Consider the following 69,810-nt stretch of genomic DNA (forward strand, 5'->3'; position numbering starts at 1 on the left):
TTTCATAAGGGCTGAGTATTAGTGACGCGAAAATGGACTTTGAGCTGGAATACCATTAATTAGCTTACAATTCACAGGAACAAAACGGCCCCACTGTGCGAATTCGCTAACTATGCATAGATAAGCTTAAAACTCTCAGTTATGCGAGTGGCCATGTATACATCCGACCTCTCGGCATATGATGACTTCCACAGATGAGAAGCCTGGATTCCTCTCACAGGTTTTATGGTGGTCCACTCTGCTTGCTTTACCGCACGAAACTCTCGAACCCGTTCCACAGACAGGTGGAACATGCAGACATTTGTTACATTTTTACGTAGCACTTCCGCAAAGTCTTTAGCGGTGGCAATTGTTGAGTTGAGCGAAGATCTCAACTTGGTGAGCGTTGGTTCTTCCACCTACTTCATCACAAGCGCTTTCTCCGTGTCCAGTGGCTGAAAAGATCCATCTTGCCGAAGAGTGCGGCTTCCGAGACAATTCGTGGAATTGGAAGCGATTCTTGAAATGCGCCGCCGCTCCGTCTGATACAAAAAATATTTAAAAAAAGACTGGGAAATGAACATTAACATACTCTTTTATGGCCTATGTGGCTAGAAGAGCGTGAGCTGTGTCATGTGTCGTGTACCATCGGTGACAACGGCAAAGCTTTGTGTGCCTTGCGTGGACGTAACCACACTTGTGGAGAGAGACACTTGAGTTTTTTTTCAATGAAAACTCTGCACTTCGGTTGGAAAGAGTACTGTCCATTTGTCCGCAAAATCAAAGTGGAACATCACTGCCTTGGGTGGTAAGGCGGTTCTTGTGTCATGTATCAGGCTTCGTTCAAGGTCAAGGATGTAAGAATGCCTCATATACTTTTCGCTCTCCTATTGCCGCAGGAAGGCAGAAGTGTCCATAACCTTTTTGACGAGTTCGCCAGCGTCCCATAACGCGAAACAGATCTCTTCGTCTTCGTCGAGATGAAGCGACTGCAGCGAGATGCTCTGCGTTTTTGGGCACTTTTCGCAACGGCGCAGAAAGCAATCGTTCTGTGGAGCGCAGAAGAGGTAGATGCGCTTGAGGTCGTCTTCAGTAAATGTCTTCTTTTGGGCATTTGTTATTGCCGTTAAAAGCAACTGAAAATTGACGCAATATATGCATGCGCACACCTCGTGCTCGGGACTTTTTTTTTACCCATTTTGGTCGTAGGGAATAAAATTTGGAGATGCCTAGTTCGGGTTGGGGATGGTCCTTCCTAAACAGCTGGTAAGCTTCCTTAATAGAGCGGGTCATAAACCTTTTTACGACTTTGAACATGTCGTTGATCATGGCTTTGACGACGTCCTTTTTGTCGGGGCTTTGAACAGAGCATGCGAGGTCGTCGCGTGTGTAGTACTCAATTGCAGCCCCCACGTCTTCGGCATTCGCCTTTTTCCCCATGTAGGGATCAGGGGTTGCCCAAACACCACCTTTGCGCTTCAGTTTTCATGTTTGATCAATCATGTAGGCAGTCGCACCCGACACCAGACGCAATATTGTTTTCTTCAGGATGATTGGTGGCAGAAGCACGTACAATCGCCTGCGTTCCTGGTGGGAACTACATGCCTTCAGCACTTCGCAAAACGCGTCAAACCACTCTGCGCAGTGCTCACAACTGTCTTCGAGTTCGAGAGTTTCGTGCGGTGAAGCAAGCAAAGTGGACTACCGTAAAACCTGTCAAAGGAATCCAGGAAACTCATCTGTGAAAGTCATCATATGCCGAGAGGCCAGATGTATAAATGGCCATTCGCGCAACTGAGAGTTTTAAGCTTATGTATGATGCATAGGTAGCGAATTTGCAGAGTGGGGCAGTTTTATTCCTGTGAATTGTAAGCTAATTAATGGTATTCCAGCTCAAAGTTCCTTTTCACGTCACTAATACTCACCGCGTATAAAAAAATAATTTTAATAATATAAAATACATGCCATAACTAACGCCCAAACGTTTGGTGCTGTGCGGCAAAGCCGCTATGACGAAGACGTCGGCTCGCTCCGAGTGAAGGTTTGTCGTAGCTTTTCCCGCTTGGAGGTCATATGTTACTCAATCTTTTGCCATCACAGGTTAGTTCAGGTCACTGCAAAGTGCCACGGGGAGTTTAAAGAAAATAAAAGATGGAGTTTTTTAAATATCGACGCCCAATCTTGCCACATTTTGAGAAATCAGCCGAATTTCCGAGTTGATAACAAAAATATGTTTAAGGGTGGGCATAGTATCTTTATATATTCGTAAAGAATATTTATATACGCGCATTTTGATATGTTTTGTGAAGTATTATGAAAGATGGTTTATTTGCAAAAAAATTGTGAATATGTCTCTAAAACGCGTTTTTGTGCCATGTTTGATATTTTTGTTTGCATTGAAATATTTTATGGATATTTTTAATTTTTTATGTATGTGTTGTATAACCTTTGTAAAACCTATTAAAAAAGTTATGGTGCCGTGAAAGGTTCGATAAGGAAATGACGACTGTGCAAAGTAGCATTGTGAAATCTTCTCAATTTCCACGCCTCAAGCTTCTCTATTTTATATCTCAGCGAAAGAAATTGTTACGGCGTTCATATCTAGCTGAATGTTTCTCCCAAGAACATGGCTTTCATATATATTTTTATCAAAAATATCTAAATTATGACCCGGACCATCATTGCATGAACTGACGTGGAATCACCCATGTGCATAATACCCATGAGAAATGGTCGTTCATGATGTTGACAAAAGTTTTTCACGCCAAGAAAGAAAGGATGATGCACGAGAGAAATAGAAAATATGCGGGACTGCCAAGTCTCCACTGCTACCCAATAGATGGCGCCAGTGTGTCCTCTCTTCGTAAGAGGTATTAAGAGGTTCCAAGGCACTCGGTCTTCAGAAGTTGCGAGTCTGTGAACGGGCCTCAAATCGCCAAAACAGACCACGAACACCAGAAGTATTGCGAGACTTTGAAATACCGTCTGTGTTAGACACCGATAACAAATCGTTATTTGAGACGATAATCAAAGGTCTTGAAAATTCGCACAAGCCTACCGTAACGATCGTCTATTACATTTTTAGTAATAATAAAGTAAAATTATGTTTTAGCGCAATGCCGGTGCAAATTCATCATATTTTGGCAAAATGTAGCAAGATGTAGCAGGTTAAGAACTTTGGCCACAGCGATCACATCACCGTATTCTGCAATTATCAACCATGTATCAATTTCGTTGCATTTTCGAAGACCTAGAGTTAGCAAGGATTTACTCAGTCCAGAAAACAGGATGGAAGCAAGCCACAGTCACTGACATCTTCTAAAAGAACTTCCCACACATTGTTTTTGTGCAAACTGGCTTGATCATTTTTATTTATTTATTTATTTATTTTTTCAACCAGTCCACACATACTAAGCACTCCTTGCCAGAGTGCCGAGTTCGTCCTAAGTGGGCTTAACCGTGACCATTCTCTCAATTCAAAGGGCTGCAAATAAAATGGGCACACTTTTCAAAAACAAGAAAACAAATAAATAGTGACCGGACCTCGTAAAGATGCAGCCGTTCTAAAAACACTGAGTGCCTCCAAGAATGCAAGCAAGTTACCGCATTTTCCAGACCAGAGTCCTAAGGCTATACATGTCTAAAAGATGCAATTGTCTGCAGTGCGGACTACTCACAAATGCAAATTATACAAAAAACATTTTTTTCCTTCTTTCAAAACTGTTGATTGATTGATGGATTCTGTGAATTACAGTTATGTCCACAATGATTTCTCTGTCATAAGACATCCTTCTGCACCAATAAACCAGGCATTATTCAAGTTTTCAAGGAAGCAATTATGGAATACAAAACTAGGTGCCCACCTGGTTAGAATACCCATTATTTTATTCCTTATGTTACCCCAAAATTAGTTACGGTATTTTGGCTTGGTGAACGACGAGTGGCAAGCTATAATAAACCTACCTTTTTGCAGAAAAAAAATCTTACGAACGTGAAAATTAAAAAGGGGATACCAGAAATTTAAGCACATAGGCGCTCGTCATCAAATATAATATGCTTAAGGCAGACCAAGTATATTACTTCAGACTTTTACAACCGATACATAAAAATAGACTTTACACCGCACCAACAGACAGCCCACGTGCATATGCTATGAGAAACCCAAAACAAAAGATGCGGGCCATAAGAACCAACTATGGCCGACAAACTTAACTTTCCAAACAACTGAAACTCAAAATAGAATGGATGCATAAACATTAACTTTAATAATGTGTTTTCTAGTTTTAAAATTGATTGCAGAAGGTTCTTGGTTGGCAGTGCATTAAGAACCTCACTATATGTATAGCTAATTTCAAGCTTTCATTGTAATGCCATCTGAATTTGTTGCTGTGACCCAGATGTCGGATAAATAAGAATGCATTCTATTTTTCTTATTTTTGGTTTTTCACACATTTACCAATGTTTATAGGATTCTTTTACCAAATGAATGTAGTGTCAATTTTCTTTTGTTACTTTGACTTTTGTTTTTTAAAATTGTGTAATGTTTTTGTAGAAGTGTTATTACATAACTATATTGAGCTGCTGAACTTAAGGGGTCAGAGGCTTCTTCAGGCACCATGCCTTTATCTCTACACCCTATGCAGCAAACCCGCAAAACAATAAATACAACAAAGGTGTGACGTGTAGAAGAATTTGTTTAACATACAAAATACAGTGCAAACTATGCACTGGTTGCAAACTTTTCAAAGAAAAACATTTCCTTTCTCAGTCGAAATTTACCCCTGCAGGCAATACACCGGGGACAAACTATAGTTAGGAAAATACGGTAAACTTAAGCCCTCCATCGAAGAGGCTAAATGCAAAACGGCTCCGATCACAACCTACTTTCTTGAAAGACTGCCCCGTTTTATTCCCAGCCCTTCGTCTCGTGGCAAAGTACACTGCCGTGCATCGAAGTGAGACACTCTGATTCGTGACATCAACAACGCTATGTACACCTTCTAATATACATCCCCCCCTTCAGGCAGCCGTCAGACGTCCGTCTGCTCGGTACCTTCTGTCTTCCGCCGCCTCTTGCTCAGAAACATGAGCAGCATGAGCAACGGCAAGTACACGAGGCTAAGGCGGAAGAGAGTGCGCGAGGTCGCGCTGTCCGGTTCGCGGTAGAACCTCCATGCGCGGAAGAGCAGGTACGCATTGAGTGGCAGGGTGTCCACGGCGAACGTCCACGTCGTGAGGTCCGCCAAGGGGGCGGCCACCGAGCAGAGGAGCAAGAGCGCCACGCTGTGGCGGAGCGCCACGGCGCGGCACAGCTCCGGGTGGGTGACGGACATCATGCGGTAGCCTGCGCGCGAGTAGTCCGGCCGGAGGTTCCACGAGAGGGCGTTGAAGTGCGGGAACTGCCACGAGTAGAGCAGCGCTCCGAGCACCCAGACCCCTGCAGGTTGGGCACGGCAATTTACTAAGATGCACATCGAATTGGAGCGTAGCACCGAAGTTGTCGTTTGTGACGCGGTTATTAGCACTAAAAGGTTTCAGCACAGGGTGGTTCTACGAAATGCCTTTTCCCTTCTGGCAAACCACATTCCTCCGAGTATAACGACGTCTGCCACTTTTACCACTTGGTTACCCGCAGACGCTTAGATGCTGGCATCGTTTTTGGTTTTGGTGAAACGCCGAAGTGTGGCGAGCCGCTCCATTGAAGAGAACTTGGTAAGTATGATCCGAGACGTATCTGGGTTGCATACGTGCGAGCTTAATCGGATTTGCTTTTCGTTGAAGTAGCCCCTCGATTGCCGGCTTGAAAAGTCAGAATAAAGACTAATAGTATGCATAAAAATTGAGCACCAGATGATGCTCCTATGTGTCGCCGATCGCTCCGACAGACGCGGCCGATCCCGACGCAAAAAAAAATCAACCAAGCTGGAAAACGCTACCACGTGCATAGATAGACGCACGGTGCAAGTTCATCCATATGGCGTCCGGTGAGATTTCTAGCCGGAAACAACACATGAAACCGCTCTATATGTTCTGCCATATTATCGTTGTTGAGGTGGCTGTTGTTGAAGGCTATTTCCGCGTGACAATCTTTTTTTTACCAGAATTTCACTAGAAAGCTCGTCGAGGAATCTCCGCCACTGCTGTATGGCAGAACTGCACCAAGTGACTCCGAGAAATTGAGAGGGCCTCTTGAGAGACTCTACAAAAACCCATGAAAGAATAAAAAGACACTTAAGGACAAGGACAGACAGCACAGTTTTTTCAACTAGCAACAAACACTTAGAGACTCTCTCTAGAAGACTCTCTCAGAGCGGTTCCCTTAGAGTGAGAAATTGAGAGACACTCCGAGAAAGAAAAACTGCACATCTTTCCGGAGCACTGTAACCACGGCAACTCACCTGGGTGGTTGAGGGAGCCCGTGGCGGCGGCCCAGCCCATCATGGGGGGTATGGCCCCAACCAGGGAGCCCAGCCAGGTGTTGACAATGGAGCAGCGCTTGAGGGGCGTGTAGCAGCCCACGTACAGGCCCAGGTTGGCTGCCCCCAGCCAGGCCGTCGCGGGGTTCACCCCGAAGGCCAGCAGACTCAGACCCAGGGTCCCGGAGGCGGCAGCAAACGCCACCGCGTGCAAGGGGCTACGCAAGATGGTGCGTGTTGCTTGCACTTTGCAGGCTGCAACTGTGTCGGTCTACAGACCCTTTTTGAAACCCATCCAGCAACATCGGTGGTCGCCACTTCTTGGGCACTAAGCATGCCCTTTCACACACTTGCTGCGTTCAGAGCGACCGCTACGCTTACGAACTAATGCAACCAGTTAGCACAATGAATTACTGCGGCAACAAAGCGCCAAACGGCCGTTTCGTTCGAGTTTGTTTGCAATGCAAGGAGTTGAGCTGGGCTGAACTTTTTCACTAAGTTTGGGAACGAACAAAGCGACCACACCGACAGACGAATCGTAGGTCGAAAAGAGCTTGGCTGCGCACGTTGCATGCCGGTTGCGGTTCCAATTATTTGCAAAAAAACATGCCGTCGGTGGTGATTGTACACGTGGCCAGCGTGATGAAAGCTCATTGTTCCGCGTAGAACGCTATCCTTGACTGTGAATTCTCGTTGTGTGTCGCTATGATAGCCCAGCACGTCCTAAGGGGAGATCCATCTACTCGCATGGTGATGTCGTGGAGGCACCCTCAAGACAGCAGGAACGTTTGTGCCATCATGTTTCTTTACCTCGACTACGGCGGTCCTTTTTTAGTATTTGTGTCCTCTAACATCGCCCGGCTTTCTTATTTTGCACACTCCATGCATGTGCTCAAGTCCAAGGTATTACTGGTGCAACACCACCTTCAAGTGTCGACTTTTAAACCAGTTGCTCAATATTGATGAAATTTGGAGGGTGTATTCATCTCGTTGCCTAAATGCACTCTATGAAATTTCATCTCTGTAGGACTACATTCCGATAAGCAACAGGGGGAGGTACACAGCTATTGATGTAAGTCGCCTCACTTGGCAAGGAAATCTATTGTATAAAATTGCTGGAAAATATTGAGCATTTCTAAACTTCAGCCTTAACTAGAATATATGGTGGGAGGGGGCTATCTATTGTTTACCTTAAAATCTGCGTTTTTTTCTATGTGAAATGTCAATGTGAAAAGCATTCCACATAATGGGGCATTTTCTCCTCATCAAAATTCTACATTTTGGCAAAAAGAATGTTATTTAAATAGAAAACTAAAGTACCTAGCCCCCTTCCTCATTATATTTCAGTTCAGAAACACCCGCAGCAAAGAATACATTCAGCGATTCATTGAAATGATAGATTTCCTAAAGCGAAAGTTGCTGCAAAAAAGTGAAACTGAGAAAAAACAGTTTCCACACCACTACATTTGCTTTTACTGGTGATGGTGGCAACTAAAAGGCACCAAGAGCGTAGATGCTGCCTTCTGCTTACACCCAATCTCCTGCATGGCTTTGCTGAGTGAGTCCAAGCTTAAAACGCTTTCTTTGAGTGCCATTTTGTTGTCGGCATCCGGACATTGATTGTGAAATGAGTGAGGAATTGGGTATGGCTTGCAATACACGAACCAACATCAGCAAGTATGGGCGGGGCAAGCATCATCGAAATGCAAAAGCAGACAAACCCACACGACGTTCTATAAATGAATGATGGTTTTAGTCAGTTCTGTGTTTAATCAGGGCGGGCTTTTCGATTCTTGGCCATATGCATAGCCTCTTCTAAGTGAAAGCTTAGAAGAGGTTCTATGGTGTTCTTGCCTTAATAAAGTTTACTCTCGAGCAAAGATATTTAATGTACTGAAACTGCAAAAAAACGCTCTTTACAACGAGAGTATGATCAACATTCTAGGGCATACCGGTGGAAAGCCACAGCCAGTTTGAAAATAGGAAACAGAAGTTTCACATTTCAAAAACACGTGATTTTGCATCCTTGGCTGAACGAAAATGTTTTACTTCTCTGTAAATACTTCAGATATTGCAATAAAAATTTGCAGGAGTATACACTATTAGTCGTGGAACCACAATACACAAAAATAAAAAAATTTGTTTTTTTCTCTAAAATTGCCATTTCGAGGCGTGTATGAAGGACGTGAATTTTCACGCATTTTATCACCCGAGAAAAGTGATTAGTGCTAGCATTCCTGAACGCTCACAACGTCCATGTGATCACGAAATCGTATCCAAACCTTGCTATATCGCTACTAAAATTAGATTGCCTTCTGTAATCATTGAAAAAGTGCAGTGAAATTTGTACTATAGTAAAACCTCGTTATAACATAATGGGATATAACAAACTATTGGATATAACAAAGCAATCATAATTCCCCTTGCTTGCGAATAGTGGGAAGAAATGGACAGTGGCTATAACAAACTAATGGTTATAACGAAATAATTACAACCGCTCCTTCAACTTTGTTATAACGAGGTTTTACTGTATTGGTAAAGTCATGCCTTAAAGTTGTGATTGTCTAAGACTGCGCGTTACACATTTTTCATTTTTCATCCACTCAGCCCCACAAGCCTATGCTGGAAAAATAAAAATGAATAAAGCTTGAGGCTATAGAAAACTGTTTGTCCATTTTCTGCCACACCAACGAGTGGCAGCAAAACCCCTTCATTTTTAGAGACACCGTGTAACAGCTGACTGCAGCGGAGAAGTGACTGCCGTGATGATGACCTGCTGTGGTTGTTGCAGTGGTTACAGGAGTGTGTACGTGCAGCGCAGAGCTGTTGTTCCTGTTGCTCCGGTCACAATGGATGTAGTCGTAGCTAACGCACTGATTGCAGATGTCTGAACCAGCCTGACTGGACGCGAGTCCTCGCTGAAAGCCAATGCAATCCTCGAGTCCAATATGTGCTCGGAGAATGTGCCAAAACAATGGCAAACTCGAACAACTGGAACAGCAGCTACTAGATGCAACGCACTTTCGAATAAGGTCTGTTAGCGACTTCTTCGAAATCGACGGTACCTAGCGGCTTGAGCGGAAAGCCGTAACGGCAGGTCCGCTTGCCAGCCTTCTCGAGCGAATCAGATCGTTACAGCTGCCTGGCGATCAACGACGAAGTTGCGAAAGTGTGTGCGAAAACACGTGTTTAAAATCGCAAATGCTCGGCATTAACATGTTGATGCCATGTTTTTAAGGCTGGCATGAGGGGAAGCAGACGTGACCCAATGCATCACCACACTGGAAGTGCTAGCCTAACCCTCGACCACCCCTGCCCATAAGTAAATTGATTTTCTAGTTTAGGCACTAACCGAGCAGACCCGAGCCATCCATTGATGCGTAACTATGAGCCACACACTTCCAAGTACTATGTGCATTATTGTTTGAGGTCCGTAGACTTTCGTAGCACTTTGCTACATCAACGCCAGGTTCAAAAGAGATTCGTTGGCTTTGAGTCGAGTCGTACGAGGGTTCCTTCAAATCAATAAGTTTGAGATCTCGTGTATTAGATAATTGAAGAACCTACGCATTGTCTTATTTTTTGCATTGGTAAAATTGACATGATTGACAAATTGACATTGGTAAAAAAGACATGACAATAAAGGCAGGAAATAAGAAAAGACCTGGCGAATCAAAAGTTCTTTGCGCCGGCGGACTGCACCGGCGACGCACCTGAGCACTCCTCGCACCAGAACCCGGTTCTTCGTCCGGTTCATCTGGGAGTCGTACGGAATTTCCAGGAACTGCGGGGAGCAACGGGAAAGGAGAAGACACCATTCTTAATAACAGACGACCGAAGAGTAACTTGCAATTCTTGAAAAACGTAGCTTCGAGATGGTACCTGCTTGGGATCTCACCAATATTTGCGAGTCTGCCAAGGTTGTCTCCCGTTCCAGAGCTCATTTAAGATCCACAAAACCCTCAAGTAGTGCAGTTAGTTAGGTCACTAAGTACACCATCACGAGAGCTAAATACCACGTAAGTCTAACACACTTGAGATAAGTAGCAAACGTCAATTTTGAAAGCAACGACACGATTTACCACTAAGGTGTGGCTAAGTGTTGCATTTGGTTTGTGAAGATGTTGATAGGATGGTTCATGCTGATCAAAGGGAAGCTGAAACACTTCTTTAAAAAACGAATTAGAGGTGAATTTCGACATATTTTTATCCCGTGAATCTGAATATAACGTACGTTTTGCCCAAAGATGTAGCTAAACATGAGAAAACACGAAAAACCTTTCACCAGTCATGACGTCATACTAGGATCTTTGAGCCGTCAAGCAAGTGTCGCTCGAGTGGGCAGCGCGTGCAATTGCGAGCCTGCCAGGTATATTCCCCTGCACTAACACCAGTCCTGACGTCTCTTTCTGACCTTTTTGATAATAGCAAGAGTGCGCATGCATAGCTTTGACAGGCGCTGAAAATGCGCGAGCGAAAGCGGGGACCCCTAAAACTCCTTATATGACATCACGCCTCAGGAAGGAGGGGCTTCAGCGGTACTTTGAGAATTAATTTCTGCAGCATCCATGCAGCGAATCGGAAAATAACCTCGATATTCATGATCCTGGAGGCCAAATAAAGACAATTTAGGTGTTTTTCCACAAATGTAGAACCACTTCAGTTTCCCTTCAAGTCCTTTCTTTTTTCAGTTAAACAAAACCATTGTTGTGGGTCACCGAGGCTCTTGAATAAATAAAACAGAAAACAGGAGAAGGGTTGGAACAATTCTCCTTCCTGTTTTCTTTAAATCAAGCAGATAAAAGCTCTGCAGCAATATTTTTGTCTTTGGTTTTAAAGAGGTTACAGACCTTTGTTTGTAGAAAAATTATTGTTTTTGCTCGTAACTTCTGATTGACACAGGTTTTCTTTTGTGGTTTACAAAGAAAATGCACCACTCAGCTTCACCCTTACGGTAAATTACTGCAGTCTAGTACACAAAACTCTCCAATTTATCTAAAGTGGGTGAAGTTCCCCTTTGTCTCTACAGTCCATGGGCAGAGACGTAAAATTTTCCGATGCCCCATGCTTTTAAACGGGAGGGATTTTTGCATAAAAAAATAGATCCCGCTCAGTGTAAGTGCAATGGAGGTATAGAACCCCTTTTCTTCTTCTTCTTTGGGACAAAGAGAGTTTTGGGGGACTAAACCACCGGCTAGGTGGCGTAAATTGCTACCCAATTCAATGTGTTCAACAATATCCATCCATTCAGGTTGGCTCACCTGGTTCAGGGCATTGGCTGCACAGGAAGTGAGGCCAGTGCCCAGCATGGTGAGGGCTAGCACCCCCGGGTCGAAGACGCCAGGCGCAATGGCGTAGCCAGCCAGTGTTGTCGTCACCACCAGCCCTGAATACGTGAAGGAAACACCTTTCGGAATGTGCACCTAAACTACAGTGCCTGGAAAGTGTCTCGAGCTCTTTGCCGCATCCAAAAAGTGGTCCCTCAATTACCGCCCACACACTAAAAATGGGTCCTCGGCTGCCACCCACATATCAAAAATGGTCCCTCAATTTCCACCCACACATCAGAGTGGTCCCCCTCAATTTCTGCCCACATCCAAAGGCCCTTCAATTTCTCCCCACACATCAAAAGTGATCCATCAATTTCCATCCACACATCAAATGTGGTTCCTCAATTCCTGCCCACATCAAAATGGTCCCTCAATTTGCACCTGCACACCAGAAGTGGTGCCTAAATTTACACCTGCACATCAAAAGTAGTCCCTCAATGTCTACCCACACGTCAAAAGTGGTCCCTCAATTTCTACTCACACATCAAAAGTGATCTCTCAATTTCGGCCCAAACATCAAAAGTGGTCCCTCAATTTTCACCCACACCTCAAAAGTGGTCCCTCACTTTCCGCCCACATCAAGTGGTCTCTCAATTTCTGCCCACATCAAAAGTGACCCCTCAACTGCTGCCCACACATCGGAAGTGGTCTCGAAGTGGCAATCAATGATGTCACTGTAGCCGAAGTGTCATGCTGTCGGATGTCACAACCTAGACGTTTGTTGCAAGAAGTACTGGCAAGAAGTAGGAGCGAACGTGAGTGTCGACGTCGCCGCAGAGTCCCAACTTTTGACTACCGAAGCTTTTGTGAAGTTTCAAGCTGGAGAGCGACCTGCAGCAGAACAGGCGCCTGCCACGTCAACCACCACGGCTGAAACACCACCAGAATCGCGGCCTGCGACAACATGACACTTTTATGACGCCACCGGGCGGAAATCATGGGAGCACCTTTTCGGACGTTGTAAATACACCAGTCGGAGATACGTTTTATGCACCGTACCCCTGCTGACTGCATTCTCAACTGAAAGGATATATGTGACAAAACTATGTAGACCAGAAACAAGTGCTTGATTATGCCTTGAATATACACGAATCAAAGTGGACATAATTCCCCGCCCCAAGCATGCACAATCGTCTGCTTGCCATTTTCCCCCTGTCCCCGCCTCACCGGTGAGACGCATCTTGCTGAGTGCCATGTAGTAGTGCGGCAGCTTGGACAGCTCTGCCCTTCTCCGGTGCCAGTTGAGTGGGGGTGAGGCGGCGGTGGCCGGAGCGGTGAACTTTTCTCCCAGATCCACGAGCGGCCCACCATTGGACATGTGGAGCACCGACGTCGGAACCTCGCCGAGGTCGATGACCTGTCCCGACCGTGCCAGGAAGAGCAGCGGAGGACCGTCGGGGGATTCATTACGCTCTCGAACGGGCTTGTGAGGTGCTTCGTCCACAGCCACCTTTGGAGCAGAGGTGGTCGCATGACCCTGCAATGATGAGAAAGGCCAGTATGAGGAGCCACGCTTGAAACACCAGTTGCCAACGAACACTTGAAAAGGCGCAGCAAAATAAGGCACACTCTTCTGGCTGCTCAAAATCCTGTACCAACATATTGGTTGTAAACATATAAAAAAGGCCACGTGCAAAGCACGCAAGGCAGTATGGGAAGGCCCTGTCAGCTCCTCCTTGCTCTTGCAGCATCTGCCACATGAAAGAGAGACGGTAGTGCAGTTGAGCGCCTGCCCTCGCCCACGCTTCCCCTGTAGTCTACTATCTACTACAGCCAGTTCTATACATCAATCCCAGAATTCTTCACTGCACCGCGGATGACACTGCACGCTTATAACAGGCCTATTGGGCACCCCTACATGCATAAAACTGACACATTGTGGTCAAATGCCTTACTACACTTGCTTGCGCTGCTGTAGTAAGTGCTCATAATGGTGAAGCTAATTTTAATGGTACCTTTCCCTGTAAAGATGGTATATCACAAAATTGTTGACATATTCCCAGAATCAGCTTGTTTCACGCTCTGCAAAGATGGTGATGAACGTCTTTTTTTGATGGCAGGACCCAGTAGAGGGTAACTCTTATGACGTGAGCGCTTACCTGCCAAGGCTGTAGGCAGTGGACCTTCTTGATGTAACTGAGCCGGCCCTTGGTCTTGATGATGTGAGCCCGCATCAAACTTGTTGGGAGCACCAACATGGCTCCCAGGGTAGCTCTCAGGGCTCACCTCATCGTCGCTGTGATTAACGAAATGGTCAGACGATACTGCACCACTTGCTCTTTAGAGGTCAGGGGAGCAAGGTCAGTTGACTACGTCTCGAATATCTAGCTCTCATCGTACTTCGCACGGTAAAACTCAAATGCTTTGTGGTTCTTGTTATTTGGAGGAAGTAAAAAAGGCACTCTACGTCCTCCAAATCGTATTTGAAGGGGGATTGCTAACGTTGCAGTCCAAGTGACCATCTGCCGACACTGCTCTGGGAAGTCAGTCAACGACGTTAGCGGTCACGGTGGCTGAGTGAAGCCGTTTTGAATTATGCCATTTATTATTCGTACTCACCTGTATATTTCTAACGTGGTTCGTGAGTTCGAGTAAAGGAAAATTGAGTCGCAGCACATGCCGGCACGCCGATCTCAAATCACGACTTGCAATGGCTGGCGGCCATCTTGAAACCGCAGCGCCTCCTGGAATTGGAAAAGGGCAGAGACTGAAACCGAAACATTAAAAATGGGACCGATTTTTTTTTACCTGCTTCACTTTGGTCAAGCCACTAAAGCAATCTTGTTAGCAGCTTCTTTTCATTCGCATCATTCCGTCATGTATATGTCACTGTAAGGTAAAATAACTTTCCGGGACTTCTCAGGGGAGGTCTCGCAAACCCCGGCCCGGCCCGCGAGGGGCTCAAGCCGGCCCAAAAGAAGCGCGCGTAAAACCAACGGCCATCGTGACACTTACCAAACAATTAAAATATATATATATATATATATATATATATATATATATATATATATATATATATATATATATATATATAAAGAAACAATGAAAAAGGCCTTGGGAGCAGTCCCCTCCCAAACCCTCCCCCAGACAACGGCCAGGATCAACTAATATCCACCGGAGTCTTCGGCCAGTCGGACCTTCGTGGACCCGAGGGTCCGATTTCAGCAGGGTGATCTCCCAACTCCCCCCCACCCCCCATCTCTCCAGTAATTTATTCGTGCACTCTCCCGTCTACCCAATTAGCAACATAATGAATTTAAAAATATAGTATATCTATAAATGTACAATATAAACAGGACACAACCTTACATGTTTGCTGTATTTTTGTATTTACTCATTTAGACTTATGTCTTGATTATTCCTTCGTTTATATTGTCTTATTTTATTTTCTGGCAGTTGAGACCGCAGCAGATCCCTAATTCCGACCCTCAGCCAAAACATTTGTAGAGCCCTGTGGACAAGGAAGAGGCCAAAATAAAACAAGTATAGCATTCCATTCCTTTTATTAAAAACATCCACACTTGACAGGTATGTACAACGTCGAAACTTCAAAACATTCACGCAAATTCTCTCTGCAAAAAAAAAAAAAAAAAAAAAGGAAGAAAGACGAAATATTTAGTGCTATTGTAATGAAACGTTGAAGCAAGGACTGGCCAACATGAGATGATATGACAGCTCCAACAAATAACAGACTAAGCCAAAATCGCTGTATGGAAAGCACAAGAGATTGATACAAATTAGAAAAAGATGTGCTTCAAAGCACAAGCAACAAACATCATGCTCATTGCCCCTAACAGCATGCTTTGAAGGCCTCTTCCTGTTTTGAGCATTGCCACTTGCTCAAGTCCTTTCATAGTTGGCAATGATTGGCTCCCCATCTGTTCTGCAGGAAGGCAAATACACAGGCTTGATTTAGAGTGCATGAAACGAAAATTGGTTTCCCATAGAAACAATGCTAAAGGTAAGTCAGCACCATCATGTTTGTCAAAGTTCATTTGCCTTCCATTAACTTTAATATTCAAAGATAATTAACACAGTTCCCAAAGTCAGGCTTTTGAATTGGACAAGGTAGGTCAAATCCCAGCAGCTCAAACCCAGCCCAACACAGTACACAATAAATTGGCTCCACTCTGCAACTGGGAGGACGCTATGCTCTGTTCACCCTTAAGCTGAGACTAGAAGCTCTGCCTTCAACATGCTAAGTGTGAATGCAAAGGCACGTGCAACCAAAGCATAGCGGAAGCCAGTGAGCTCACGCTGAAGGCGGAGCTTCAAGTTTCAGCTTAAAGGTGAACGGAGTATAGCAATTACAACGCTGCATTATTCACCACTTCCTGCACAACAAAAATGAAGAACTAAACATGCTTTTCTTTAGAGGTTAACTGGTACCAGCACTTGCTGGCACCCTTTCGAGAACCCTGCCACATCTGCTCTAAAGGTGGTTCATGCTAATGGTCAGATTCTGATCATCGACCTTTAAGGATGGTTTGCACACTTGCAATTGATTCCGACCGACTCCTATGCAACTGGTTTTTAAGCATTGCTGCTACGCAGCCCGCTGTAAGCTTTCACAAGCGCCTTAAAAACTGGCTCTGTCAAAGTCAGTCGCAAGTGTATGAGCAAGCCTCTAGGGTTCACCAACGCTTAAACAAAAGCCGAATGAAATTCATGCATGCAAAATTGTCAACAGTCCACTGATGCTTTGATCAGAAAAAAGGCAGTCTGCCAGGGTCACTCTTGGTCGCTGTGTACATCAGCTTGAGTGGACGACCCCTCTCCCGATTCGCTGCTCCCAGATGGTTCCTTGGGCTTGGCTGTGAAGAAAGTTGTGATCTCCTTCTGCCACGGAGGGGTGGGCCGTGGGCAATAGGCATTGCCACCGCTGTACCTGTCTGGAAGGGAAGGTTGCAGCCACTGCACTCTCGGCACCACGCTTGGACCATAGAGCAACATTACAGCCCAGTTACGGCTCAAGACGTGCAGCAGTAAAGGCTAGAGGAGCGAGCTGATAGCTCTGGTAGTGGCTCCCGGTGCATGAGAGTCTGCCTAAATGCTCATGCATGCACCATGCATGAGCAAGACACATGCACTTGTGGCCTTCACTGAGGTACAAAGTGCAGCACTGCACCCAAGCAGCACACATGGTCCTCTGGATATCCTCAGGATGTCCTGACGTTCCAGGGATGTTCTATGGATTTGTATAGGACATCTGTGCTGCTAGGGTGGTAGCATATCATTGGCTCTTCTCTTAGAAACGGAAGGATGTGGTGCAAAGTGCTTATCCTGGGAACCAACCAAAGCAGTAAAATTTGGTGCTTCTTATTACCCTGTGCAAGTAATATGCTAACAGTGTTGCAAGCGTAACTTCTAAGGTGAAACAGAGTAAACTTACTCGTCATAACTTCTTTTATCACCTAGTTGGCACGAGGCTTAGATATAGTTTGGACCGGGAGGGGAACAAGATATGCGGAGTGCAAGTTCGTCTGCTTCTTGAACAGTAGTTGCTATGACGTCAGAATGCGGAGCCCTTATTGGCCGATTGAAAAGAATTGTGTTTAGACCTCAAAGCATCAAGCATTGAGGTCTACCCACTGTCCTTTCAATGAAAGCTTGGCGTTGTTCTGATGTCACCGCAACTCCTGCGCAAGAAGCGGACGACTTGCTCTCCGCATACGCCAACAGAGAGGCTGCTACACACCTTGTTGGTAAGTCACACCCAGCCTTAGACATTGTTTAGCATACTGAACATCCCTTGCCATGGTTTCTTATCTCCTGTCCAGCTCAGTAATTAAGGATGATAGTATATTCCTTGATTTAACTGTGCTTCTGTCTTTTTAACACCACAAGCTCTACTGAAAAATGTTAGCCAGTAGCTAAAATCTAAGAGTCGCACAGACAGCTATTCCCCAACAAGACAACAGATTACATGCCTTCCCTTGCATCAGAATTTCCGGCCGCTTTGAGGGTGGCCAGCGAGACACGTTTTCATGCTATTGCTTGTTTCAACCCCCACTTTATAGCAAAGTGGAAGCCTTCACATGACACAAACACGAGCATGTAGCCCTGAACGGTGCTTGCACTGCACGAGTTCACGCCGCGTGCCTGGCAGAGAGACGTAGCCCGGCAACCACTTTTGTAGCTTCTGCTATGCTTGCACTTTAAGTAAAACTGAGCTTAGCAGTCCGGAGTGTGAGATGAGAGAGGGAGAATATAGATTACATTACAGAGAATTAGGGAGACCGAGACAAAGGGAATCAATGGCAATGAGGTGCGCTTGGGGCGGAACAGCACTGGTCAAGCTCCAGACATGTGAACGACAGGCCACCCAAAGGGTCGCAAAGATGGCCGAATTATGACGTCTAGGATGGTCAGGGACTCAAACAATATAAACACTTGTGCTTTGCCCACAGAGGACTTTGGAGCTCATAATACTAGGCGCTTTGTGCATAGCAAATTTCGGCAGGTCACCATTCGGCTATCTTCCCGACCCGTCGGACGTTAACATGTCACGAGTCTAGCCCTCCGCTGCAATGCACTACACTCGGGAACAAAGCGCTCGACGTATCATTCCGCAAACGGCAATGGGCACTCGGTTAGATAAGTCGCGTTTCTTCTAAATTGCGACGCCTACCGTTTGCGTTCTTAGAGCTGCTAGATGACCCGGCTCGCGATGACGAGGCTCCTGGACTTCTCATGGCCTTCGAGGGTGCCTTGGCACCCACGGCTGAAAACGCAAAAAATAGTAACTGGCTGGAACGACACTTTCTCTCGGAAAGAAATAACACATCCGACGTGCTCGTTCTAAAGATCCCAGGCAAGCAGTCGTACGGCACCGGGAATATCTATCTGAAGGCGGAGACGCCGTGACGTCCAATCGGGCTGACGAACTTCCCACTGTATCTAAACAAACGCAGAACACAATTTGATCCAACTAGCCGACTAGCCGAACCCCTTGAGAAAAGTGTCGATTGGCATAAAGGAGACATCCAAATTGGCTCACCTTTCGAAGCGCTGTCTCCCTTCGTCCGTACCATTTTGCAAAGGTTTACGTTCGAAACAGTTTTGGTAAACAAACAAACACGGAACCCACCAAGCCAACGTTACATCGAACGTCGAAACACGAGCGAAAGAGGACTGCGAAGTGGCGCCAAATCTTGCAGTCGGCGCGAGTTCCCGCCTTCCTTCCCGCCACTGACCGCTTCCCGCGAAAAAAAAAGCCCCGCACTAAAACAAAAAAAAAAAAAAGAAAAAAGAAAAAGGCTTTTGTAGTTATAATTGCAAAATATTAAAATTGCTCGAAATAGGCTCCCATATTTATTGGTTAATATTGTGCTAAATAAAGTACGGCGTCGTTTAACACGTTACATATAATAATGTTTTTCTGCGGAACTCGGCGGACCGCCGAACGCGCCAAGTTCAAGCCGAACATAGTGGCCGATCAGAGTGACGAAGAGCCCAGCGACGGACGGGATCCTAGTGCAGTTTTACAAAGCATGGCACTTTAGATACATACATTGAGCTAAAGCTTTAGGACGTGTGCTTTGAGTCTACCCACTAATCATTCCAACCAGAGCTCGATGTTCTGACGTCCTCGCACGCTTTCCCTCAGTTTGTACAGGCATCTATTGTTAGTTATCACAATTAAAATGTATCCTACTAACTGCCATCGAGTTCATTCATAAGTGCTCGGCAACTGATCGCTGTCTCTGCTCTCACACTGGGCGTAAATCGCCGCAGCTATGAATTTTTACAAGGCTTACTAACAACTAGAAATTCGTAACAAACTACTCCTTACCCTCTAGCTCGAATTATTTTAACTTGTCCATCATGCCACAAACCCCATTAAAACAGCTAGTTATGCCTTACAATGCTGCACGTGTTCTGCTTTTTTACTAATGAATTTATATATCAGTTTCACGTTCATACCATTTTGTTCTCACAAACTCTAGCCATTGCTAATTAGAAGTACTTCCCCAGCTTTCCTTTGGTGTGTATTGACCCCAGGCAGGCACCAAGTCAGTGACCATGGTATGGTCGCAGTGATGAAGGAAATGCTCATGAGCACAGATGAACGTAAAAGATACCCGTCCGAGAAGTGTCTCCTTTTCGTTGATCTGCAGTGTGCACACTTTTAGTGTGCATCTGTTTGGGTGATGCGAGCCTGTGGGAAGGCCCACAACTGCTGCTGTTGTTTCAGTCAAAGGGAAGGGTCGGCAAGGAACACTTCACCCCCAACATGCCAACCACAAGACACAGCAGTGCCGAAAGGTGTTGCAGAGAAGGACAGCTCATAAGGACAACCCTCCAGCGAGTGTTTCTGGTTTCCTTCGTGTCCCAAAGCCTGCTCCGAGCACATAATTTTTTATTTCTTCTTTACAACGGCGCCTCTAGGAACCTGTGACCCCTACGATATCATCACACAGAATAAGCTTTGTGGCAAAATATTTTATTGCAACACGCCGTAATAATTACTTTGAATAAAAAGAAACACTCTGGTGGCAGGCAGAAGCCTTCATTTGTTAGACTATCACAGAAGTGCCGCAGTTGGGTTTGGATAAATCACGAGCGTTCAACCTCCTCGGCGCAGCACTAGCAAGCCATGATCTCCAACTTGCACTTAAGGCAGAGCAGAACGGCACAAGTTTGGCCATCACAGTGCTTCAGTTCTGCAAAATAGTTCTAGAGAAAGCATCTTGCCATTCATTTATATAGGGCATCTGAATTTAAGTATAAAGTGCTATAAAAATGCGACTGTAAATGTATAAAAGGCACACAGTGCAATAAGTCATGTAAATCGGTTTAAAAGCTAGGTACCAGTGCCCTCAGGCGTAAGGCGAGAGTGACAACACCGACTGGTCTAAGTCCAGTGAGCATAAACAGCAAGCAACATTGGGCGACAGAGATATATGCAAAAATGTTCTCAGTGGCCCCACAGTGACCGGAGGCCGAGAATTCTCTCTTCGGTTTGTAGCAATTCTTTCATATCACTAAATATTGAGAAAGGCAGGCACAAGGAATCACCTGAAACTCAAAGGCCAGGTGCATTGAGAGACGGGGCTCACCAACTGCCAGAAACATTGTAAAATAAAGTAAAAAAATAAAATATACTAAAAGCAAGTTTTAGCAAGCTTTTCTTCAACCTTTTGTGGTGTCTCATGACACGTCAGTGCGAGCAACAGAATAGAGCGTGGATCAATTAAAACACCTCTCCAAATAAAAAAAAATAAAGACAGCAAGCCAAGGAGTTATAATTTTCATGGTGGTTGACTGCCTGTCCCAAAGCCAATCCCACATATTTCAAGAGAGCAACAAGTGGTCACAATGCCGTAAAACAAAGGCACATGTATCGAACCGGTTCAGTAGTCTTAAGAAACGCAGACAGCCACCTCTTCCAGCTTATGCTTCCTATAAAACGCATTGATCGTCTCCAGGACTGCGTCCAGAGCGACGATATACTGCCCGCAGTCCGCGAAAAGCTGCTTCGTGTAAGCAGGATGCCCGGCGTCCTGGGGCGTCGGAGCCAGGTCCCGCTGAAAGGCCTTCATGGAAGGCATTGCCCTCGTGGCCACCGCAAAGATGCCTCGCACCAGCCAGTTATGATGCGGCTTCAGCGTTTTGCCGTACGCCGCTCCGGCGCAGTCCGTCAGGCTCTCCTTCCCGCTGTGGATCTCTCGTAGCAGATGCACGATGAACTCGAGCGCCCTCTTCAGCCACAGCAGGGCCTCGGCTGCAAAGCCGCTCAGCGCGTTCTTTCCCTCGTCCACTTCCTTCTGTACCATGCTGAGGAGGGTGGCGAACTGAGCGGGGTCAGTGCTGAACTGCTTGTTCAGCTTGTCGATGTTGCCCTGGATGTCCGCTTTGATCGGGGAGAAGACGGTGGCTCCAAGAACGTTGAAGACAGGCAGAAGGGACCGACAGCAGTCAAGGAACTTCTGCGTTTCGATGGCTCCTTCTGGCATCTCCAGCTCGACAAAGCTGTGATCCATGGCCGAGAAGAAGGTTTCCACCTGTCTGCCGGCTTCACCCAACTTGACTACTTTGGGGCCATCCTGGTCGACGGCGGCATTTGCGGCGTCGGACATGCCTGATGTGAATTTTAAAAAGAACACGTTTTTTGGGCACCTATTTTGGACAATTCATTAGAACGAGAGTTTAGTCATCTAGGTGCAGGACGAAGGAAATACAGATAGGTTATGGTGGCTCATCTTATTCGTACAAGGATGATGAAGATAGAAAGATTGGGTAGTGCAAGGTGACAAGACTCAGAACCACCTGTAGCATCGCATGTTCGTCGACGGCTCTAGCAAACCTTTCGCAGCCGGTCACTGTCCAGCTACATAATGTGAAACGTCATTCATTCTCGTTCTCTATAAGTACTTTCGATGGCAGACCTCTCAGCTGCAGACGACGCGTGGGGATCGGTCGGCGAACAGACGTGGGCGATAGGTGACGAGCGACAGCCGGCGATAATTTCACGTGTACTACCAGACCTATTGCAGCGCTACAGGACGCCTTTGTATACACTGTACTAGTCGCTTAGTGAGTAATTGGGAAATGTTTTGATTGCCCCGTCACACGTAAAACGCTTATCCATTGTACGATTTTGATCAGTGATTATGACGCTGCTCTCTTCCTGGATGCCAAACGGCACCAGTACCCATCCCGCTAGTTAACCTCGCTGCAACAAAATCAACGAATAAACCGAAAGCAGTTACGCACATATAATGACAAAATTCACAAACCTTCTTAGCACCAAATCACCGTTACCCAATTCACCACCAGACGACCACGTGACCAGGGCGCGCCCGAAAGGTAGATCAAACACTCGTCCTAATGCATCGAAAATAGGCAGTAGCTTGCGCCCTCTTTTTAGTGTAGCTACCACTATTTTTAATAGCGGAGGTTATTTTGGTATTTGATGCTTTGAAGTGTTTAAAGTAGACAACAGAGGATTTTATTTTATTTTTAACATAATTTTCCTAAATTTTGTTAGCTTAATTTAAACAATTTTTGAGCAGTACGGAAATGGTACGAAACGCCGATTTTGGACGATTCCGATCATTTCAGACATCCGACTAGGCAACCGCGAAGATGCGCCATGTTTCGAAACCATCGCATCCTGCGGCGGAGCGTGATCGGCGTGGTGGGATTAGCTCGGCGCTCTGAATGTTGTCTCCACTGTAAAGCCGTGGACACCACAAAGAAACCAGAAAACCGATCACCGACGATACGTCCGCCCGGCGAAGAAGCCGTCATGGACAGCCTGGAGCTGTCGACGGGCCATCAGGCCGTGGTGGAAAAACCTGACAAGCCTCAGACATCCGTCACCGAGGGTCGGGCCGAGGTGTTGTTCCCCAGCTCGCACGACGTGTTCTACAACCCCGTTCAAGAATTCAACCGAGACATGAGGTGAGATCGGTGCCGCATAATCCGAAAGATATTACTCTCACGAGTCAGGATCCGCCGGTATTTTCCCATGCGGTGCCATTAGATGGTTGTCCGTGATATGTTACATCGAAATTCGGTTGTGTCGAACGGCGTTTGCCGGTCAAATTGGCGCGTATGAACGGCGTTGATGGATGTCAAACGGTGTTGATATCAGTCAGCTTTGGCCACGTTGTTTAGATGAACCGCTGTCACCTGTGGTAACCTTGCTGACATTAAGAAACCTGGTACGAGGTACAGTGATCATATGCATGTTGGGCAAGGAGGTTATAATGGGCAGGAGGTGGCGTCCCTATCCCCAACGCATGGAGCGAAGTGTAACGGAAGTAGGCGTGGCCACGAGCCGCAACGAGCATTTCTCGACCAATGGGAAGCCTAGTGAGTGGGCGCCGCCATTAATTTCGGTGCAAACAACCGCGTTGCCATGACATTTCCGTGGCAACGCGACTGTGTGCACCGAAAGTAATGGCGGCACCCACTGTTATTTGAAACAGCGCTTAACGGGAGACTTTTATATTATAAACGAACGCCTGGTTGCCCAGCAGAAAGTAAGTGACTAGAATTGAGACGCTCTAGACGACGCATCGTGAAGGACTTGGCGGTGCGCAACGCATTTTTTTAATAAACAGCAGCAGCAGATCGCACGAGCGCATGCAAGCCAGGAGCGCACAGAACGGGCTCGCGCTTCCAGTACTGACTTCGCTCGCACATAATGTGGAACTAAGTACAAACACTCACGCTGCAAAGCATTTGCATCGTTGACGCCCACGGCGGACGCCGACCGCATCGAAAGCTAGCCTTATGAAGCACACGCCAGAGCAGATTAGAAAGCAGACGAACCGCCGGTGCGCTACCCCACGGCCTCGGAACGGGTGCGCAAGGCAGTCTGGGATTAAACGCATCTTCCGGCTTCACTCAGGCTGACGTCATGCCGGGTCCTGTCTGTTTAAACGTCCTTGAGGATGGGCCTTTTTCAGAGTTTTGGAGTTGTATGGATGGGTGGATGGATAGATGAATCCGACTGAGCCCTTTGGATCGGGCGGTAGCTTACGCCACCTAGCCATTTTGTTTTACCATTTAAGCTTAGAATATTTAAATGTGAAAACTATATTCACTCCGACCGCAAAGAGTTTGCTCACAATCGCAAGGGGGCTCACGATCGTAAGCAAACTCTAAGGAGTTTGCTCACGATCGTGGCGCCCCCTCGCGGGAATCGCTCGGAACATTTTTGGGGGCTCCCGTACCTTTGCTCCGTCGTCCGCGCCAGCGCCTGGCCCGTCTCTCTGTCCGCGTGTTTATGTGTGTTCTCTGGTGGCATTGCTCCATCTTTCGCCATTCCGAACGTATCTTTCTGGCATCGTTTCGCGTGCATATTCACTTCGAAATGGCTGAGGACAACCCTGGAGGAATAACAAAAGCCATGTCTACTATATAGACTCCCTTGCTCGTCTTCATACCTTCAAAGATGGTACCGTCGACTTGGAGTCATTCATTCATCACTTCGGTGTCGCGTCGTGCAAGCAACTGAAAAATGGGTCGGTTTTCAAGGCAGAGTGTTATCAAATGAAAGTAATAGTGACCAGTTTGATCCCAACCCAATTATCCACCTTGTGCAAAGCTTGTGAGCTATGTTTATGAACTATAAAATGCTGATTTTGCACTCCTTGAGTGCCTAAGTTATTCAAGCTTGTTACGTTTCGTCCCTTTGCCGTCCTGTGTACTGTGCGAGTGCCCAAGGCATCGCCGTACCTGAGGCCGTAAAAACAAACTCCGAACGGGGTGAAATCTTGACGGTTTTGGTGTCGTGAAGGCTCGCCTGCACTGCCAAAAAGTAAGGAACGGCATCAGCTGCGTATGCAGGATTTCGTTTCGGAGGGGGCCGGACCAACGGGGGACAAGATAAGGGGGTAAAGGGGTAAAGAGGGACAAGATAAAAAGAGAAAAGAAAGTCCAAGAGGAAATAAAAGCGTTTTCATTTTTTTTAAGAACTATGCATTCTTCTATTAAATAATTAAATTAAAGTTGTCATATTGGTTTTGGGATGATTATGATACATAAAAATGGTGCCCAGGAAATTCCTCACCAGGAAGGCATTTGCACTTTACTTTTTTTATTTACAAGTCACGTCAACAGAAGGCACCAGAGTTAGCAGAAAACAAGAATCATAAAAACAAATATTATATAAAGCACGACTCCAATGCATGAAGCCGCCTGTCATCGGGGCTGATAAAGCAATGATGCATGAGTAGAAACGCTGAACACCTTGATGGATAGACGATAAACACTGGAAAGCTGCTTCACCATAAATTACTTCCCATCTTAACCTGATCGAACCAACAAAAATCTCACGTGACTTGTTCGTTGGTGTCGATTTCTAAGGTTTTCGAGGTCCGTTCAGAAAAGAAAGTCAAGGAAGTCACACGACGCAACAAAGGAACGATGGAAAATAGTTTGTACACTCACATATTGCACTTGGCTCTCGTCCTGAGGCAGCAGGTCGCACACTCGCGCCCCTATCTCGCGCAGTTCTCAAACTGCCGATGACAACTTCCGTACTCGAACCTTGAACCGCAAATCCCGCGCCTTCAGGCGCCTATATTCACTTTGTTAAGAGTTTCCCCGCCACCCAAGGAGCCAATTAGATATCGCTCTTTTTAGACCAATGGGAGCCACGTGATACAAAACAAACATATATAATACAAAATCCAATTAAGAAAGTACATGTACACATACCCCCGAAAACTCCCAAAAACCTTCGCCCTAACTGTCGACCGTCAGCCGGACATCGCTTCCAGGACAAAAACCTCGTTGGGGTGCAAGAGCAGTACCGACGCTTCTTCTCAAAATAAAAAAAGGCTACAAAACATCGAGGGGCCCCGCTGCGCTCGAGCGGGGCACAGCGCATGGTACGCTCCCAGAGCGGGGGGGTTCTCGAGGAACAATTAAGACGGGGGACGAGGGGGCCGCTCCGTGGCGACGACAAACCAGCCCCGGCGACTCCGCACGCAATTGGGGCACTTGCGAAGCAATAAAAGTAGAAGTAAACGAATATATTTTCTTTCCTGAGTAACGCTAGCAGTGCAGCCTACCTCACAATATATTTAACAAATGAGATATGCGGCCGATTATAGTAGATAAATATATATATATATATATATATATATATATATATATAGTGTGTGTGTGTGTGTGTGTATGAATCCCGCAGTGCCGGCTACTCCGCGACGACCGTTATATAAAACTATATTGGAACAGAAGAAAACGCAAAAGCAACAACACACATATACACAAAAAGCAGATTGCGGAGGCTGCGGCTTACACGCCCAATCGCGCAACCCGCAGTCCTTGGTTACGTTTATCGCGATCTGTGGGGTCCCCACAAGCTGGACCCATCTTATTTAACATTTGATGTTTTTATATTTTTTTCTTCTTACTAAAGGTTGTGTTGTATCGTTTTACACGCGTGAAAATTCAGCAAAGCGTTAAATATTAAGTCGGATGCTTCCATAATCTTAGTGCTGTGGTTTGTAGAACCTTTGGTCCTACATATTTTTGTTACATCGCACAATCCATGACTTTCATAATGCGTTGAATCTTGATTGGAGATGGGGGGTTCATTAGCAAATTAATCCGACTGATCGCCACCCTTTAATAGACTATTTAATGAATAAATTCGTTAATTTAGTATTCCTCAGTCAGATTACACGAAAGACGTTAAAACTACACATTGTTAATTATTTGTACTATGTCATAAATGACATATTGCATTCCCTTCCTTTCTTGTTTCTTTTTTTTTACAACTTCTCCACAAAGTTGGCTCCGCTGTTAAAAACAAACAAAAAACACCGCATTGATATTGATGAACCCGAGAGTCAGTGACCTTTCCCACTCCCCCCCCCCCCACCCCCCCCGCTCGAAAGTTTCGGGGGGGGGGGGGGGGGGGGGGGGGCCGCAGCCCCTTCGGCCCCCCCCCCCTGTGTACGCCACTGAACGGTATGTTAGAAGCAATTTCTCTTTGAATTCAGCACGTTTACAAACGAAGTTGGCCCTGCAAATAAGGGAGTTCACGGTTTGCCAAGGCGTTCCGTCAGGGTTCTGTCGCCGTAAAGCTTGAATCCATTTCGCACGCTTTAAATGTTTTACCAGTAACTGATATTTTCAAAGGGAGGGGGGGAGGGGGGGAGGGTACTTTTAATGTGGCAAGGTGTGAATGTGTATAGTGAACGCCTGAAGAACGGAGAGCTTTATCCAGTTATTCTTTACTCGAGTACCGGGAACGGCATGATTCTGTTACACACACCTCTCGTGCGCACTTACTATCTTTTAGGTAAAAGCAGAATGTCCCCGCCGTCGCGTTGAGAACTTGGCCACCTGACACGGGATTTGCGTCATAGGCTTCTGATGCACCAATGTGAAATACGCAAGAGTTTACTCATCGATGACCGACACTGCAGAAAAACTGCTATTATAAAAATGGGCATTCTTTTTTTCTTTTTAAAATATAGATAGCTAAATTTTGAAATAGCAGCAAAGCAAGCGTTTACGATCCTGACATATAATATCAATGAGTTCTTACAACTGAACAACTGAACTTACAACCGAAACCTGGAGAATGGTGAAGCCAACTTTAGGAAGATATCGAGCAATCTTAAAGCGTGGAAAGCTGTCTGGTATTTCGCCATGTAATGGGAATGTTGAGTTCAGGCTGGGGATGGGGACTTGGCAGGAGAGGTCATTTTAATTGCATGCAAAATTACCGAGAAATGGGATTTAAGGCATTAAAGGGGCACTAAAGACGTTTCTGAGATTATCTGTTCTTGGTGATAACTCATTGTATGAAATCTTAGCATCAAAGAAGTCGCAAAATTATGCTCATGCGACATCTATTTCTGTACTAAACATGTGATTGAAGTTAGTGCCACACCCCTTTCTGAGCATTGTGTCTGAACCAGGCTCTAGTTGAACTCACTCACCTGTGTTGTAAATCAGTTGTGCCAGATCATTTTGTCGAAGAATATGCTTCCATGGTTTTATGAACACTTCCACGAAAAGTATTAACTGATACTGTCGTCATCTTTGGTGCACCATACTGATAGTGCACGGTCCTAAAATATGGTTATCTAGTTTCATCGAAAGATGCATGATCAACAGGCCATCTGTGAGCACAGGGAAATTTTTTGTACATTTGTTTTAGCAGGAACATGTAGCTTCTTAATTTGTCTAAAAGTCAGTGTAATTTATTGTCGACATTACTAATAGACCCTTCTCGAACTTTCGAAATGATGCATAGATTATGTGCGACCGCCATTACTTGGTCATGAACTGGGAGCACGCATTGGACAAGAGCACTTCGTCAGCATTCGGGGTGTACTCGGATCGAAACGCATTCCACAGGAGCACTGTGTCAGTGCTCGGCGCGAACTCGGAACCATTCACGGGCTTCATGCCGTAAGCGATGAGACCAACTAATGGCGGCTGCGCATAATCTATGCATCATTTCACAATTTCGGAAGGGGTCTATTGTGTAATGTTTCTGTTTAACAACATTTCATAACTATTAATTTAGTGTTGCAGTCATTCAGGAGTTCATCGCTCTGCGACGCGAAGAAGCACAGCAGGAGAAACAAGTGGACGGAGACAGCCAACTTAAAGTAAGTGATAAGGGGTGCCTTTAATGCACACCGGTGCCATCCATTGGGTGACCCTGAACACGTTCAACTACACATTTTTCTATCTTTTACACCTGATTCTCTCACCTTGGGGCTAGAAATAATTTTGACCGTGTTATAAGCAACTACTCATAGATTTTGCACAGACTTGATCTCAGAAATACTGCAAAGCCTTCACTATAGTTATACACAAGTTAGAAGTGTTCCAGCTGGCTATTTGATAGATAGCAGCAGTGTGCCAGTGTGTTAAGTGGTTACAAGGGAAAGCAACGCATTCAAGCACACTCAAATTCTAATCTGTGAACCAGCCCTGGTAATCTGACTTCGTGCATTGTTCCAAGGTGGAGCTATACTGTACGGTTTTGCACATAGTATGTGCATACGGCGTCATGTTGTCAATAAAAGCTGGATTACGCGGTGAGCGTGACGTCGTCCCGGCTCGAGAATTATCAGAGTAACTCGTCTCGGTACTCTGTCCCGGCGCGGTCTTCCGTGGCCCACCGCCGGTCTCTGTCTCTGTGTCATCGGCGTGCCTAGGCAAGCCCTAGTCCACTGTGCCTCGGCACAGCCTGCCCCGGATGTGTGGCTACAGCTACTTTCTCGTTTGCTTCGGCACGGAACCGCCTTTAGCCTTAGCTGCATCTTGGCAGCCATCCGACAACCGTCCCCTCATGTAACCCAGATTGCAACACCAGCCTTTAGAGAACACTTCTCTTTACAATGACGGCTTTTACTGACTCACCCCACCACTGGAAATGACATCCATTGTTGGCAATGTAGGGTGCCCTACGTCGATGTGGCCAAGCCCTTGAAAAAGATGGCCCGTGGGAATCAAACCTGAGTCTACTGTGCGCAAAGCACAGGTGTTGCCACTGCGCTACGGCACAGCGTTAATAACCCGCCCTAAATTAGGGGGTTTTGTAGTAGCCGATGCCCACTGCATGCGCTCTCTGGAAAAAAAATAACCTATTACAAAAATGAAAGACGTTTTCAATTCCCTGTAATACCGAATTAGAGTGCATCTCTTGAGGAGGAGGAGAGGGCATGGAGAGGAGGATATCCTCCTCCTGCTTTGTACCCTCTCCTCTTCCCTCCTCCTTCCTCGTGGCGTCACTCGTGACCCTCGTGACGTCACTCGTAAAGGCCTCTTGAAGGTTACTGTGAAGGTCGTGATTTTCGTCGTGACCTTCACGAGTGACCTTCGTGACGTCATTCGTGATGTCACTCGTAATCCTAAAGACCCTTGTGACGTCACGTGTGACGTCATTATGGGGAACGTACCATAATGCAATGTGCAGTTACGCCGACGGCGACGCCACTCAAGCCGGAAACGGGTGCCTAAGAGCTGCGCTCTAAAATGTTGTCATAGCACTGTCAATGCCAAGAGATCGCGCCGAAAGACACGCTTTCAAGTGTTCTGGAACAAAAAATAAACTGAAGCGCTCAGAAGAATATAGAACAAAACAAAAGAGTTTGGAACAAAAGAGACGTCTATTTTGTTCCAAACGCTTTCATTCACGCACCCCACTGCCCCACGGTGTGTGAACACTACACCGATATCGAGTTTGCCGTGACATGTCTCAGCTATCGCTGTAACCATACTGCGGGTTAACGCGGGACTGCTAAATTTTTACTCCTCTTGGGCTCACCTTCACTTTTAGCATTGCTGAGCTGATGCTTCTCGAGCCTCTTTTGCAACCCTGAACCGGTTGGGGGGGTGGGGGCGTCCGTGTTGTCTGCTCAGGTAACTGTCTTGGAAGCCCTGGCGGCCTCTGGGCTGCGCTCCATCCGGTACGCCCTGGAGATTGAGGGCATAGAGCGCATTGTGGCCAACGACTACTCGGTGCAGGCAGTGGAGAGCATCAAGCGCAACGTGGAGCACAATAAGGTGGCGCACCTGGTGACCCCCAGCAGAGCGGAGGCAGCGTGAGTGCACCCCCGGTGTCCTCTCTTCGACGCCCCCCTCCTCCCAGGGAACACTTTTTGTACATATTTTGTGTGACAAAAGTAGCTGGTCGTGCGGGATGGTGGATTTGTGCCACTGAGGACCGACTCTAAGATGACCAGAAAGGGTGTCCGGCATTATTGTCCGTGACTTTGCTTGGAGTGCAACTTTTCATTGAAGCCTCAGAAGCAGCATCCATACGTTTGTGCTGATCTGCTTAGTCTAGGCATTCTGGCCGAATTCTACCATGCTTAAGACTAGGATAAATTGGATTGTGCTATATGTGTGACTTTAGCTCTTAGGTTAAGCAACTTGTTGTTAAAGAAAATGGAGAGGTAGTCTCTTGTGCAGCTAAAGTATGTCAAGTGCTTGCCCCTGCTCTTGTGAATTATGTTTTCTTGAGCTTGGGCGGATGCCAGGTTGTCGTGTCGTGGCGCCTCGGGTCAAGATGCTTTATCCTATAGTACTAGTTGCCAGCTGCTGAATAGTCGACTGGGCTTAAAGTTGAAATTGGTCAGCTAAAAATCCAGCATATATCGCAGACTGTGAAAGTCGTTAGTATTAGTGGAGTGCCGGAACCTCCTTTACCACTGATAGGTGTACAATTTGAATAGAAAACAGCCGAAGTGGAAAGTGTATACACCCTTTTAAAAAAAATTATTTTTCATTGTATGTAAGGGTGTGTCCTTGAGCAGGGGTGTAGCCAGGGGGCGGGCTTATACATACGCATCACGTCCCCCCCACCTCCCCCTTAGTTGGGTAGGCAATGCGTCACAAAGATCACCCCTCCCCACTCCCCCAAAAGAGATTCCTGGCTACACCACTGTCCTCGAGGCAAAGCTAGTCACCATGAAAAATTCTGTCGCACTGATAGCTGTAGCTGCCCACAAGCAGGACTGTTTTGAAGTGACTCGGGCGGCAGCAGAGTGAACGACCACTCACGACCGGTTGGTGACCGGTTGGTGACGCACACTCGCCAATGCTCGAACCTGATTGACGTATCGTCTGAAGTGACTCGGGCAGGGGTTACGCTCCAGGCTCCTGATGCACTCCCACAAGGCGGACCGGTTCGACGTGATCGACCTGGACCCCTACGGCAGCCCTGCCATGTTCCTGGATGCCGCCGTGCAAGCAGTCAAGGAGAAAGGTGTGCGGGGGCTTTGCGGCGCCCCCCCCCGGGGAATGTCGGACGGGCTGACTACCGTATTTTTTGGCTACAAGGCCGCTTCACACACTTGCGACTGCTTAGAACCAGATACCTTGGAATCTCTCGAGACAATGAGAAGACCTCGGCGATATCTGTCGGGTGGCCATGGAACACTTAACATTTCCATATTATTTTTTTCTTTTTTTTTTTTTCATATCACTCTTAGTTTTTTGGTTTAACAAACTTTTGATGATGTTATAAACAAACATTTCTCATAGATAGTATGTACATTTGATCTTTGAAATGCCGCAAAACGTTCACTCTTGTAAAATGCAGTTCCAGGGTCAGCTCATAGATGGCTCTGGCGTTCCAGTGTGTTTCCTCGTCATGAGAGATTGCAAGAACATGGTCGTAAGCGAATGCGAGTGCATGTAGTCTGCGAAAAGGAGTTCTGTCCGAGGTATTTTTTCTCACGTAGCCCACACCTGGTGCGTAGACTGCTCTAGGTCTTTACTTCATCGACGTCCTACTCCCGTAAGTCGTTTGTTTTCCAACAAATAGTACTCTATGCGGGCCAAGAAAGTATTTGTCTTCTTTTCATAGGGTTTATGCGGAGCGCAAGTTCGTCTGCGTGTTTTGTAGGGACTGTGGTGACGTGAGAATGCCGAGCTCTGATCAGCTCTGATCAGCTCTGATCAGCTCTGATTGAAGGATAAGGAATAGCCCTCGAAGCAAGCTGCCCTGAGGTCTACCCACTATCCTTCCATCAGAGCGAATCAGAGCTCGGAAATCGAACGTTACCACAACCCCTGCAAAAGAAGTGGACAAACCTGCGCTCCGCATTGGTTGTTATAATTCCTTAATTGCTTTACAAGAAACAAAAGTAAGTATGAACGCTGTTCTTTATTTTGGAGGCATCCCGACGACCACGCGTGCGCTTATTTACCTGTGGTAATGGTTTTACGTCCTGAAACGGTGAGTGTTTGTGCCATCAAGATTAAGTTTGATCCACATTTTCCACTTGGGTGCAGCTAACTTGCACGTTGCCCGTAGGGACATAAGGGTGAAAGCAACACACCGACAGTCTCGGCTTTTCTTTCCAACTAATGCCAAACATGAAGCAGTGTGATCTCGATAACTGCACTGAGTGATAACTGCACTAATCACGAGCTATTTTGACAAACAAATCTCGCGCAGTCTTCAACCTTAGACAACAGCGCTGATAACGAGCTATTTTGTGAAACAAACCCTCACGTAGCCTTCAAGTTTAGATAGTCTAGACAGCATAGAACGTCGTCTTATAACGGTGTAAACTGGTCTACGAACCTTAGTCTGGAAGACGCGGTATTGGCAGGATGGACAGGGTTCTTCCGAGAAGGCGAGCCCCTCAACGGAAGACCCGACCCCAGCCCGTCTCCTTTGGCAGGGCTGCTGCTGGTGACATGCACGGACATGGCCATTCTGTGCGGCAACAGCAGCGAGACCTGCCGTGCCAAGTATGGGGCCGTGTCGCTCAAGTCCAAGTGCTGCCACGAAATGGTGAGGGGTGTGCCTCCACTTGTGAGCCGCTGCTCTGGGTGTTTTAGCACTTGGCCAGAACTTCTTAGGCCCTTGCTCTTGTGGTATGGAGGCTTTATTGTCTGCTCTTCTAGGTCATATGGAGAATGAACAATCTAACGAGCTTGAAGAAAGGGGTTGAAGTTTAAATGAGACATTTTTAAAGAAGTGAAACTTTGAAAATAGGGTGCTTCCATGCACAACACCTTCTACGACCTACGTTCCTGGGATGTATATCATGCAGTGCAGTAAGCACGAACAAGAGATTAGTGCTTTGTCACAATTTGTACAACTGAAAGTAAAACTCCAGGCTTTATCACTGAGGCTGGCTTAGCATGCAAGCACATTTCACCGCTCTGGCAGTTTTGATGTCGGTCTGCTAGTTGTCTAAAGAAACCCGACAAAAGCCCGTCATCACTTGTCCAATCCCACTGTGCGGTGCTCAGCAACTAATGGGACAACCAGTTTTTAGAATGTCATTTCGGTCCTCGGTCAGTTTATAATATTCAGAATGTCAGTGGATGCTCCACTGATACTTGGGTTTGCAACAATGTCTATAAACCACCATTGTTGGCATCATCGTGATTTCACAACAGTCTAGTTGCACCTAATCGAGGGCGAAAGTTTAATATGGACAAGGAAATTTGGAAAGATTTCATCAGTAAAGAGCCTTATTTCGGTTGAGACTTGTTCTTGGCTTGTTGGAGGCAATGGCTATGGGTGAGGCTTTGTGACTTCCGAAGCAGCTTGTGCCATCGCTGCGGAGTGAGCCTCTTTTCCCGCAGGCCCTGCGCATTGTGCTGCAGAGCATCGAGTCCCACGCCAACCGGTACGGCCGCTACACGGTGCCACTGCTGGCGCTCAGCGTCGACTTCTACGTCAGAGTCTTTGTCCGCGTCTACACCGGAGCGGCGGTGGTCAAGCGCTCCACCAGGTAGGGCATCCGTCCCTTCACGCAGAAGGCCGTGTAGCATATGTCTACGATCGTAGTAACAGTCTGATGTTCCTCCCTGTCGTTCTCGTTCTGTCGGTCGCTATAGCCCACCTTAATGTTTTCGTCCGTTGCAGCAAGCTGGGTATGGTGTACCAGTGCAGTGGCTGCGAGAGCTTCACCCTGCAGCCCCTGGGACGATGCACGGAAAAGGGCACCGGGTGAGTTGTTCACCTGCTCCTCTCAACGATCGGATGGACTGCAGACGCACGATGCACATGGGGCAGAAATGTGGCTTTCACTTGGCACGTGGCCTAAGCACAAGCACATCAAACATGTAGACTAGGGTCCCACTTTTTGCCGATTGATTGAAATTTCTTTTAGTGTGATTAGGACAGCTTCTATGCGGAAGGCAACTTTCTCTGCTTCTTGCGCAGGGGTTGTCCTAACGTCAGAATGCTAAGCTCTGATTGGTTCTTATGGAGAGATAGTGGGTAGACGTCAATGCTGGCTGCCTTGAGGCCTACCCATTATCCTTCCTATCAGAGCCAATCGGAGCTCGGCGTTCTGACGTCTCCGTAACCGCTCCTCAAGAAGCAGACAAACTTGTGCTCCGCATTGAGAACCAGTGCAAATTATGCTCTAAGCAGCAGATGTAGACCAGAATGGAATTCTACAGCAAAATGAACAAGAGAAAAGCCAAACACAATCCAATCAATACATTCTTTCAGTGCTCCTGTGTTGTGACCGTTTACCCTCATAACTGTGAATTTTGATTGTGTGGTGAAAACATTTCATGTAGTTATGTTATCAGAGCAAGGAAGCTCCATGCTGGAGAAATTAAAAAACCTTTCTGTTCTTATCTTTTCGGTGACTATATAGTAGGCTCTCATTTATTCAAACTCCAGGAAGCCATGAATTTTGTTTAAATTATCGGAAATTCATCTAAATATATGATGCGAGGTAAAAGTAGGATTTGTTATATGGATAAGCAGATATTTTATAGCTTCCGCTACACAGGCCTTTTAATCATGGGCAGGAACGCCACACATGAAACATTGGTGAAATGTGGCAGAACCCAGGGATCCTGGGTTCAATCCCCACCCCTGCCCATTGCAATCTGGATGAGCATCATACCATGTGCAGCCATGTGTCACTACAGTGTGGTGCACGTTGAAGACCCCAGGCTAGCGGTTGTACTGCACTGGCTAAATTTCTCATCTACAGCTGGGAGAGAAGTCGCCCGTTGAGGCAGACGAAGGTCTAGGATGTATAAACATACACACTCCCCAATTTTTTTTTGTGAAATGTATGAGATAAGTTTGTTTATCCCTCAAAAATGTTTTCTATCATGTGCTGTTTAGTTAGTGCATGACACCTCAAAACAAAATGACTAAGTTTGTTCATACAATAAAAAGGTTGTCTATTGTAGACTATTAGCCCTGTTGAGCGTACTTCTTACCGAGCACCGGTGCATTGTGGAGAAGCAACACCCGTGGAAGTGAGCTCCGCAGCTGTTGCTTCCCCACAGTGCACCGGCGCTCGGAATCAAGCGCGCTCAACTAAGCCGCAAGAACAAAAAGTATGAATTGTATGAAAATGCCATTACAAATAAATGGCTTGTATATATATTAAAGACATAGCGGGACAACCAAAATTTTGAAATTTGTTTGAATAAACAAGAAGTACTAAATATCTTGTTTTGAAGTACTTCAAGCTTAATGTGGTAGAATTCAATGCTACATTAGAGGCAACTAGTAGTTTGTCCAGTGCAGTGTAACTTTTCCACTGCAGAGCTTGTTACTTAACACTGAGGATGTCTTGGTACAATGTTTTTCTGGTCTGCTCTGAAACTTTCTCAAGTGAACAGAAGTGTTCCTTTGAACTCCTGATAGGACCTTGAATTCTTGAAAGGGCAATATACATACATATCCTTACAAGAATCCTTGCAGCTCCTTAAAAACCTTTGCCCATTGCTCATCAGTAGAGCCCTGCATACCCGAGGCTTCTCCAAAGATAAGTGAATTGGCACCGGCGGATGCAGATACATAGTCTGTTTTAAATAGCAGGAAATTTATTCCCCCGGTTAGTTTTTCATAGTCGTTTTTCATTTGTGAAACATGCAAGAATGAAGTTGAATTGAAATAATAAGGTACTACCAGAATGCTCTTCATACTATGGTTGGTCTCGTATTTGAGTCTGTCTTTGTGGTGATCTTTCAGCTTCAAGTGCAGCCCGGCCCAGGGTCCTCCTGTGGGGCCTTCCTGCTCCCACTGTGGCCACAAACATCATGCAAGTGATCCTGCTGGATTGAGGCGGGCTTTAGTGGGTGGGGCGGGGGACGTTGTGTTCTTGTGGCTGGTGTAACCAGTGTTGCCATCTGCCAACTAGAAAAATCAGCTTCAGTGAGCCCAAAGAACCGCTCCACTGGAAAACTGGGGAGTGAGAGATTTATTTAAACTTCCAATATGGGTGCTGGGGACCAACTTGGCAAGAAAGCGGAGGACAAACGAGACATTGAGGAACAATGAGCGAATTCTTGACAACTTTGCTCTATTTTTGGAGACATACAGAGTGGAGGTATGCAGATTACTAAAGGCAATTTGCATGTGCTTGAAAGTGCCTTCAGAAAACTGGCAGAATCATTAAAAGCAATTTCTGCCACCCACAGTTGGGGTGTTGAGTGGCCACGTGTAAAAACGATAAATTTATATAGAATGAAATCTTAACTAGGAGGGTTCTTGTTTTCTGCAGCAAATTCTGCACGATTTATTCAGTCGTGTGTAAATACAATGGTGTTTGACCGAGGTAGATAGTAATAGAACGATGGGGCACAGTGCGATGTGATGCAGTGAAACACACACTGGTAAAAAGCAGATCAGTGTTGCTAGCTGGTCTTTGCCTGTAGCTAGTTGGTTTCTTGCATTGACTGTGACTGTTTATCGTACGTAACTCGGTTAATTTCTTTTTCTGAAAGAAGTCAGTTATTGTGCATAGCGACCCGGTTTTTCGTGCCGAACAAGGGATGCGGGTGAAGGGTGCTGAATCGGCACTTCTGCAGGTGGGGGGCCCCATTTGGATCAACCCGCTGCACGATCTGGGCTTCGTGCGCCGTCTCATCGACCGGGTGAGCGCAAATCCAGAGCTGTATGGCACCTCCAAAAGGATGCTGGGAATTCTGCACCTCCTCACCGAGGTGAGTGCCTTTTTCCCTTGGAGTTGCCTTGGGTTAATGCCACCAGAAGACGAGGCCTGAAATTTGACAAGAGTGTGCCACCAACCGGCAGATGTGTGCATCTTGACATCGCTGTAGCTGGCGTCTTGTAACTAGAATCGCTGTCGTCGTAAGACGCTGGAAGGTGCGCTCTGTGCGACATGGACGTGAGCTGAGCAGCACCGCGTTGGATAGCAAGTGATGTTGTCACAGGAGGAAAGGTGCGGTCCTTGTCTTCTGCTAGGTGGTATTGCTGAAACGCTGCAGACTCGAAGAGCTAGAGAGCCGTGGCATTGATTGAGTGTGGTGGGCATTAGCGTGGTCTCTAAAGTTTCCAAGTTGTAAAAAAGGGGTCGCTGGTCGGTTCTTTGTTTACTTGCGGTTTTATTGCCTTCAGAAAATAAATACTACTTTGCAAAAGTTTCTCTGATATTACGGAGTTGAAAACATTGAGGGCTTCGCAATGTCCACTTATGCCTTGCACCGACAGGCTTGATATCCCTATGCTCCACGACAACTTTTCTTGGCAATGCAGTGGAAGGTACGTCCCGCGTCCCCTCTCCCATTTTGAGTGTGCGTAGGCTCTGGTCCTCCCCCATTTCCGGGGAGAGGAGAGCCTGCACACACTCAAAATGGGAGAGGGGACGCAGGACGTAGGTACCTTCCACTGCATTGCCAAAAGAAGTTGTCGCGGAGTATAGTCCAGAAATGTTTTGGTTGTTGCAGGGCCATATTGAAGAGAAAGGTCTTACGTGTCTTAGTTAGTATGCTTGGAAGGGGAATGGGAGGGATTTGACTGACGTTTTGTCGGATGAAGAAAAAGAAAAGGCGAGTGTAAAAGGAAGGTGCAAAAGCGACGGATGAAATGGCAGCATACGACGAACTGAAGAAGATTGGGAATCGGACGACGAGGCATCACTTCTGCACTTGGTTGCTCCTTCTGCTTTCCGTGCTCACGTCTTAGTTTCCTCTATGCAAGATGGCGGCCACCCAGTCAGACTTTAGTCCTTCCATACTCTCCTCACTTTTTGCTCCATCCAGTTGACTTCCAATTATTCGACGGGACATGCGAAGTTGGGTTGAATTAGGTATCAGAAAGCTGAATTAAAAGATGGTGAGCTCGAAATTTTGAATATCCGGCACTTTAGGTAACATGGGCTAACATTTTTATAATGAGCCGCCGCACACTGCCTCGCGACGGTGGCAGCGGCCACACACAAAGGCCAGTTCTTGCGCGTCATGCACGGCCAATCATGCTTGTAATTTGGCCACCGCCGGTTCCCTCTAGGTTGCATTAACCAATATTTTATATTTCAAGATCGAAATGGACGAGTTTTTTTTTTCTATGGAAATGTATGGGCTTTTGCCAGGACCTTTGAACAGGGTCAGATTACATGATAAGTCGAATTAACCAAGGTCCAATTAATGCAAGTCGATACTTAGTTTTCAGCGATGCCGAATCTTGTCCTCGGAATATACCCATCTGACCTGTTAAAATGTGAAGCAAGTAAAACTGTGTCAGTCTGCGAGTGACATTATGCGTGGCGTGTTGCAGGAGCTGCAGGTGCCGCTTTACTTCCTCTTGGACCGACTGGCATCTATCGTCCACGTTTCCACACCCAGCATGCTCCAGTTCAGGTGACACATCTTTCTCGACTTCTTTCTCTCCTGTTATTGTACATCCGTTTTTTTGCACGATTTTAATGTAAGGTGTCAACGACATTGATGTTGATTCGCGGTTGCAGCTTTGGAAATTATACTTTGTTACATAAACTACAGCTTGAACACAGTTGGAAAGGGTGTGGCGAGACCCTCAGTGTTTTTTCGTGGTATTCCCAGGTCTGCCCTGCTGCACCAGGGCTACAGGGTGTCCTTCTCCCATGCCTGCAAGAACTCTGTCAAAACAGACGCTCCAATGGACGTTATTTGGGACATCATCCGCACCTGGGTGCGTGACTCGTTTGTTAAATTTTTTTTTCGGAGAGAGTCGATTTGTAAGGGTCTGTGGAACTGACATTAGGGTGCCGTGGGTCGAGCTAGTTTCGCGGCATTGCATGGCTGCGCTGCAGAAAAATGCTAATTATAGCGGCCTTTCGGCGCGTTGCGTAGCGGGAGTTCATTCATAGTGTTGCCTTCCTGTCGTGGCATCAGTGCATTGCGGGAAAGCTCATAAGCTGTAACTTTTGGCGCTTGAGACGCGTTATAATAATATTCTTTATTTGTTTCATATTTTAAACGATAGAAAAGGACAAAATGCTGCATCAGCAGTTTGATGGTGGTCCAACAGACGATTTAAAAAACAATATCAAGCTACTTCAAGCACTACCAAGACAGTATCAAGCAGAATGGAATTACATGGAATTATATGATAAAATTTCTTTTGGCCTCTTGAGGGTTATCTTCGGCTTACATCCCAAGCATACTTTGTGCATGCTAAGATGTTAACCGGGCCTGCCAACTTGCAGGGTTAAGAAGTGTTGGGAACAGTTACCGGGTGCATGCAGCACATCGCTTTGAACTCAACTCGCGACGCATTGCTTCGAAAGTCTGCTTACACGGTGGTGACAGACGGGCGGTTCTGGTCTTCTAGAAGCTGCAGCATCCTTCTAACAAGGCGCTGGAACCAGGGTCACCAGCCGAGGGCATCATGCGCACCCAACCCAAGTAGGTGTGCATTGTTTTGCGAGTCGATTTTTCGCATTTTCATTGCAAACACCATTGCCCAGAACTCTAATTATGGAAGAAGTGCATTTTTGGAAAAATAGGTTAACTACACAAATGGTTCCTTTTGGCATGCCTACAGTTGTCTCTTGCCAGTCAAACCGATGCTGACAAAGTCTTTTAAGTTTGTTTTCAGCGATTAGCCAAACTTTCGACTCATTCAAGGAGTTTACAACTTCAGTAGAATTCCTCAACAGCTACAGGTCCGTCCAGCGATGGCAATTTTGTCTTCCGTTAAATTATCGGTAACTCAACCACATAGTCTACAGGTACATTTGAATATTTGGCTTCCCAAAATCCTGCCTCCACCATACTTCGTCTCACCTTACCATAGACCACGGAGGATGCTACGAGCCATCGAAGCCAATCCAATCCCGTGCGAGGGTCAAATGGCCTTTGAGAAGGGTGCAGAAATTCGCGGGGCACCTAGTCACGCAACACGGATTTGCTGGGATGGCTCGTAGAAGGTATCGTGGGGTTTCCGCTCGGATCTAGTGCATGCTAAGAGAAACTCGTGCGAGAACGTGTAAGGTAATTAGATGTGTATTGGCCAGCTGGACAAGAGGACCTTCCCGTTCCTTCTTGTATGCCCTTCCACAAGTTCGCTGGTCCACGATTTCGCTGGTCCACGATTTCAGAGCCACGGTGAACTTTGTAATGCATCCGGAGGCCAATCCATCGTCGAGGGAACAGCAGCTGCTCCGGTACCAGGTGAATCCTGAGCGGTACTGGGGCCCCAAGGCAAGAGCCAAGACCAGGTGGGTACTGCTTGGCGACGGCTCGGCGACCGCTTGGCGACTGCTCAGCGATGGCTTGGCGATGGCTTGGCGATGGCTTGGCGATGGCTTGGCGATGGCTTAGCGATGGCTTGGCGATGGCTTGGCGATGGCTTAACGATGACTCGTCGGCCGCTCATCAGACCATGCCGAAGGGTCCTCTTGCCACTTGACAGCAGCATGGCCGACCGAATCCCGACACTTACTCTTGTTCGCAGCCTGTGGTCCAACAAGGAAGCGGAGAAGCGGCAGAGGCATCAGGGCAAGCGGAAGCTCAGGGCACTTTCAGACGCTGATCCCAAGAGGCCAGCTCAGGCAAGTGCCGTGGTCGTCTGGGCTTCGATTTGCTGGGCTGCTTTGGTGTTTGGCACTGTGAATTTCTCGAGATGCCTGTCGAAACACCTAGCTTTTCTCACTTCACTTTTTCCAACAGAAGCTTTTTAGAGTTTTCAGGTGTCAGTCGATCCCTCCTCAATCCTTCCATTCCTCTTTTCTGTGAACAAGCGAGAGGTATATACTTGGCATCAGCATTTTTGTACGACATAGTCGAGGCTAGCCTAGGTTCCACAGTCCCCCTGCACTGCTGCGCGAACGAGTCTTCCGTCTCATTTGCCTGCGCCGTCGTGCGAAGGAGACGCCAGATGAAGCCTCACGCTCGTGCACGCAGCTTGGACAGCGTTCGAATGCTGTGGAAACTATACTGGCCTCGACGGCGTCGCTAGTCGAAGCCGAGTTTAGTTTCTAGTGCATTCGAGTTGTGTGCTCTACGTCTGAAGTTCGCACTGAAATGAGCAAGAAGCTATTTGTAACAAAGTGGAGATTGCCTGCCGAAGAGCCAGTTTCTTACGTAGGAAATCCCCCGTAGGGATCTGACCCCCTCTGTCTCCTCCACGCAGGAGACCTGCCAGCAAGCTGCCCACACCACACCAGAACCCACAGAAAATGAGTAAAGGCGCTCAAAAAGAAAATGGCTGAAGCTGCCTCCTTTTAAAGACGCAGTTTACATCGGTGGTCTCTTGCACACACTTCTGCGGACGTTTTTGGTATAGTATCAGGACGCGAGAGCCGCATCCTGTGCCTCGACCTTCTGACATTTCATCATCTTGTGCCCGAATTATGCGGGTACATTTGACTGCAGTTACGCTTGATGACAGTTACTTCTTGGACAACTTTCTGCGGGTACGCAGTCAAAGTGATGGGCGCACGCGAGCCTGCGTATTTCGGGCACCCATCAAAGCTGTGCACGCATACTCTTCACTTCTGAAATAGTTGTCAGAGAGTATAGTGCGATGATTGTGATTAAGCGGAACTGCGGTTAAGGGTGCCCGTGTATTACATTACTTAGCGCATTTCCTTCTCAGATAGTAGTTGTTTGTATTCAACCTCCACCTGTAGACTCTGTATCTGAGTCTTGGCTGCATCTTCAAACTTTATCCATAGTTGTAGGGGTGCTCTATTGGCACTCTTTTTTATAGTACTCATGAGGCTATATTTCTCTTTTCTTTTAGCCTCCGCATCACGAAAATTGACTGGAGCACGTGGTGGCAAACTGTTGCCGGAAGCTTCACATGAACTAAAATGCGACATCTGAAATAGAAGATCAACAAACCGGGTTATTTACAGCGGAGCTTTTAAGGGCTAGGTTCCCCAGGATTGTGTCTGGTATGTCGACACAAACCTACCTGGACAGCTTAAGCTATCTATAAGCGACGGCGGCAAGGACACAACCAGTATGGTTTCCGCCGTCACTCGTAGATGGCGCCGACCTTTCCAGGCTCCAGCTACAATAGAAGAATCGATACTTGGGCGCATTGGTGGGAATTCATCGTAGGAAACAGCGCGAAAACAAACGACGACGACGAAGAAGCACACAGTGTATCGAGTACGGCTCCGCTGGCCTTCCTTCTTCATGAGAGTGGAAAGACTGAACTTTTTTTTTTTAATAGAGGGAAGAGCTTTGGAAGGCTGTGGACCGGGCCCGGACCATTTCTCTCCAAGAGGAAGTGGTCCTCGAAGCTGCTCGCTTCTTTGGCATCTTCTTAGACTGCAAAGTGGATTGGTACCAAGGCGGTTGCAGGTTCGTACAAACCTGTAACCAAGGTGCACACAATGGGTTCATGCAGGTTCCAATCTGAAACTTGCAGTGCCAAGCAACGAGAATCTGGAGACGTCTCGAGTTTCAGTGGTAGCGAGAATACAGTCGAATGTCTTTGTAACTGTGCGAGAATTAAGTTCAGAATCGGAGCGTAAAACATTATAGCACGTGAAACCAAAGCAAGCTTACTTTGTAGAAGTTTTTTTAAGAGCAAAACAAAACAAAACAATGGCGCCAAAGCCGGCACAGTAATCCCGCGTTAGCCAAGCGATGGAGGCATCACTGTATCGGTAAACTTGGAAAGTTACGCCAGGTGCAATGCACAGACATTTTTGTTTAACCGCCACTTGGGGCTCATTATGGCCACTGCATCTCGCTCGGACACGGGCAGTGGTAATTTACGTTTAACCGATTACTTCATACCTTGGAAAGTTGTAGTAGTACGGACTTGCACCTTGCGAGACCCTACACTTCATTTGACACAACTGATTGGAACCATATGGAATCGGCCAAAGGTTAGACATGTCGTCACCAGGGAGGCGTGCTCTCCAGCTTCCTTTCCCACAACTGCACATTACCAGTTGTGCAAACACGAAGCTCCGACAGCTCCTGCCAGAAAAGAGGACGTCTTTTTTTTTTTTTTTTTTTTACCGAATTTAGTAATGCGAATTAAGGCTGCGAATTTCTGTTTGACTGCGATGGACTGTGCAAAGATCACGTGGAACGGCCTATGACGAGGGACCACTGTTGCCACCTCTCGGCTAGCTTTTGAACCATTTCTATCTGTACTAGACAGACAAAGTCTTGCAGTAGTTGCGAAATCAAATATATGCACTACTCGTTTCCCACTATAAACTGTCTCGGTTTACAAGGGGAAACAGTCTTGGCAGAGCCTATCGCAGTCAAACAGAAATGAGAGAAACCAGCCACAAGGAAGAAAGAGAAACAATAAATGAAGTAATGATTGAAAACAAGCGTGTAGGTGAATCGATATGAATACTTGAAAGGATAAGACATTGAGGACAGGGACGGAAACAGGACTTCTTTCATTAAGCAACATAGAATGGCACAAAAATATAAAACCGCCCCCCAAAGGTTTCAACATTCTCAAAGAAGGAAAAGTGGAAAAGCCCCCCCCCCCCCCCCCCCCCTCCCTTCGAGAACATTGAAACCTTTGGGGGGCAGTTTTATATTTTTGTGCCATTCTATGTTGTTGCTCAGTGAAAGAAGTCCCGTTTCCGTCCCCATCTTCAGTGTTTCATCCTTACAAGTATTCATATTGTATTGAATAAATGAAGGCCGAGATTGCAGCCAGCCTTGCCTCGTGTGCATAGCAATCAGGTGCTTGTTGGCAGAAACTTTATTCGATAGATTCGTGCTCTCAATGAGAAACTATGTACAGCAGACGTCGGCTTGTGACAGCTAGTGGTCCTTGTGGCTCGAAATGGTTGCCCTTACGAAGCTGCCGAGATCGCTCTTGGTCGCCTTGCATGCCCACAACGGTCGTCCACAGAAAGCCGCCCCCGGGAACCGGCACTAGGGGGAGCTAACGAGCGGGGGACAAACCGTCAACATATTGCACTGGGACAGTCGTTAGCTCACCGCCAGTCCTCGCACCCAACTCTTCAACATTCTTGGGGGGCAAGGTTGTAAACAAAACAATCGTAGCGGCTTCCGCAATGTCGAGAAAACTTGTTCACATGGGATGTGCAAACTGCAAAAGTGGAGCTAACAAACCGGGAGGCCTTTTGTGGAGCAATGCAGAAAATGCTTTCCTGGGATATCACTTCTGAAACAATTCTGATGAGAATAATTCCAGAGGGCCGTTTGAAATTGCAGCAGCCCTCCTCAAAGACCTCGCTACCAGGAACAAGCCTTGCACAGAGACGCGGCGACCGCGCCAGGTGCCGACGACACTTGGTGACACCCGACGCAACACTCGGTTCGCCTCTAAGAATGCCATATCTCTTCAAACTGAAACCACCTGTCCAAGTGCGCAAACGTTATTGGCACGAAAAATGCCCAGCGCCACAACGTCGTTACCTCCCGAAACAATGGCGATGTTGGCGACTCCACGCAACTTCCTAGAAGAGTGCTCGTCCTCGCAAATCACCTCGAAGAGCTTACTCGACAAAGGCGCTAGATGTGCCACCTGGCAGAACCAATCCAGCGAATCAAGTTTCCTTTGTGACACTTTTCCCGAAAGCAGCTTTGACTAGGTTTTCAAGACGGCGGTTTCCCCCTTGGAGGTCCTATGAAATACATTTTATTAACATTTGCTTCGAGCACAAGTCGAGCGCCTGGAGTTTTCTCCACGACGTCGCACAGTGGCCGTGCCTCTTCTCAACACAGCTTTTAGAAACGAGCTCAAACACAGCAATGCCAAAAACTTCCAAAACAACTCGAGAATCTAGAGTTCCCTCCATAACAACGTTGACCACCAAAGCACTGCTCGGGTGGGCAACTCCAGACGGCATCGCAGGGAGTCAGTTTCTAGGAGCTCGTGCTCGCACGGAGCAACATCAGTTCCAGATCCACGTGCACATCTACAGTTCGTAGCAATGTTGCCCACCAGAGCACTGCTCGGGTGAGCAACTCTAGACAGCATCACAGGGCACCAGTACCTCTCCACACGGAGTTTCTAGAAACTCGCACCCTCGCGGAGCAGCGCCAAAAATGTCCGAGCAACTCTGTGACTCAAACACTGTGCAAGGAAAGCACCGCACGGGGACGACGCCTCCGTCGGGGCTGCCCCCGCAAAGAAGAAAAAGGCTTCGGGTGCTTCCGGCGCCGACAAGGCGGTCACGAGAGTTCCGGCGGTGCGAGGGGCCGTCAACTGTGCGACGTGAACACGCGTGAGAAGAGGTTCCCAAACATGCAGAGCAGTTGCTTGGGCAGGGAGCACACTTCCAGCTGGGACACCTTGCGGCTCCAGTGCTTCACATAGTCCGTGCACGGGGGGACACAAGGTCAAGGAGAGCACGCTTTCTCGAGTGAATGTTGAACAAACTGGGCCATACATGGTCACATGCATAACTACCAAAAACAGCATAGTACTTTAAAATCTTTCAGGGTGGTACTCCAAAAGTTTGGCAAGGTGCCACATTTTGAAAATATTCCGTGAAAATAACACAAATTATTTTGTGAGAATAAAACAAAATATTCTGTGAGAACACAACTTCTCAATCACTTCTCTGCACTATTCCTTGGTAAAGTTAGGCTGTCGAGTCCACTACGCCAAAACTAAGGGAAAAGGAAAAGCAAGTAAAGCTGCATGCCCGAGGAAACGGCAGTGCCGTGCGTCTTTTCTGCAACCACGTGACCCCTAGATAATGTGACGGCGTTGGGTTGGCTTGCGACGACCTGCCACGCGCACCCGCTGCAGGCTGACGTTACTTCCAAATGGGACTTCCATCGCTTTTTCGCACAATGACTTGGGAATAAAAGTGTCCTCGCGGCTTAAATTTGTCGGTGAAATACGCTGGGCAGAATTTAGTTGTCTGGATTCTAACAGCAGCTACGTCATTTTGATGACAGGCATAACACATCTCTACTTGGAACGTGCCACCGAAGGCAAATATTTCAAACAATAATTAGCGGGTTTTAAGTGATTTGCTAATTATAACCTTACAACCTCCACCCGACATCCGCCGCATTATCCTGAAGAAATAATAAATTTTTTTCCGGTGCCCTTTTTTGTGCAAGTTATTCTCAATCATTAACCCTGTACCCTACAAAAACATAGTTTTTTTCACCACAAAAATAAACTTATACATCGTAAAACGTTCGGTCTCCCAAAATGCAGCGCTTGTAGTCTAAACCATAATCTAAAGATTCAGAACAAACCGTTTCCTTATTCAAAAGTTATAAGCATGGTGGCCAAAGGATATAGAAAGGTCCAGGGGGGATGGCCGCCGTTGAGGTAGAGCACGTAGGAGTAGCCGTCCCTGGGTGCGCCCCTCACAGAGTAGTAGAGGGGCAAGAACGCATGTGGCCGAAAACGGCGGCGCTCGTAGAACTGGATGGCGCACGTGTTGGAGGCCAGCACGTGCAGGTAGACCGCCTTGCAGGCGTACGACGCCCCTTCCGAGGAGGACAGGTGCGAGAGCAGGCTGTCCAGCAGCAGGGTTGCTATGCCGTTGCGGCGGCACTCACGCACCTGCGAAGAAGCGGTGATGACGGTCCTCACGCAAAAAGAATGGATCGAGAGCTCTTTTGTAGCCACCCCGTCCTACGTGAACAACGCACCGTGCATGCGTCCAGCACCTGCTCGGCACAAAGGCCGAAATAGGTCGAGCTCGCACCCTCCTATGAACGCTTTCGGGAGAGGTCTGGCCATGTCGCGTCCCGCTGACGTCGCACCGTTCGTTGTCTATGCTTTTTATGCTACACTGCGCCCTACGCTCTATCGAGGTGAGCGACGTAAAGGATAGAATCTAAAGGTCTTGTATTGGGTAAATACAGCTCTGGGAAAAACAAGCTTCTATGCGGAGCGCAAGTTTGTCCACTTCTTGCATGAGGGTTGCAATGATGTCAGAATGCCAAGCTCTTATTAGCCGATTGAAAAAAATAGTGGGTAGACCTCAGGGCATCTAGCATTCAGGTCTACCCACTACTCTTTCAATCAAAGCCTATCGGAGCTCGGCATCGTTCTGACATCACTGCAACTCCTGCGCAGGGAGCAGACGACTTGCTCTCCGCATAGTTTTGATGTCCTCGCCAGTAGGAGGTGTTGGACCAGTCCCCCCCTTTGCCCGCACTTACCACACCGAGGGTGAGGATGTAAGCGACCTGCGCCGACGGAGAGAAGTGGGCAGCCAGGAGGCCCAGGTCCTCGCGGCTGCAGAGTGCCTGGGCCCTGACCTCGGCCACGACCAGGCCGATGATGCGACCGCCCAGCATGGCGGCCAGGGCAAAGAACTTGCGGTTGGAGGTGATGTCCTGGTACCAGGCGTCCGGGTACTCGATCGGGAACCAGTCCGTGCACAGGCGCTTCACCTCTGCCGCGTCTTCAGGCCCCAGGAAGCGCAGCTGCACGCTGCTGTCTATGCTCAGGGGCACGGGGCCGCGCATGCGCACTCCCGCACCCCGCACCGCCCCTCAACCTGCAGGCAACCACAGCGGTGTTTTGTTTTTTTTTCCTTCCTCACTCGCAATGAAATCCCTAGTAGCAACATGGCGCTCTGTCCAGCCCCATTCTTTGTGTTCGCGCTTTTTTTTTATGTCAGTATGTTCGGCGGCTACGAACTGTCCCAGCTATCGACCTGATTAAAATCCCACCATAGGTCACTTGTAAGGGGGAGGGGAGAAGGGGCACGGTGTGCGAGGTCTTTGCATCTTTGAGCCCATCCAACACGTGGCATCTTCTGTTAACCCAGGTGGGAACCAGTGCAGCCAAAGCTGGATTATGGAATTGGCCCCAGCTGGAGCTAGTTGAATCTAAAGTTTGGTGGTTTTATGTGCCAAACCAATGAAGGGCACCTGGCTTGCTCCGGAGGAACACTGGGGAATAATTTTAACCGCCCGGGCACCGAAATCTCTGCCCTCTCCGCAACAAGCCTACGTCGCATTGTAGTCGCCTCGACCGGGGCTCGAAGCCACCGACTGGCCCACTTCCGTGTGCCACTGGACAAGGGACATAGTGTGCAACGAGAGGTGACCAGATCTTTTAGCCCACCCAACTCTCCTGGATGTCACTCCGACAAGGAACAGTGCACGACTTGCCATGGTCTGTACTCCCCACCCCCGCCCCCAAAATTTCCTACACAAAGCACACAAGCTTACAGTATGCAGCTCCCCAGAACCCTTCTCAGAAATATGTCGCACCCCTAGATTGACAATCCTACAGAAGCCCCTAGCACATGGTCCCCACACCTTGTAGCCCACCAAACACTGGACATAGACCTTGGGCAGTCGCCTGTTCAGCCCGGAGCTGTTCATGCTGGAAGAGTTCGGCAGTCTTCTGAAGGTGTTGACGGGCTACAGTCGCTGGGAGGATGAGAGGGGGATCGGCGGCCAAGAGTACCGATACGTTGCAACTCGGAGAGCGTGGAACAAGCTCACGCTGCAAAACCCAGGCATCCTGGATTCAGCCCCAACCCCCGCCAGTTTCAGTCTAGATGAGCATCGTGCTGGCATGCGGTGGCTCGTCACTACTATGTGATGCACGTTAAAATCCCCAGGCTAACAGTCGTACTGCACTGGTTAAATACCTCATTTTCAGCGGAAACACCAGACGCCCACTGGGGCTGACTAACTATACGTGCTGTCTAAACATAGGCGCAACAACATTATTTTTTACTGACTCTTTGCAGCCACCTGTCTGGCCCAGCCCGGCAGCTTAGAGACAGTTTTGATTATAGTCTCTCACAACGCAAGGTCTGTACTAGAAGTTGCTGCACCTCCAAAAGTCCTGGCTTGCATGCTGGAGGCGCGAGCGAGCGCGTGCTTGTTTGTATGCAGAAAGCATGCCTACTGCTCTTGATGTCTTTCAGCCCTACATCTATCCAGCCAATGACAAGTCCCTTTTTGTACGTCGAGAAAGGCCCCACGGACATTTCGAAGGCCATATAGCGGACGAAGTGGCAGCCTTTAGACCAGGGGTGGGCTACGAAACAACCGAAAAAGACCCTGCGGCAACACAAGGCTGTCTCGCAGCCATCGCAGGCCTCAGGCAGAGCTTTCAATTGCAACAATAGGGCCCCAAAACTTTCCAGAAATAAAATGTGAAACAATGCCGAATCATAAAACAATACTTTGAAAGCCATACAGTAACACTGGTGACGCCGCGCACACACTGCAAACACATATCTGGTTTCTTCTGCGGATCGAAATATGGTTGACGGCAGACTTCGCAAAGGGGCAGCATAGTCCCACAGGTAGAAGGTATTCTGGATTAATTTAGTGCTCGTAGGTTTCAACACAACAGGTGGAAAAGCGATCCGACATCCCCACGAGGACCACAGTACGTAGAGGTGCACACGTGCTGCAAACTAACTAGTTTCTCAAGCATACAGTGTGCAAAGCACATGGTAGTGCCGCCAGCCTGTTTCCAAGTTTTATGAAGATCAGTTCGCTTTCTGTCGGATTCCCAGTCGTTTGGTTTGTTGTGTTCTTCCTTTTCTAGTGTTCCGGGTTTTGCCAGAAAAGCGTATGTTTTGAGTGATCCTTGAAACATCTTTCTTTTTTAGGTTTTTGGGGGGCACTGTCAATGTGAACAGTGCTGAAAAAAAAAAAAAAAGTATTGTTTTTATTGTATAAGAGAGATCACTGCTTCTCAGTGCTATTATAAAGGTTGCCTTGTCGTACTGCCTATGGCATGGGATTCCCCATTTCTCTCTCTCTCTCTCTCTCTCCCCCCCCCCCCCCCCCTAACATTTTGTGTAGGATTTGATGCACATATACAAGCCCTTTAGTAATCAAATAAACTTCATTTGTGTTCCAGACTTTGTGTTTGTCCGTCCCTTCTCGTCCCAGTCTCGGTGTTTTTAGTCAAATGTAAAAACCTGCCCGCGATTGCAAAGGTTGTCTGCGCGGGGAGCGAATCACCGCTGTCCGGTGGGAGTCGCGCGGGGCTCGCCAAATTCAATTTCCCGCTGGCACATGAGAACCGTCGTCCTCCACGCTTCCACACTAATGAATGAATTTCCCCACCGCAAGGGAAGTGGCGAGCATCACGAGTTTCCTTCGCTTCGCCCAGGCCCTCGGCTGCACTGAGTAGGGCGCTGGCCTCTCTGCCTGCGTGAGCTTATAGCTGAGCGCGTACGTTAGAAAAAAACTCGCGTATCACTCGACGCTCTGCGCGAACTCTCGGAAGAGAGAGAGCACGCCAAAGCACAGCGGGTGTTCTTCGAGCGCTATCTGGCTCGCTTCCCAAAGAAGTTTTACGCAGTAGTTTTTTGGTGCTCGATAGTTATCGATCTTGGACTCGCGCGACTCGTAGTTATTAATGCGGCTCGGGGGTTTCCTCCGAACATGGGGGTCACGCCACATCAATCACGAGCCGCTCATTTCATTTTCTTTTTTCTCGGTTGGACGGAAAATGAATGGGCATCGAAGCTGCGCCGAGAGCACTTGGCAACACCGAAGGTTCGGCGCAGCATGGGCACGGAATTCATGGGAACTTGCAGCGCAACTCACCGGTGTTAGCGAATGAGGATCATAAGGCCCCGCGAGGTGCAAGCCCGGGAAAATGACGAAAGCGTGGCGATACTTCCAGCTTTCGAAAGCAACAATCGCTGCCGAGCATCTCCGATTTTGGTGACTCGGTGGGGCGGAGACGCTCTCGGGCAGATACCAAACCAAACTGCTGCTGCTCGGTGGGTGGACGATCGTAAGGGCACCTGCCGAGGAGAAAGCAAAGCAGACAAGAAATCGCGTGAAATTTTTTGTATTAAACGATTCCTCGACGACATTATTTTATAATAATTTTTCAAATTTTTAAAAGTTGTCTCGGTAGTGGTGATGTTTTTGCAATTAAGCTTAGGTAAAATGAAGAAGAAAAAAAAAAACGTAAAAAGGAGGGAGTGGCGCGGTTGGGCGTGGTTGTAGTGTCATTATCATCGCCATCGTTGTTATGCAATAGTATTTTTAGCGGGAAACTCGAAGTGGAGTTACGGGGATAAAAGAAGGCAACATGAGCGGCAAAAAGGACCAGGAAATATGTTTTGTCCTGTCCTCGTCTTTTTGACGTTCATCTTGCTTTCCTTTATCCCCGTCACTTTACCAGCACGGTTTCATTTATTTTCTTTATTTATTCGTACACCGCCTCAAGACGGAACAATAAAGCGGGGATCGAATACGAACAAAACAAAATGAGGCAGCGAAATCAGAGCACCACTGCATGGCCCCAGCGCCCTGACCGCAAGCTTCGCCGCTTCAAACCGTCGCGTGCCCGTCAAGCTTCACTGCTTTGCACCGGAGTGCTAGGAGAAACGGCTGACGTGCCAGAGCGTCTCCGTTGGCTCGATACGGATTTTGAGGTTTCATTTCTTCGGGTATAAATTATAAAAAATTAGAGTTCCACTTCCAATTTTAAAGAACAGTAAAAACAAACAAGAAAAAAACAAAAAAACTTCAAGTTGTGTTTAAACTATGTGTTTAAACAATGTTACATCGTGTTTCAGTGCCAGTGCGGTTTTTGTTTTCTTATTACAGATGCCTAAATGTTTTTCTTGTAATAAAACTGTTCATTTTCATAATTATTCTTCCCAGAAAAGATTTCCAACCATGATTTTTGAACTGCTCATACTAAATTCACATAAGATGTAAAATGTTTTTAATACAAAAAATTAACTGCCAATTTAAAAAAGAAAATAATAATAATTAATTCTCTTTCTCTCTCTTTCTTTTTTTTCATATTGAAAAATACTCGAATTCAATTTGAGGTAAAATTGTAATATTCGTATTTAATTAAAAAATATAAAACATAAAATCGCACTTTTTTCTTTTTTTTAATAATGCAACGCAGGCGGTGGCGTCATCTGCTTTCGACCGACCGCTTGCTGTGCCTATTGGAAGATGGCGCCACGGGTGCAACTCTCGGCTGACTCGGTCATCTGCGTCGAAGCCGGTCGTTGACATTGTGAAGAAGGTAATGCGCTAAGTCCTCACAAGAACGCCGTGCATTGGGCTTTCACGCAGTAAAATCAACCACTAATATAGACCTCTGATGAAAGTTTGAGTTCATTACACGAAGTTCTTAATTTTTCCAGCTAATTTCAAAGGGAGCCCTTGGAATCATAACACACTGTATATAAAAGTTTCACCAGCAGGTTCGGCCAGAAGTAATGATGCAGGAGCTACAAGCAGGGGCGTATTCAGAGAGAGAGGGGGGGGGGGGGGGGGGGGGTCCGGATGTTTTGACTCCCCTCTTGAATTCTGCATGTGTAAAAATTAGGGCGTGGAAACGGGAAAGGGGGGGGGGGGTCTTAAACATACGATACGCTGACCAACACCTGCCCCCCCCCCCCCCCCCCCCTCAAGAAATACCTGCGTCCCCCCCTGGCTACAAGGCAGTTTCTACATCAGCATGATGCTCTCAAACGCTGTTTGTTTCCTCATGCGCTCACCGGAGGAAATTCCCTAACGCAGTAGATTCTAACCAACCCTTAGTACCAAAAATACTCATTGAAATTACTCTACCAGACAATTCACGGCGTGATTTTACATCAACCGGGAGAAATATACTTTTGTTGAGCGCGTCGGTGATAAGGTTAAATACTAGAAAGAATAATGCACGAAGGACGGGCAAAACAGCACATCATTCGACTTGCGACGCACCCTCTACGGGAGAAATACATATCATTTTTGCGTGTTATAACGTGCTCCAGCATTCAGTTTTCCCTCGCACTCTCGAACTGGAATAACCTACCCGCTGAAATAGCAAACTAGTTCTCTAAACGCCCTAAACTGTGAAAAACAAAGAAAAGAACACAGACAGAGAGACACACACACACACGCGCGCGCGCGCACACACACACACACACACACACACACACACACACACACACACACACACACACACACACACACACACACACACACACACACACGCGCGCACGCACACACGCACGCACACACGCACGTACGCACGCACGCACGCACACACGCACACACGCACACGCACACACACACACACACACAAACGCACTTTGATGTTGAGTGAAGTTTCATTTTATTTTCGCTCATACTTCTTTCACGTGTGTGGATGATTGGAGAACGCCACTTATAAACGGAATCGGAAAGGCTTCAATCGAATGACGAAGCAGAATCTGTCAATAAAATACACACCTCTGCAGCTGCACGATCAGCCGCCGCGAAGCCACGCATTTCTATGAAGGAGCAGCATTATTCTCGAAGCCGGCCGCCATCTCAAGGGCACAGTGCAAACAGAGACAGCGCAGTGGACGGTGAATCACAAAAGATTGTTCACGTTCAGTTGAAGTAACTCTACAGGGGAGCATAAGCAATTGCGCTACATTCGGATAGATGGAGCAGAGTTACGCGTTCAGCCATCTTGAAATTCAAAGTTATGCGGCAAAGGCACTCTTCACGCGTGCAGGAACCGTGCTTCGACGAATGCGGCCGGAAGATTGCGCTCGTTCCTTCTGTTCTCATTTTGCCGACCACGTCGCATTTGATTGTAAACGTGCGGGAAATATTTCGTCGAGGTTTTGAGAAAATGCGGCAGGCAACACATGGCACGCAAATAAAATCTGCAGTAGACTTCTTCTCAATTAATTCAGCTTAGTGAACAAGCACGCCGTTTATCGTATTGGACTCTGCCGATGACAATTACTTACCGCAGTTTTTGTTACAATATGCACACTAATTCCGCCTACAGGCGTCAAATGTCGGGGTTGTGCTGTGACATTGAGGTCCCAGTGTGCATTGAATACTAGCTGGCTAGCGTTAACAACGGACTATGAATCGGATTTACGTACACGTGTTACTGGTCATCTACTTAAAAATAAAAAAAAGAAGCTGAGTGCCGAAAATTCAGTGTTAAAAATAAAAAAAAAAAAGCTTTTCCGCCAGCCCAAAGAAAAAATATTTTATGCAATACATTAGCTAGGATACCATGGTTCTGTGCTCTCATGGCACCGGAAGTGAAAAGCAAACTAGCTTGTGTGAGTGCTTTCTTTATGTGGATAATGTTTTCCCCGCGTTTGTGTTTATGCGTCAACTGCGTCAGACGCTGAAGAAAGAAGTGTTCCTGGATCTTTACTGCACACATTTTTGCATTCATGCCACGACGAATTTCAGAGAAACGGATTATGTACGGCTCCATGCAAAGGCAAAAAACCTGAGCACAGTTGACCAATGGCTAGTTGGCGGCTAGCGGCACTGCTGAGCGGCCGTAGCGAATGCTTTCCTGCACAGCACTGGATTTTTGTTTGTCACGTGATCGAATTTGGCGAATAGCGGCGCGGCGGCGTGTGGAAAACAGACGCGCTATACTCTGGCTTTTCTATAGAAACTCTATACCTTCGGTCGTCGCTCCATTGTTTATGCTTTGTTAATGCATGCGCTAGCTAGCATTAGTACCTACACGACAAAGAAAAGCTGACGCCGTCCGTCTGCGGACAAAACAGTGGAGAGGGAAGTGCGCCGCGTGGAGAGGAGGAGAGGACAAAGGGGAGAGGGAGGTGACGTCACGGGGCGGAAGCCAATGAGCGCGCGGGAAACCGGTGAACAGCGAAAGCACCGTCTGCTAAGCGTGTAAAGAGCGGGCGAACGAGTCAGAGGATCGAAAGCAGCGCCTAGCTCGGCTGGCCGAAACGCGGCACAAGAATCAGCAAACCGACAAGGGTCTGCGTGCGACAGAAGCCGGAAAAAAAGAATTAAAGGAATATTGTCACGGATGACAAGTGACGAGGCGAAAAAGAAAGATAACAACAAAGCGTCGCGGGCGTCGAAGGCGGCGACGCAGCACATTCGAACGCTGAGGCGAAAAGTGACAGTGGCTCGTTACGCGGAGTCCCTTATGTGGATGCGTGGTCTTCTGGAATAATCGGCGTAGAAAGTTCGACGCGTAGAACATTCGGACCTCAAAGAAGCAACAGCTAACACTGACCCCGTAACGAAACCAAAAAAAAAAAAAAAAAAAAAAAAAAGGCAGCAGAAAGTAGAGGAAGCAGAAGAGAAAGCCAAAAGAGAAGAGTGAAAGGGTTAGCGTTGGAGTTTCCCAAAGGGGCACCTGTGTGGCGTTTTCCAAGGGTAATTCCCTAAAGCGCGATCCAAACCAACGTGTTTCGGTGCGCGCGTGGGCCGTGCGTCTCTCGGGAATTGCGTATTTCGTGACGTCGGGCTGATTCCTTTGCGCCTTCCGGGAGCGCGAGAAAATGTTTGATGATTTCAACTTTTTCTGAAAGCGCGCGAAAACGCGCTGTGACGTAGTGGGGCGCTCCTCTTCCGGCCAATCGGTGGAGAGCACTGTATTTCCGGTTCCGCGTTTCTTCGCCGTCTGGCACAGATGCTCTCCGCTCGACCGAAGCCGCACCGTTGGCCTGACCAACGCGTGTGGTTGGGACTCAGAAAGCGCCCCGGAAACAGCAAAACCGTCACGAAATACGCAATTTCCGGGAAGCGCATCGCCTACGCGCTCACGAAAACGCGTTGGTTTGGATCGCGCTTAAGGATCCACCAACGGACCTTCCTTTAATTTTTTTTTTTTACCATGATTGATTGCAATATGAAATACCCACTGGGATCGCGTGGCAGAGACGATGGCTGGTAGGGACACTGCGTGCGCTCAGGACGATTCTATTCTACCCCAAGGGCAGGGGGGCTATGTTGCACGTTTTGGACTCCCAGGAGACTAGGGAGAAGGAAGTAACGTCAACGACACAGCAAACGCAGATTGGTTGTTGACAGACAAAATCAACATCCAATCCGCATTTGCTGCGTCGGTGACGTCACTTCCTTCTCCCTAGTCTCCTGGGAGTCCAAAAAGCGCAACATAGTCCCCCAGGACCCACTCGAGGATCAGTTAAGGCATGAAACACATGAGCGGTGAAACTGGGCACCGCGCGCCGTTCGTCGCTAGGCGCACGGAGCCTGACCGCGCGGCTTTATCTGTATCAACCAGATCCGAGCGACGCCGCGCCGCGCGGAAGTGACGTCGAGACGCCAGCACCGGTTCTGGTTTCGGTTTCGCGGCAGGGAGCAACTCATCAGCGTCATGCCACGGCTGTATCCTTCTAGCGCCGTAGTTTCTGTTCGAGAGAGAGAGACCGACTTGAGTAGAGGCGATTATTCTGGCTCTGTAAAAGCACAAGATCAGTGTCACCCTTCTAACGAGCGAATGCGTTCGTCAATACGTTTTATCGTTTAGATATATGATTGAGATATAACTTTCATATTTGTGTATTTGGCAGTGTCCGTTCTGACATTTTACGCCAGAAACAACTGATAAAAAGCAGTGATGACTATGCTTGCTTCGAGCCTCCGTGAATATATTTCTTGGCGTGGACGCCGATGAAGCGATCTCTTCCGTTAAACCTAAACCAAGAACTGTTAAAGAACGACGTCCATTTCGCGCTTTTCACCCTTGCCCGCCTGCTCCTTTCCATACATCGTTTCCACTTTTTACAGTGGAGCTTTTAAGGGCTAGGTTCCCCAGGATCGTGTCCACCAGCAAAAAAATTATGACACCGAACTCTGGATAGCTACCGCCATCTATGAGCGACGGCGGCAACCAGATAACTGGTTGCCGCTGTCGCTCATAGAGTGCGGTAACCTTCCTTTGGAGTAGAAAGAGCGGGAGCGGAACGAGCGGCGATGTGCGCAGCAGCGCGAATGGTTCCGCAACCGCCGCGAAGCCGCTATCGCCTCAAATTCCACTGCGTCGAGCGCTTCAGATTCCCTTGCGAAAGAAGAGCAGATCGCCTGCCTGGAAAGCCATCGCCGAGAACAGAAGCTACAGCTCCGCTGCTCATCCTTCTCTTCACCAGAGTGGAAAGGCTGAAAGTTTTTTTAGCTTGCCCCAAACGCCCCATTTGGCTGACTTGGCTCCCCTCGCAGCTTAGGAGAGGAGAGCACTAAGAAGATTGTCTTCCCTGCAAAAAACCGAGGTTGTACGTCGGCCTTTAGGCGAGTTCAGGCCCGGCTGAGCCCCGAGCGGCGCCGAATGCGTTTCCTCCCCTCGAAGCAGAATGGAATCGCCCATGGAGTGCGCGCAGCGCCCCGCCCGCCACCGTGTCGGCCACGCGCTCCCAGTGGCCGGGTCTTTCACATTGGAGGATACATGTGCTTAAAATTGTTATCATACACAGCCCATCTTGACAAAGGCCTGGTTTATTAGCTCTCAAGCTTGTACCATATCATACATGCATCATCATCAACCTATTCTACCGGTTGGTAAATTCGTCATGTCTCGTCGTAGAAAAAACGATCTAGAAATACAAATCTTTGTGTAGTCCCAACCTCGTTGTATATTCCTCTCATGTAGATAGTTCACACCGCGTGAAATTTTAACTTTTGAAATATATATTGGTGATGAATGGATGGATACGACTGAACCCTTTAAATCGGGCGGCAGCTTGCGCCACATAGCCACCATTCCAGCGAAACCTACGGCACCTTGCGTCTTGAGCAGGTTCGTGCAATATCGTCATGCTCTGTTCCGGACTGTCCAGGACAGAAAAGGGTTTCCCGCGATTTCAAATAAATATTGGGATAATTCGTAGCACCGTTTAGACAAGGTGGCTGGAGTGTACTTTATTCCGATACGTTGGGTGTGGCAGAAAAGTAATAAGACTGATTTTATTTTAACCATGAATCATATTCTTTTACAAATCAAGGTTATCCCCTTCAAGGTAGTTCCCTTGGGAAGCTACGCACCGACGGAGGCTCTGTTTCCATTGTTCGTAGCATGTTGGAAGGCTCCTGCTAGAATGCCCTTTAGCTCGTCGGTTACACTCTTCTGGATATTATCCAATGTAGTAAGTACCAAAATGAGGCTCTGTAAAGTAAGGTTTAAGCCAGAAAAAAGAAAAAGAGTCACAAGGACTGAGATTCGGCGAATAGGGGTTGAGGAACCAGAGGAATGCCTTTTTCTGCCAAACGTTAATTGATTAAGAATGCCGTGTGACATTGTCGTGGTGCAGTATCCAAGTGATTGGAATGCCTGGTCACACACGTGCCCCCCTCTTTCCTAAACCTTTCAAGGACTCCGCGATAAAAATTTTGATTGATTGTTAGGCACAAATTCTTTGAGGACGATCTCTTGACTGCCAAATAACAAATGAGCATTGATTTGATTTTCGATTTGACGGCACATCGTTGCTCAAGATTTTGCCCCCGTCCATTTCCGTAACTCACCTCACAAACACAACTTTACTTGAGACGCTCTCAACAATCCCGTAGCAACTGTAGCAAGTTCAAAGTTATACTGAGTCTACGGCAAGGGTAAACCTAGCTGCCATCTGAAAGGGGAAGCAGCCACATTGTCGGTTTGTGTATAGTGTGGCCACTCAGTCTTATTACTATTACTTTTCTCTGCCACACCGTGTACCTTATTTGGTGACCTTAGGGATAGGGCTTTATCCGGGATTGTTAATCGGGGGAAAAAAAGGGGGGGGGCTAACAAATCTTAAGGATACGTGCTTTGGTAAAGTGAACTTTGTGTTGGAATTTCGGGGAACAGGGGGGAGGGGTGAGGGGGTGTTAAACATTTTTGGGAAGTGCTTTGGGAGGGTGGACTTTGTTTTGGAATTTCGGGGAAAGGTGGGGCACGGTTACACATTTTTGGGATGTGCTTGGGAGAGTGTGAACTTTGTGTTGGAATTTTGGGAGAAGAAGGGTAAGGGGGTTACACATTTTTCGGAGGTGCTCTGGGAGTGTGTGAACTTTGTGTTGGAATTTCGGGAGAAAGTGGGGGGGGGGGGGGGGAGGTTACATATTTTTGGGAGTCCCTCGGGAAGAGTGTGAACTTTCTTTATCGACGTTTGTTGTGTTCGAATTTCGGGGGGAAAGGGGGGGGGGACTTAGCTTAGCCTGGGATGTGTTAAGGAGATGTTGGGAAGAGGGGTGGTGGCATAGAAATCACCTCTAGGGGATTTCAAGGACTACGGAGCTGATCCCACCACAGGAGGGAACTCCCTAAGAGGGAGGAGGTGCATGCGCTCCCTCCGACGTACGTGGCTTGTTCACTCCATCAAGGCGTCATAAAACTGTTGCCTTACTCCAGTCAAGGGCTGCCGACTAAGACGTGCGATGCCGGCAACGGTGTGCGCCAAATCTAGGCGCATTTCTTCTTCGCCTTTTCTTCGAGCCGCCGAAAAGTCGTGCGTTACAAGAGATACGGCTTTTTTTCCCCCACCAATCGAAAGCCGTGGCTGCGCATCGTTGCTTCCAAATCTTGCAGCAGCCAGCAGGCGCGCCTTTTTTTTTCTGTACCCGAGCCGCTTCTTCCAAAAAAAACTTGGGCGCCCTAAATGTTGTTTTTTGTGTAAACTATTGAATTTTGACTTTCTTGTACATAAAAAAAAAAAGAATCAAGATATATTTTACGGTGGTCTATACGTCCAAGCGATTCGTCACTGCTTTCTGAAAACTGCCTTGTATCGCGTCGCGTGCCTCTCTCGCTGTTTGTGTGTTTTTTTTGTTTTTTTTTCGCGCGCCTCTTTTTTGGTTGCCGCTCAGAAGCTCCGATTGACGGGCCTTTGATGGGGGTTGCCTGGGTTCATGGAGGCGTTCACGCGTGAATGTACGTGACAATCCGAGATTAGGAAAGTCTGCTGCGGGCTGAAAAAACTAAAAAACTGCTTATATATATATATATATCATATATAGTGTCGGTTTTTCAATATATGTATATAGAAATGTTCTTTTTGTTGTAGTTTTTTTTTTTTTCTGCGAGTTTTTGTGGGCGTCAATCTTTCATCGAACGTTCAGTGTATAGTACACAGTGGTGTGCTCCGTGTGCGTGTTTTCAACTGGATTTTTTCTTCTCATTGCGAAAAGTTTTTTTGGGCCGCTCGTAGAGTTTCGAACGAATGGACGTCTCTGCTTCGATGCCCGATAGGATTGTGTGGGGTCGCCCATAGGCCTTGTCTTCGCTTTTGAAGAATTTCGCTCTCAATCGCTAGAAAATTTTTCTCTCTCTCGCTGCAATGTTGTCAAAAAAAAAAAAAAAGACTTTTTCCGTGCCTCGCGGCAAGTTTGGATCAGGACATTTCGAGTCCGAGTCTTTAGAAAAGGCCCCACTAAGAACTGCCATCCTAAAAACACATCAGAGAAAGAAATCTCTTTCAGATGTTACCTCGTTGTTTTTGTATTTATCTTTTTTAACGATGGATAGTTTGTTGAGGCGTGTGTTTTCGGAGCCAGTATTAGAAGGAAACAGACAGTTGTCTCTTAGGAGGTGCTAAGCGTTATAAACTGAAAGCCCGACGGAGAAAGAATAAGGAACGTCTATTCACGACAAGTCGAAACGTGTCTGACATTGACGCAAAGTATTAAAACCGCCGATGGTGACGTCACTTGCAAAAGGTTTGCACTGGCAACAAGAAGACCATGATGCGATATAAATAACAGGTGCGAACGTTCAAATCCAATGAACAGAATCTAAAAAAATATAACATACCTCAGAGACTGTGTTGGAAATTGCACTATGTGCCGGCCCCCGGTTATCTTCTGCAGGTAGATTTTTTTTTTTTTTTTACAAAGAATGATTAGGTTGATGGCATGTTAAGAGGAGAGGGAAGAGGGGATTGAAATTTAATTAGCAGGCATTTATGGGCGACGTGCAGAGTGGTGGTGGTTACAGATATTCCAGATAAATGTCATAAAGAAGCGCTCCGCATTAACAAGGCGACAATTGTGATGCAAAAGAAAAGATAAAATTCTTTACATATTCCCGAAAGACAAATGCGCAAGCGGAACCGCGTTGTTGCTGCACCGTTTCTGCCAGACTACGCCGACGTGTTTGCCCTGATGTATTGTCCTTCATTTCATCAAAATTAAATGAACTTTGCGCCAAAAGCTTATTGCTTTTTATCAATACAGAATCAAATAGTTGACGAACTACTACACGAGGCTTTAACGAATTTAACAAAAATTATGACTGATTTAAGAGCGTGTTGTTCGATTAGACCCACGAGTCGTGCGGTGACTCAACTCAGAAAATCTCTCATCTGGGCGAGTTAGTTGGCTCCGTTGAGTGCGCTTTTTTCCGTGCGCCGGCGCACTGCGGAGGAGCAACATCCTCGGAGTGAACAGCGCTATACACCAACTCAACTCTCCTACGTCACGCCGCGGTGGTGGCGCGTCGGACGCACTTCCGGTCTGTGGCGGTGGGCAGAAGTCGCCGTGCCAGACATGCATTCCTGTGTTCCCTTGGAAGAAACGAGACAAAAAACCTGCTTTCTCGTCAAAATGCTGCGACGGGGGTTGTACCAAGGGAGTCTGGAAAGGTTTGAAGATCAGTTTTCATGTGTTTTTGCCCCCTCCGTTCGTCCGAGAACGTGGATAGTAGCCGTGAAAAGGGCAAACCAGACGCTGTCGAACTACGATTGCGTGCGCAAGCAACACTTTGTGGTCGCCAGATGTATTTGCTTTGTTCCAACATAAACGAGAGAAAACCGCCAAGTTGTCCGAACCACCCACGGGTTCAGTGCGTCTTCGAATTCACACGGCCGCCTGATCGTTCGAACTTTCGTCTGCTCTTTCAAACGTCTCCTTTTTGTCGTCTGCTCGTTCAAACAAAAGCGGCCCGTAGACCAAACTTTGACCCGGTGATTGCAATAAGAAGTAATTGCAGACCTCGAAAGACTTAAGTAGGCTCGGTATAAAAAGTAGATACAAGATGTTGATCATTGGTACCGGTGGTCATCACCGACTTGTTACGCTTTGTCTGTTCCCGCTTCCGATTTTCAGTATCGACGTCGATCATCGCCGCTACCTTCTACACTTTTGCAACACGAGCGACGTCGCTACCGAAAATAGCTGGAAGAATCTCATCATGGTTTTGGCGTCCATTCTGCGGCGTTCATGCGAATGAATCGCCGCACGTCAAATTATTCACGGAAAGTTTAGCGGCGTCACGAGCCTTGATAATTTCGCTTAAGCGATTAAAGTGGTAAGACATTGCGATGAGGACGTAGAATCGACAATTCCAACGCGAAAAAGAGTTGGCAGACTCACACAGACGCCGACAACGTGACATTCGAGTGGTTTGTTGACGCGGGACGCGGTGCTTCTTGCCCGTACCCCATTACGCATGCGTTCGAACTGTCGTCTGCTCTTTCAAACTTGGCTGCTTTTTGTCGTCAGCTCGTTCAAACGACAGCGGCCCGGAAACCAAACGTTAACCCGGTAATTGCGATAAGAACTAAGTGCATGCCTCAAAACACTTTTGAAGTTTGGTTGGGGTAAGTAGGCTAAGTGTAAACAGATACAAGAAGATGTTTATCACTATTGTTACCAGTGGCCACCACCGACTTGTAATGCCCGATTCTACTTACGATTTTCAGTATCGACGTCCACCATCTCAGCTACGGTCCACGCTTTTGCAGTCCGAGCAACGTCGCGTCTGAAAACAGCGAGTAGAATCCCATCGTGGGAGTCAGGCTTTAGCGCCCATTCTGCGGCGTCCACGTGAAATGAATCGGCGCAAGTCACATTATTCACGCAAAGTTTTGCCTCGTTAGTTTTGCTGAAGCCGCTCAAATAGTCAGACATTGTTAGGAGGACGTAGCATCAACAATTCCAACGCGAAAAAGAGCACGGGGACTCCCACCGACGCCGACAACAACGCAATTCAATGGTTTGTTTATGGGCGACGGCGGGCTTCTTGCCCACCATCCACCGCGCATGCGCGGCGCCGGTGGCGTCCGCTAGGGGCGCTCCGGTTTGTTTGTAAACATGAGTTGGTGTATAGGGAGCATTCACTGGCGGCCATAGCTGTGTGCGCGAATGCTGAGCGCGTGCTGACGGCGGGCTTCCACAGTTCTTTTGCAACGTGCATTCTGCACCATCAAGAGTGCCGGTCTTAGCAGCCTATTGATGTGAGCTCGTTCTGAGCATGCGCTCTAAACAGCACCCACAAATATGGCGTCCAGTGAATACTCCCTATTGTCTGCGTACCCCGCTCCAGTGTAGGATGACAGGAGGAGCGACAATTTAATTTACGGAACGACCCCACGAATCAAAAGTTCGTTTACCTGTGCAGTAGCGGCCGTTGCCACCCTTTAAAGCACTCCTCTTGTAAAGCTGTGTACTTGGTGAAATGACGACGCGATTGTCGGAAACATTATTGGAATTCGTTTTTGCGAAACTTCCTCAAAGTAATGTTGTCGCGTTGCGCTGGATATCACGAATGTCAGCGAATATTCGTCCTAAATATAAAAGCCAAATACGGTAGGGAACTGAGTGAAGGAAATGGGGTGGATCGTCTATTTTTTTAAATACATTTCCGACAGATGTACTTACAAACTTTTAGGCATCATGTGCAAGGACTTCGTCGTGATGGAGAATCCACTTGTCAGGCTAAAGTGTGGATCGCTTCCTTCGAACTGGGTGCCGCAACTACAGTGCCCGGAACGCGTCTTCGACTGGCGTGTTTAGTGCTCTTACCGCCCATAGATCACACGAGGGCCCAAAGTAACCATAAACGGACTCACGGAAGTCAGCGTGTCATGTTGTCGGATGCAGCGATCCTGGTGGTTGGTGCTAAAAGTCCTGACGAAGAGCACAAACAAAAAAGTAACGCGAGCGTCGCTGTCATCGCAGGGTCTTATCTGGCTGATGAAGCTTCCGTGGTGTGCCAAGCCGGAGGGCGACCTGCAGCAGAACAGGCGCCTGACACATCTACCACCGCCGTCGTGACACCGCCAGGATCGCGGCCGGCGACAACATGCGACTTATATGTTGTCATATTATCGGGGGACCGCTTTTTTTAGGGCGCTGTAAGCACACCAGTCGTAGACGCGTTACGGGGACCATACCGTAACCGTTTGAATACATGAACATAAACGTGTGTTGTTTGACCACTTGTTTTCGCGCAAATAATTTGAAGTATCCCTCATAAATCAAAGAAACAAACAAGTATGGGCGTGAACTGCGAGCGAATACGAGCGAGATGTGCTTGTTTCGTTCTGCAGAGAGTGTAGCAATAAAAGAAAAGCGGTCATCCGAGAAAATAATAGGAATCGCAGGGCCTGCGTGGGCCTGCGGAAGAGACGAGGTTCTTACATGCCGAAGTGGTGACCGGCGAGCCGGGGGCGCGGGAGCCCCGGAAGGAAGGAGACGCCCGATACGGTCGGTGGATGAAGCGTACTCTGTTTATTCAGCGGTAAACAACATGGGGAGCGAGCGCCCAGGGACGCGACCCTGACAACACGGTCGCAATGGTGGACAGTGGCGCCATCTAGATAATGTATATAGCAATTGCGAAAAATTTAAATACAACAGAGAGCAGACCACTTGTCGCGTCATCGTGCACATTTTGTCGACCTTCCTGGAACCGCCTGTGCCACTCGACAAAGCTCGATTTTCCAGTATTCTCAACTCCAACCTAGCGCACTTAATACCCTTCTTCCCGTTTCACATTTTGACCGCCAGGACACGCCAGTTTTTGCTGCACCTTCAGACCGGCGGTTATGACTCTACCGCTGCCTTTCTTCGCGTCTTCTCCTCTGGGTGGCGTCGCCACCTCCGGAAGTGCGTAGCGTGCCTAGATTTTGACTGAATTATCCAAGTGCTCGATCGGATTTCACGCGATTTATGGGCCTGTTTGCAATACAAGCTTCGAGACCTATTGTGTAAGCTCGCGGCAGCTCGGGGTACGTGGAGCTAATACCCGCACTGCAGAACCCGGCTATCCTGGGTTCAATCACCACCTTGCCCGTTTCGATCAGGACGAACATCATTCCGAGGTGTGGCCGTGCATCACTACTGCGTGACGCACGGTAAAGACGCGAAGATGGCGGTGGTACTGCGCTGGATAAAAAATTCATCTTCAGCGTAAACAAAGTGTCGACATACCTTACACTGTCCACGCTCCCCCCCACAAATGTCTGCAGTAAGGACAAAGGTACAGACGCGTGAGCCTAGCTCGGAGTAATGCTTTCGTTTGTTTGTACGAGAACTCGTGCCTAGGAGCCACTTTCCAAAGCCGCGCACTCGTGCCTACGCCTTTGTCTGCTCTGTAGATGTTTTGTGAGGTGGAGTGTACGCACAAACGTCTATACTTCGTTCGTTTTTAAGCAAGATGGCGACGAAAGCTTCGATCATCTGCCAGCCTCCCCAATCTTTGCTTGCATCCGCATGCGCAAGCAATCACCGCAAGGGGCGTTCGCCATTAGATTACAAAACGGTCTTCTCGGTTTGAGTTGCTACCTTTTCAAAATCGAGGCTCCCCGGAGCTGCAAATAAACGGACTACGGCGCGCATTGTTAGAACCGGGTTTCTCCGTAATATCGAGCCCCCCCCCCCCTTTTTTTAATCTCGCTTTGATCATCAGCGCGTCGGGAGTTTTGGACGGGGAAGGCCCCGATAACGATCTCTTTCGGGTTGGCTGGCTATTACCGGCGGCACGGAGGTCTCTCCTCTCACGCGCGTGCGCAGTCGGCGAGATTGCGATCTCGCGCGCATTCGATCGCGGCCCTCGAGAGACGGGCACCGGGAGATAAGCGGAGGGAGGGGGATGAACAATGGGGAAGGAAGAGACCCTTTCCCCAACTCTCCCTTTTTCTGCACGTCGGCAGAAAGAAGCGATATCGAGATCTCCCTGCGATTGGGACATGTGCGCGGGTCGTGGGAGGCACAGCCACACACGCACACATTAGAACGCGTTAGAGGAGAGCTCCGGGAAAAAAAAAAATTGGTATTCACTGACTTGCCCCAATATTGGCTCAACACATTAACGGAGAAATTTGAACTAGTAGGGAAAGTAGTTTATTGGGCTAGTTGGTCCGTAGTTTAAAGAATATAGAAGTGTCGAAAACAACGAGGAGGTAGAAGAAGCGAGACAAAACAAGACGCACTCGCTACTGTTGTTTATTCGGAAAGAACACGTATGATATAGGCCCCATCACCTTGTGTAGTCATCAGCATGGCGGTGCAAAACTTGTTTAATATAATCAAACTTTTTTTTTTGATAGGGACATAGATGCCTCACTAATGCAATCTGCTCTTTTATCTCGAATTTCGTATGCCTCATGAGCTTCTCTGCTTGTTTAGTTTTTGTACCTGACTAGATCCTTAATTTCACGTGGCGCAGGCTTACACAGGCATATACTGCAGTGATGGCGAGGTGACCTTATGGCCATCTCGCCATTCACTACAGTAGATGCTCCCCTAATAAAGTTCATCTACAATAAAAGCAGCGCCAGGCCCTCTTTCCTCTTGGAGAATCTCTCGCTCTTTCTTCCTCTCCACGAGTCTCTCCTTATCTCATTTCGACGCTAGCGCCGCCTAGGTTGCCCTTCCGCCGAACACCGCGACATGTGACTGCTGGCAAACCCTTGCCAGATCGGGTTTTTCCGCCCGATTTCGACTCGCAGCTTTCGTGTATTCGCTGAGGTATGAGTTGCCGGAGTCCCTGACGTCTTGGCTATCTGGGTATGTCTTCCCATTGCTTCACATTTTGAGCAGGCACGCGAGTTTTGTCGAGGCTTCGGCTGTGCGTCTGCTCGGACCATTCGGTTCGAGATCAGGTGCAATTTTCCACTTGATAAACATTCATGCAATAGACAGCGAAACAGATGGTCCTAGTCTTCTTTACTCTTCAGCACACCGGGAAGCCAAGACTATGCGAAGCGCAAGTTCGTCTGCTTCTTTTTGCAGGGGTTATTGTGACGTCAGAAGGACGCCAAGCTCTGATTGGCTGTGATTGAAGGATAGTGGGTAGACCTCAGGCACCTTGCTTTGAGGTCTACCCACTATCCTTCGATCGGAGCCAATCAGAGCGCGGCGTCTTTCTGACGTCACCACAACCCCTGCAAAAGAAGCAGACGAACTTACGCCCCGCATAAGCGCGCACATGTTTCTGATATGGAACGCGAAGGCGTGATCTTACGCTGCGAACGGAGCAAAGCGCACCGTAGTCTCCGTGTCGCGGACTCGCTCGTTACCGAAACAGTCGGCAGCAAGATGTCATCACTCCTTATGCCTTTCTGTTTCTGCCTTTATACGCCGAAGTGACGACGAGATGAAAAAAAAAAAATTATAAACACTTAAGCAACCCGTAAGGTGAAACACGGCGACAGCTGAGGTGTGACGTCGAAACCGCTAAGGTGTCATTTCGGAGCTGATGGACTGAATGAACGGTGAAAGTGCGAGCGCGTACCATAGAGTCCCCATAGGCGTCTCGTATTAAACCGAGTAACACACTGGACGAAAATTCCATAGCGTTTTGGAACCAATGAGGGAGTATTAAGTAGAGAGCATTTCAGCTGTCTGAGCGTGTTTTCGTACGTCGCTTCGGCACAAATAGTTAAGCGTGCTAAAAAAAAAAAAAACGCCCAATAAACTGGGACAAGGAAGTAGTCAAGACGATGTGGACTCTCAAATGGAGGTCTATTGAAACAAACAGATACTATTAATACCATCTTCCTGGCAATTCGTTTACAAAACAGAACTCTGTATCTGTCCTGTCCATTGACGTAGCACTAACGCACTTGCTTTCCCCTTGCTTTCTGATACAGAATGCATCTTAAAATTCAAAGGCAATTTTATCTGCGTATATCCCGAGAAGAGTTGTTTGTGCTAATTCTGGGTCACATGGACACCTATTCCAGTGCACTGCCAGATGGCCCGGCGGGGACTGTTTTACTGCGACTATGCATGTTACCTTGCTACCATGCATGACCATGCATGTTATTTTGCTACCCATGCATGACCATGTATGTTATCTCGCTTGCTTGATATCTTCTTATCAACGGCCCGTTGAACGTTTTGGCGGAGTGCCGAGAATGCTCCCCGTCGATATGGAGCGCGGTCGACGGCGCGGAACCGCGAAGTGGCCCACTAACAGCTATCCCTGTAATATCGCTGTAAAAACGTCGAAGAGCATTTCGTGAACACGCGCAGGAGATTCGGTAACGCCACGTCATAGCGAGCATTTCGATGACGTTTCTAAAAGCCAAACAGGCGACATGCGCCCTCCCGATAAAAATATTACAGGAAGATCCATTGCAGTGGATTCTTAAAGAATGTGTTAGCATGACCCTTGGGAACGCCACGCACGCACCCTCTTTGGGAAACGCTAACGCTGACCCCTTAACTTTTCTATTTTGGCTTTCACTTTTGGATTTTTCTTTTGCTTCCTCTTTTTTTTTTTCTTTTTCTTGCTGGCTCTTCTTGGCTTTGTTACTGGGTCAGTTTTAGCGTTTCCCAAAGGGGGACGTGTGTAGCGTTTCCCAAGTTTCGTGCTCATGGATTCCCTAAGATTTCACCAATAGATCTTTCTAAATGAATGGATGGATGTTAATGGCTATACCCTTTGTAACGGGCGGTAGCTTGCGCCACCTAGCCTAAGTCGAAAAAGACAAACATATGATTCCTCCCGCCCTTCTAAGCCAATTTTCTTCCCCTAACTATCACGAAATAGTGTGGGATATCACCAGGATGACCTTTAAAGGATCGGGCCAAAAAAACAAAAAAAATACATCACACTCCGCCTCTTCCCCCGGTGAGGGAGTCGCCAATTTTTTTCTGGTCAAACCTTGTCGGCATTACCCCAGCACAGGACCCACTGGGAGACAGGGTTTAGACTTTGGGCCGGAGCCACGCAGGAGGGATTCCCTATTTTCCTTTCTCCAGCCTGTCCCCAGCGGTGCTAGTTAGTTGTGTATCATTCAATTTCCCCTAGATAATTTCCACCAATCTTCTAATTGCCACTTTGTGACTGTAATCCTTTTCTCTTCCATCCTTCCATCGTCGCCAGCGAAACCCGGGGTCCCGGCCAAATCTGTTACCCCTCCAGGGAAAGCAGGGTGAAGCCCCGTGCACTTCAAAACCAAGTGCCCTTGTGTCTCGCTCTCATTATGGCAGGCGGCACATAATGTGTCTGTCTCCTGAAATTTACCCCTAAACGCCCTCGTTCTCAAAACTTCCGTTCTCACCTCAAACAGTAA

At 47.5% G+C, this 69,810-nt stretch overlaps 5 protein-coding genes across 5 annotated transcripts; 1 reads left to right on the forward strand and 4 right to left on the reverse strand.

Moving 5' to 3' along the window:
- Positions 1-3,323: 3,323 nt before the first annotated feature.
- LOC8035099 (protoheme IX farnesyltransferase, mitochondrial) lies at positions 3,324-14,419 on the reverse strand. The gene is made up of 7 exons (XM_029987369.4): positions 14,285-14,419; positions 13,825-13,961; positions 12,893-13,202; positions 11,657-11,781; positions 10,109-10,179; positions 6,378-6,613; positions 3,324-5,416 (listed from the first exon to the last, which is right to left on the reverse strand). The coding sequence occupies exons 2-7, from the start codon at positions 13,921-13,923 to the stop codon at positions 5,010-5,012; spliced, it is 1,248 nt and encodes a 415-aa protein (XP_029843229.2). The 5' UTR covers positions 13,924-13,961; positions 14,285-14,419; the 3' UTR covers positions 3,324-5,009.
- Positions 14,420-15,211: 792 nt separating this feature from the next.
- On the reverse strand, positions 15,212-18,951 carry LOC8035095 (PCNA-associated factor). Its single transcript, XM_029987368.4, has 3 exons — positions 18,726-18,951; positions 18,357-18,449; positions 15,212-16,617 (listed from the first exon to the last, which is right to left on the reverse strand). The coding sequence occupies exons 1-3, from the start codon at positions 18,757-18,759 to the stop codon at positions 16,457-16,459; spliced, it is 288 nt and encodes a 95-aa protein (XP_029843228.2). The 5' UTR covers positions 18,760-18,951; the 3' UTR covers positions 15,212-16,456.
- Positions 18,952-20,155: 1,204 nt separating this feature from the next.
- LOC8035096 (pleckstrin homology domain-containing family A member 8) lies at positions 20,156-22,560 on the reverse strand. Its single transcript, XM_029987367.4, has 2 exons — positions 22,468-22,560; positions 20,156-21,809 (listed from the first exon to the last, which is right to left on the reverse strand). The coding sequence occupies exon 2, from the start codon at positions 21,805-21,807 to the stop codon at positions 21,091-21,093; it is 717 nt and encodes a 238-aa protein (XP_029843227.2). The 5' UTR covers positions 21,808-21,809; positions 22,468-22,560; the 3' UTR covers positions 20,156-21,090.
- Positions 22,561-22,805: 245 nt separating this feature from the next.
- On the forward strand, positions 22,806-42,098 carry LOC8035097 (tRNA (guanine(26)-N(2))-dimethyltransferase). Its single transcript, XM_029987366.2, has 15 exons — positions 22,806-23,134; positions 28,737-28,821; positions 30,584-30,765; positions 31,822-31,931; positions 33,358-33,470; positions 34,274-34,422; positions 34,557-34,640; positions 36,642-36,711; positions 37,481-37,615; positions 39,189-39,271; positions 39,473-39,581; positions 40,224-40,297; positions 40,993-41,112; positions 41,349-41,445; positions 42,027-42,098. The coding sequence occupies exons 1-15, from the start codon at positions 22,824-22,826 to the stop codon at positions 42,078-42,080; spliced, it is 1,776 nt and encodes a 591-aa protein (XP_029843226.2). The 5' UTR covers positions 22,806-22,823; the 3' UTR covers positions 42,081-42,098.
- Positions 42,099-44,567: 2,469 nt separating this feature from the next.
- LOC8050820 (N-alpha-acetyltransferase 60) lies at positions 44,568-51,572 on the reverse strand. The gene is made up of 4 exons (XM_029987365.3): positions 51,365-51,572; positions 47,990-48,330; positions 47,116-47,384; positions 44,568-46,175 (listed from the first exon to the last, which is right to left on the reverse strand). The coding sequence occupies exons 2-4, from the start codon at positions 48,296-48,298 to the stop codon at positions 46,058-46,060; spliced, it is 696 nt and encodes a 231-aa protein (XP_029843225.1). The 5' UTR covers positions 48,299-48,330; positions 51,365-51,572; the 3' UTR covers positions 44,568-46,057.
- Between the last annotated feature and the right edge of the window lie 18,238 nt (positions 51,573-69,810).

Source organism: Ixodes scapularis, unplaced genomic scaffold, assembly GCF_016920785.2.
Source record: "Ixodes scapularis isolate PalLabHiFi unplaced genomic scaffold, ASM1692078v2 PGA_scaffold6__148_contigs__length_123643588, whole genome shotgun sequence".
Classification (NCBI taxonomy): Eukaryota; Metazoa; Arthropoda; class Arachnida; order Ixodida; family Ixodidae; genus Ixodes; species Ixodes scapularis.

What these genes read in the sequence shown, in the direction of transcription:
- LOC8035099 (XM_029987369.4), bottom strand. Translation starts at nt 13,923, where the DNA reads ATGTTGGTGCTCCCAACAAGTTTGATGCGGGCTCACATCATCAAGACC. An exon ending in ACTGCCTACAGCCTTGGCAG is followed by an intron (nt 13,203 to 13,824) that starts GTAAGCGCTCAC and finishes TCATCATTGCAG; the next exon opens with GGTCATGCGACCACCTCTGC. An exon ending in CAGCAAGATGCGTCTCACCG is followed by an intron (nt 11,782 to 12,892) that starts GTGAGGCGGGGA and finishes TCACGTATTCAG; the next exon opens with GGCTGGTGGTGACGACAACA.
- LOC8035095 (XM_029987368.4), bottom strand. Translation starts at nt 18,759, where the DNA reads ATGGTACGGACGAAGGGAGACAGCGCTTCGAAAG. An exon ending in GGGAGACAGCGCTTCGAAAG is followed by an intron (nt 18,450 to 18,725) that starts GTGAGCCAATTT and finishes TTGCGTTTTCAG; the next exon opens with CCGTGGGTGCCAAGGCACCC. An exon ending in CAGCTCTAAGAACGCAAACG is followed by an intron (nt 16,618 to 18,356) that starts GTAGGCGTCGCA and finishes CTTCCCTTCCAG; the next exon opens with ACAGGTACAGCGGTGGCAAT.
- LOC8035096 (XM_029987367.4), bottom strand. Translation starts at nt 21,807, where the DNA reads ATGTCCGACGCCGCAAATGCCGCCGTCGACCAGGATGGCCCCAAAGTA.
- LOC8035097 (XM_029987366.2), top strand. Translation starts at nt 22,824, where the DNA reads ATGTTTCGAAACCATCGCATCCTGCGGCGGAGCGTGATCGGCGTGGTG. An exon ending in AAGGCAAGAGCCAAGACCAG is followed by an intron (nt 41,113 to 41,348) that starts GTGGGTACTGCT and finishes TCTTGTTCGCAG; the next exon opens with CCTGTGGTCCAACAAGGAAG. An exon ending in ATCCCAAGAGGCCAGCTCAG is followed by an intron (nt 41,446 to 42,026) that starts GCAAGTGCCGTG and finishes TCCTCCACGCAG; the next exon opens with GAGACCTGCCAGCAAGCTGC.
- LOC8050820 (XM_029987365.3), bottom strand. Translation starts at nt 48,298, where the DNA reads ATGCGCGGCCCCGTGCCCCTGAGCATAGACAGCAGCGTGCAGCTGCGC. An exon ending in ACATCCTCACCCTCGGTGTG is followed by an intron (nt 47,385 to 47,989) that starts GTAAGTGCGGGC and finishes GCTTCTTCGCAG; the next exon opens with GTGCGTGAGTGCCGCCGCAA. An exon ending in CATCCCCCCTGGACCTTTCT is followed by an intron (nt 46,176 to 47,115) that starts ATATCCTTTGGC and finishes CCCCCCGTGCAC; the next exon opens with GGACTATGTGAAGCACTGGA.